The following is a 72,089-nucleotide window of genomic DNA, read 5'->3' as shown; positions in this document are numbered from 1 at the left end:
TTTGGCCACGAAACCTTGGATACCAATGAAAATGATTATAGACAGGTTAGGGGTTCCACAGTTACAAATTAGAGACCGTGGCTCAAAACGGTTTCTTTAAACAATCATGGAAAACAGCTTAAAAAGCAATTTTGAAGCGTAAATAAAGTTTCCTTCATACATTTATTTTTCTTTTCAAAGTCCGTTTTAAAGAGTTAAAATGGAGAAATCTCTCCATAATATTAAATTGTAATTTTCAAGCTTGGTCAATAGTATTAGATTACAAGAAAATATACTACCATATTAAAGGAAATTATTGTAGACAAATTACGGGGGACTACAATGTGGCATAATAAGTAAATGTGTATGCGTGAAACAGCGTTAAAATGAAGAAATTGTTGCTTATATACAATACATAAGCAACAATTTCTTACTTTTTACTCTATTATGAGCTCGCCTCCCAGCGATGGTTGTTTGAAACAAATTCCGCACACTGCTCGCACAGTGCTAAATTCAAATATCCTCAGTGGTAGACGAATCATTAGTGAGAGTTCCTCCTCAGTCAGTAAAACTGTGGGAGGTTTTCTTCTCCATGTAACGGCTGGTTAGTTCCATCAAAGTGTCCTCCAAGAAGTTCTCCCAATGCTTGATTCAAGAATTCAGTTGTCTTCTGGGCTGGGTTCAAAATGACAAGGTTATAGGAAGGAACACTAGTAGTCGTAAACTCAAAATTGAGTATTTTGTTCAATGACGGCTATAAAGTAAAACACCTGCCATCATCTCCAAATGTTGAATATCTTTAAAGCAGATTGTTTGTTGATACAAATATGCAGGATATATCATCACCGTTCACATTTTTTTGTCATAATCCTCAAAAATAAGTGGACTGATCGTTAAGACACGGTTCCCAGCAGATTACCGCAGTCTGGCTTCGGTCAGTGTGACCACTAGGGGGGGGGGGATATGGTAAGAAGAAAGGACAGTTTCAGACATGCTAAGTAGGGGGGAAACATCGTAACAAATATTGTTTATTCTGTTTGCAAAAGTTAAACTAGCAATTAAAAAATATTACATAATAATTATTTTTCAATTAATATTACATATTAATTGTAATCAATTTGTAAACAAAGTTTACAAAGACATGCGACGGGGATTTGAAGAAAATTTTTCGATTACTTTTTTTGGACAAACCGGAATATCCCGAAATATGCTTAATAAAGTTAGCCCCTGTTAGCCTTTCTTCTTTAGTTGCATTTCTTGTTGCTGTTTTTACGCTTTTAAGAGTAGAAAAAGTTCTTTCTGCAGTTGCTGTGGAGATTGGCAACGTAGCCAATATTGATAACAAGCAATAAATGTAATGGCCGAAGGAAAGATGAGCCACAAGGTCAAGTGAAGACGACGCACTAGCGAAGTGTACTGGGAAAAGGTTTGATTCGACAGTTTTTGTTTTTCTTTTTATTGAGAGGTTCAAAGAAAGACTAAAAAGTTTGAATCCCAGAACTCCGGGGGCGGGGGGGGGGTGATTTGTCCCGATGGTCACCCCCACCCTGGCTACGGGCCTGGTCACCGGCGAATCAAAGATTATTAGAAGCACATAATTCGAGTAAATTTATAATGCTTTTTATATTATTATCGTTACTAAAATGGTTTGAAGAAATTAATTGATTGAGAAAATCATTTTGACGAGACGGGCGAGTCGTGTAACGTGGCATTCAACGTGTTAAATAAAAAAGTATGTAAGAGGCTGATAAGCATGCAAAGACGAAAGAAATTAATTATTTTGTAATCTTTAAATTTATTCATTTACGTTCTAACCTAAGCTGAACTTTGTTACAACAGGCGAGAAATATTCTGCCCAAATTTAAACTCAATGAAATGTTATAGAAATACGAAATCATGGTTAGAATACAAAATTACTATTTTTCGAAATCTCTAATAGTTTTGAGCTTTCAAGTTAAACTTTATGAATTCTAATTTTCTACTTTTAGGTTCAATTTTCAAAATAGTATCGCTTAACTCAAAGCAAACAGCATGGAATCCAAATTAACATGGTAATGCCCTTAAGTAGAAGAGCGTCATAAACTTTTCATCTGTCCAGGAAAATTTTGAGACACTAAATCGAAATTGCAACTGTAACGTTATGTAGTTCTTCAGAACAAAACCTGGTCGCACGTATTAATCAATGGACTTAAAAGACAGCTCAATGAAAAACAGCCAGTATCGGCCCAGTTAGTCTATGATATAGCAGGTTTACGCAATTTGGGTCTGCAGCATAAGTGTGAATCGGAAGTCTCTGAATGTTCTAGACGTGTGCGGAATATGACGTGGAAGTGGTAGTCGGCCGTTCTGCTTTCTCGTCATGTTTCACACTCGTCCAGCCGTTTCGGAACTTCTCGATTCACTCATGCACTCTTTTTTAGTGGATGCTGTGCAGAGACCTTAACTCTTTAACGGTTGTGTCTTGATTTAATAACTTGAAAATAGTTATTACTTTTTGATATGCATTCATTCAGCGTTAAACAGTATAAGATTTGTTAAGACTCCTTTGATTTCACTGTATTGATCGTGTGTTCAATTAAACTCTAACGTTATTTGATTATAGCGGAGATTATATTTAGCAGCAGTAAGTCTTGAGGATTTAAATAACGCCAGCCGCAAGAGAAATATCCGGTCTTAAAAAGTAAAAATTGTAAGTAAATTATGGTCTCTTCTGAAATTTATAATTTTCCTAGCCTTCAATTTTTATAAACTGTTAACTTGAACAACTTCAAATAAAAAGGTAGTGCGAGTTGTCATCAAAATTGTAGTTTAAAAAACTAAACGCTAAATGTGCACAAATCTGATTTTCATACATACATTTTTAAAAACTCATGAATAGTTTCAATAAATGCACTTAATTCGGAAGTAAAAACGATTTGAAGTGTTAAATTTCTGTTTTCTTTTATGCGATTCTATTTTTAGAATGACAAAATTAGTTGAAATTCATTCAGGCTTAATAATTAAGGTTCATTCTTTATGTATTGATGCGTAGGAGAATTCTCAATATTCTCTCATTGTGCAATTCAGGTTGCCGTTTGATAACTCACTTTAAGAAATCAATGTTAATAAATATGACCGAAAATGCTATATTGGATTAAGGTCAGGTGAATTTGGGGACATGACTTGAGAGTCACTGGAATGTTCCTCGAACCAATCCTATTTGTCATCAATTTCCATTAGATTTACGTCGCATGCAACTGTCTCTGATATACTATTATCGTATCATGTCATGTAAATCACATCCTCTGCGCCGTGATGTGATATCATCAGATTTAGAGCGATTGTACTTAAATAGACCTTCACACATTCGTCCATTTTATTTGCGCACTCGCTCACTCATACAGACCTTTGATATCTGTGAAATACCATCTCAGTCAGTCGATCACTTTCTCATACCGCCATGGGTCATCTCACCATATCAATTTATTGCTCCATTTATGTCGTACAATAAAACCAATGTTGCACCCTGCATTTTCCAACAACTCTTCATTGAACATCGTTACGAATATTCTGAATACATACCAATTTTTACAGACGGATCAAAATCTGCTGGATACGTTAGCTGTGGTGTCGTATAGCTATAAACCTATAGCTATAAAATCCCAGATATTTGCTCAGTCTTCACTGCTGAAGCTTTTGCGATCCTTTTGGCACTGAGACTGATTTCCACGCGCTCTACACGGAGGTATTGTATTTACTCCGATAGTATGAGCGTTTTGCGCCAGTTGGATAACATTCGCAGTGAAAATCATCCAATTTTAGATCTTATTATTCATTTGCTATGTAGTCTCCACAGAAATGGGTTTCATGTAATGTTTTGTTGGGTGCCGAGTCACGTAGGCATACCAGGAAACGACCTGGCCGATTCTTGCGCAGGTTCTGCCACTGATCTCTTTCCATTATCTGTGCCTTTTACGGATGTTAAACTGCATGTTCGAAAATTTATAACATCTTTATGGCAGCAAAGGTGGGATCTCCAAACTCTAAATAAGCTACATAGTGTTAAAACCAATTTGGATCATTTGCCTGTTCTGCACCTGCGTAGTTCAGACGTTAAACTCACTCGACTGCGAATCGGTCTCACCCGGTTAACACATCTTCATTTGCTGTTCGGAGAACCTCCCCCTGAATGCAGTACTTGTAACGTTCCTCTCACAATTCATCATATTTTAATAACGTGTCCATGTTTTAATCAACATCGTTTAAAGTTATTTGATAGTTCCATTTTATGCATTCAAGATTTGTTGCATGACATTCACCATCCTAACATTTTTGCAGTTTTACGTGTCGTTGGCATTTTTAACAGCATATAAAAGTTTTAACACATGTACTGTTTTATACACTCTTGTAAATAGATTACCACCTTTGTACATTTTACTCACTTCGTGTGTTTTATACTGTATTCATACTTTTTATCTGATTTTATTCATACCTTTTATCTGATTTTAATTCGATTATCTTGTCTTAATCACCTACTAGTACTATTTTATCAATTATAATTGTGTTACAATTAAATTTTATATGCACTTAGGTTTTTAAATGATTTTACCGTATTGTTTGGCGCAGCATGTCCTCATCTGGACCTTGCGCCACTAAACCCTACATTCAATTCAATTCAATTCCTCGAACCAATCCATGACGATTCGACCCTTATGACATGGTGCATTATCCTGTTGGTAAACACCATCCCCCGCAGGAAAAACTGTCGCCATGAATGGGTGAATCTGGTCTGCAACTATGTTCAAGTAGCTTACAGACTATGAGGATTATGGGTCCTAATGTGTCCACTGAAAACATTGTTCCTGGGGGAGAAACCACGGCACAATGGGCCCATGCAACGCAAATAAAATATTGATATTCTAGACAACATTGAAGATATAATGCATGACTTAACTAACTCCATTCTCGGAATATTGACCGGGAAACAAAATGATCAATTCACAAGAAAAAGGTTATGCTGGTTACATAGCCTTAAAAATATTGATTTAAAATTAGAATCTTCTGAGTGCATCCAAGGGGAACGGGGGAGCAATGGATAATTGTTCCGTCAGCAACATGGATGGAAAAGTATCATCAGAGAACTTTTTTATTTTATGACCGCCGTTGAACCCAGTTTTTGGGTTTACGACTACTAATGCTAAACCTTGTAATTTTGAACCAATCCAGAAGACAAGGAAACAGCACCCCCAGAGGTGTTATGGGAACATGGAGGACTTCATCAGAGAAATAAATTAGAGGGACGATATCCCACACAGTGAATAAAACAGCCTTATTTTGTGAGCTTTTATAAGAATTCGTCATCTAAATAGATACATCAAAGAGAACATCAGTACATTAAGAAACTGGCGAAGTTGAAATCACATAATTCGTAATCAGGAGCCGCGATAGCTTAAGGGATAGAGCGTTCGCCTTCCAATGAGGTGAACCGGTTTCGAAACCCAGAGGTGGTGAGTCGATATGAATTCCGGCTTGCACTGACCACAGTGCTGAATTGAAATATCCTCAGTGGATCCCGGGTTTGAGTCCCCTTGCCGCCAAGTTAACCGTGAGAGATTCTCGCAGTCTTCCTTTCCATGTAACATAAATGCGGGTTAGTTCCATCGAAGTGTCCTCCACGAAGACAAAATTTCTCCCAATACAGGTCTTGTGTTTTGAATGGGTTCAAAATTATGATTCCACACAGTTGAACATTAGTAATCGTGGATTTGCACACGGTAAAAAATACATAAATTAACGAAGAAGTTTTTTAGTAAATTTATTAACATTAACATACAATTAATTTAACGATTTTATATAGAATTTAATTACTTTATTTGGTTAACCAGGTTAATTCCTCGGTGCGAATATTATTTAATAAAAAAGTATATTCATGAAAATTGAAGATAATTAAATCATCAATAAATCTTAAAACACCGATTCACAATCCTTCATTCTACGTCTACTTAAAAGATCATGCAAATTAGCAGAATTAATTTCAAAAGAAAATTCGTCAATCAAAGCTTCTTTTAATTTTCGTCATGAATTTATTTCGGGTACAGTTCTGACAAATAAAAAGGCGTTACCACCAAGAGATCTTTTGGCAAAAATAAATTTTTGTAAATCTGACAAATTAAACAATTTTGAAGTATTTTCGAAATGTTCGATCCAATGAACAATATTTTCATGCGATCCTGCATTATACTGTCATTTTAAATGAATGACTCTTCACTATATCATTATAGAGGGGTTATTTCACTCAGAGAACATGACGAGGGAGAGTGATAATTATTCTTTCAAAATTGGTTGACAGGAAATTCATGCACCAGTTAATTACCTCATATTCTCGTCTTGAAATATATTCTAAAATCCAAAATGTTTTAATAAGTGATTATTTTAAAACATAATAAACAAAAAAAATAAACGAATAATTTTTTAAACGTTCGTTTATATTAATAAAATGATTTAATTTAATTTATTAGTTGAACTGGTATAAGTGGGTTCAGTTACTTTTCATTGTAAAAATTGTATGCATCCAGAATTAAAAAAAATAAAATGAACAATAATAATAAAAAACATAAGAAAATTCGAAAGAAAGTCTTTCATCCTAACTCTTTCTAAGGAAAGCAAATGAAATAAAAACTATTTTAAACTGCAATAGAAGACCCCAGGGCTATTTTAACCCCTCAAAGAAAGTAAAGAGGTATCCCCTATCTACTAGAACATATACTCCGATTGGTAAATGAAGAGAGGGCAGATGGGAGGCGTGGTTTAGGCTTTTTTCGCAAATTTTTTAAGAATTTTTTCATCTTTCTTTCATGATAACAGATTTCATAATTGAAGAAAATAATTACGAATTATTTCTTTTGGAAGCTTGAAATGTATAGTTCAATTACGTGAACTCAAAAATATAGATTTACTGATAGAATTTTGATAAAGAACGGATTTCTAGAAGATAACTCTATTAATAATTTAAAATTTATAGTAAAACAAAAAGTGATTTCACAAAATCTTAGAATAAACTATGAAGTTTCAAATGCTGAAAGAATTTTTTCAAAATATCAAAATGCAAAAAAGTTATTAGTAAATGAAGCTCCCATAGAAAAAGCATTAGCTGCTGGTATTGAGAGTATTGCGTCCTCTTTGAAATGCAACTATTTGAAACTATTTTTGGCGTGAGGCGACTATGGCAACTTTTTTTGCCTGAAAAGGCTATGCAACTATTATCAGGAAAAGGAGACCATTGGGAGACTTTCTGTACTGCTAGCGATGTTTTTTTTTTTTTTTTTTTTTTTTTTTTTTTTTTTTTTTTTTTAAGGCATAAATTGGGTGGAAAATCTACACCACACAAGATAGTTTCTGAACACACTGAACTTTTTTTTTTCTTAAAAAATAAAAAATGTAGCAAATTTGAGTTTTCACTTTTGAAATCGTTCAATCTGCACAGACTCCATTGTAAGTCTATTTCACTTCTCGATCGCCTTTTCAATGATTATTTCTACGAAATTTCGCATGATTTAAAAAAAAAAAAATTTATACGATATTCCGATTCGTGAATTTCGAATTTGAGTAATCACTTTTCATATATATATATATATATATATATATATATATATATATATATATATATATATATATATATATATATATATATATATATATATATATATATATATATATATATATATATATATAGTATATATAAACATTTACGTTAATATAAAAATTATCACATTTGCCACCAACTTGACTGAATGGAACATGATATATGACAATTAAGTCATTAACAAAATTTTAGTCATATTTTTGATGAATTTCGGTTCTTACTTAGGCAACTATTTTCCCAGTTTTTTACTACTATTTTTGGTTACTAAAAGCAACTATTTTGTTCTTTTTTTTCTGTGGCAACCCTGTATCTTTAATGGTATAATTATTTCAAATTGGTGACAATTTATTTATTATTTTTTTTTTGATCTTTAGTTTCAAATAAATGAAGAAGTGTAAACCAACAAACTTTCATTTTTTTCTTAATAACTATGAATATTTTTGAAACTTTCTTTTAAAAATGTACTGGTTTAATTTTTTGTTGTTGTTCTGTTGTACAGTTGAGAACATACAAAGAATATGCACACTAAGCTCTCATGAGACATTTTTGATAAAAAGAACCAGAATTTTTTTTTAAGTGCTAATTTTAAAATTTTGCTGTAACTGAAATTTTTTGTTTATTATAAAAATGTCCATTTTAAAAGTTATATTTTGCTTTTTAGCTACTACGTTCTTTTAAACATATTGAGTATTTCTAAAATTAGTTTGTAGATTGTTTTTTCGTATTTACTTGTTAAAATAATTATTAAACAAAGACGATTTACAAAATTCTTTTAAAAAATTAAATTAAAACAATAAAGAAATAATGTGCAGACCTCAAATTTTATTCATGTTTCCAATTTCTAGCAATATATAATTTCAAAACCTTCATGTTTCCAATGCTTTCAAATAGATTTTGAAATGATTGCTTTGAAAGTTAAAAATTATCGAGAAATGATCATGGAGGAGAAGATTTAAAAGTTACAGAATCATTTGATATTCCAAAATATATTTATAAAAAATAAAGAATCTTAATCAGTTTTTAAATTGAGGTAATTTTATTAACATACGTGTATAAAAAAATATATATTTATTGCCCATACTCCCTACGACAATAATAGATGAAAAAAAAGCAGAGAATTGTAAAAAAAATTTTTCTTGTGCTCTTTTTCTCTCTTAAAAATAAAAGTATATCATTATCATGTTTTGTAAAGCAGAGTTGTATAAAAGTTTTTCAAAACTTTTTTTAAATTTTTTATGTTTTACAATTTTAGGAGAAAAGTCATTTTTAAAGTCGCTTTATTAATAGTGAGTTTCGATTAGTTTCAAAAATATTATAGAAAGTATAAATAATAATTTTTAAATTGGGTTGCATTAGTAATTAATGCTCTGTTATAATATTCCGTTATGTCTTGAGTAAAAACTTGTGCTAACCCTTTCCTTTGATTACAAAATTTCCATTGAAAATATCGCCACACACAGATCTCAAAAATCACAATTAAAGATATGAAAACTTTGCTTTTTATACATTCTGTAAGAAATGACTTGAATGTTCGACACTTTTCTGATAATAGCTGTCAAACTTTACACTGCTGACAAATAAATTATTTTTGTACAAAAATATGGTATTCATACATTTTCATGGTATTTCAAATAGTATTAAAAAAAAAAAAAGATTTTGAAATTAGAAAAATATCTCAATGTTTATCGTCATCGTTTCATTATAGCTGTCTAATTCTAGTTTTTAACTTTCACTGTTTTTAACTTTTATTGTTAATATTAAAAAGTGTCCTTATAGTGTGATAATTGGGATCACTAATATAATATATTTCTTATATGTAGCTACAATAGTAATTTTTTTTAAAACATTATCCCTAGGAAACAAAAATCTTACATGCTGGCTAATAACTAAAAATATTATCTTTGGACACATAATAATGGAAATATTACACTTCCTCATAAATATTTTAAATTACGGCGTTATTATTAAAACAAAACATATAAATATTTTGAATAATGACATTAAAAAATATATTATGAAATTGGAAGAGTTTTTAAGCATAATAGCTTTTATTTTTGAAGTTGAAGCTCTTATTTCTCTGATCTTGTGCATTTCTAAACGGTATCGATTTCAATGACGAAATTAAAAGTTCTTAAACGGAAAACATAAAGCATAGTGATTATTTTATTCACAGCTGGATAAATTCTTCTAGTACATTTTATAATTCGTTGGTTGTCACCCTTATATTTTCTGAAGTAAAAACATGGAAAATTATGTTTTCTCATTTTGTGTTTTATAATAATTCTTGCCAGTGATATATTTCAACAGTTTAATTTTTTCAATCAGAAAGAAAATCACTTCGAAATAAAATAAAATAATATGGAAAACAATGAATGCTTTGAAATAAATTTCAAAAAAGAATGGTAGTTACACTCGAATCAATTTATTTTCAAAGTGATAAGTTGATGCCGCAATTATGTCACAGACTGAAATCGGCAAAAGTCTCTTCAAAGGAGTTCTTCTATTCACTCCTCCATTTTTCTGAAGTTTTGTCCAGATGGTTGTCAAATCTCTCCTCATTGGATCACGGCTCCATCACGGCTCCTACATTTACAGTGTCAAAATCATTTAAGTACAGAAGTAAACCTTATCCACAGACAGCACACCCATTCAGTGTTCCCAGAGGTATAATTTGTAATGGGAACTCAGAGGACTTTGTGACCCGACATATTTAACGTGTACCAGTCACAGTTTATTACACGAGAATTCTTTGGAACACGAGAAGTCTAATCACGATTTGTGTGTTTATTTTACATAACAATTTATTAGAAGAGCTGAGATAAATTAAGAAAAAGCCTCTCTGCAATGATAAGTAAGATAAAGTCTCCATTGCCTTTGTTGGTAGAACCTAGATATTGTACTTGTAATTTATTCTACATAGGTAGGTACTTCATTTACGCAGCCCTAGATCTGTACAATGGACTATTTGCCATGGTCTGGAAAACATCCATGATCCGTAGACATGCCGTCACAATTTTGATCCTCTGCAGAGAGTGGCAGACGCAAATGAAGGTGCGTCAACCGGGTGTGACCAATTCGAAGACTGATAAGTTTTTACGTCTCTACTACGCAAGGGCAGTACTCAGGGCCTGATTACCGAAAAGGCACAGGAAGCAAGTGCTTCTCCTGTAAAATTCTAGGGGGGGCCCCAAATGACTGAAATTAAGGACCCAATTTCTTATTTTTTGCAACAAAAAATAATAATAAAAGAAATAAGAAGAAAAAAATGACCCCAGCAAAAACTCTCGGGAAAAAAAATGGGATGCTTGTTGAAAAGTTAAAAATGATAAAAACATTGGATATTGGACATACTTTTCCAAATGTGGAGACAGCTTTGAGAATAATGCTCTCAATTCCAATAACTAACTGCACTAGTGAACGTTCATTTTCTGCATTGAAAAGAATAAAAAATCGGTTGAGATCAACTCGTTCAAATAATAAATTAAGTGGTTTAGCGCTTTTAGCAATAGAGAGTGATATTACAAATAGGCTACAATTAGCAGATATTATTGAAGATTTTGCGAATTTGAAAGCGAGAAAAAAACCTATGTAATGGTAACCTATGAGCTTTCTTCTTATTTTTTTAAAATCTTTTTTCTCTATCATGTGTGCTCAATTTAATTTTACTCTGTTTTTTATTGTTGAACTAAGCACATAAGACTTTTAAATATCTATTAGTACAAAAAATATTTTTGTTTCATGTTTGAAAATTATTTGGTATGATTTTTCTGGTGCAGTAACAATAATTTATGCTGAATTAGAATTTTGTGTTGTTTTACCGCTAGTAAACAAATTGGCGTAAAAAAGAGACTAATCTTGCTAAGAACCTTTCGTATAACAACAAGTAATATTATAATTTAATTTAGTGAAATATTTAAATTTTGTTAACATATGTGCTAGCTACTCTCTCATGTTTTTGTTACTATAAAGCATGTAAAGAAGGGTCCAACATGATTGCATAAGATCTCTGTATTCCTTTCTAAGGTTCTAATAGTTTTCACATGGTTCTTCTCTCTTTAAAATGTATTGTTTATGGGCGATCAAAAGTTTCTTTTGCTCAAGTTTGGGGGGCCCCAAAATCCTATTATGCTTCCCCTATTTTCAGAGGTTAATCGGGCCCTGGCAGTACTGACAAATGGTTATAATTGGATTTAATGATCTTTATGATTCAGAGACAACCCTTTATTTGCTGTTTTCCTCAGTATCCTCTTTAACCATCATTTTGCGTCTGCCTGCATCTTCGTATTTGATTCGTTTTTTGTTTTCTACTTCATACATAATATCACTAGATGCTGGTATTTCATTTCCTCGCTACTTCAGTCTTGTTGATTGGTTCACTGGCGTCGCAACCATAGGAGTCTGGACCCCCCCCCCCAAATAATTGGGAAGGCAGGGTCCATTATTTTGAGAAAATATTTCTGTTTAGCTTTTCTCTCTCTATCTTTTTTACATAGTGCAACTTACTATATTATATAATTAAAAGAAAATTAGTAAAAAATAAAATACACACAAGAAAAAATGTGCCGTTGAAAAATAATAAAACAGGTGTTTAGACAACTACAAGAATTATCACTGTCACCCTTTCCTTCAATAAGCAATAAAACACTCTTCCCACCATTTCTTTTCGTCACTCTGTTAACTGCTAAAGATGATTCTAATAAAGCGTAACTCAACACCACCTACGTAGTCAAATAATCCCCTTAGTTTATACTTTGGGAAAATGGTCTTAGCATCAGAGTGGTCACCCATCCATACTGACCGCAATGATCTTTATTTCGGAGTTCTGTTACGAACTGTGTCCTTACGATCAGTCCACTACACATTCCACAGGAATAATTTTTTCCAGAAAATGCCCATTTAGAAGTACCGATTTTAATAATTTCATCAATATTTCGTCCTCATTCATAAAACAAACAGTAATCCAAAAAAAATCCAACATTTTATTTATAACACGAGCGTGGAAAGTTAAGATAATATGTTTAATACTATTTTGTAGAACTAACAATCGTCCAGGCAATATTTTTCTCTTTCCTCTGCAATGGTTATTTTCGCACGAATATAATCGCCCTAACACATAAACTAATCACCATCAAGTGTGTGAGCTATATGCTAATTAACTTGCAATCGCATGTTTGGCGCAGCAAGTCCGTTTCTGGACCTTGTGCCGGTAAACCCTACATTCAATTCAATAATTTACTTGACAATTTCCTTAAACAGTGAATCCTTGAGGAAAAGATGTTCTTCATGTGCTGCTTACAGAGTGAATTAGACGACAACTTATAGCGATGTAGATTATTATTGAATAAGTCTGTTGCAAACACATACACTCGATGTTTTCGTTGGATATGATATGCGTAATATACCATGAAAATAGATTGTAAAATATTTTTATCGCAAATTCTAAACGGCATTTTCTTTAGAATTTTCCCTGCATATTGACACTGGAAAACTTATTGACAGGAAAGGTACATCGCCTAATTAACCTTGAATGTAAAGACAGCATTTTGCAGTAGCGCTCAAAATTAAGTAAATGTATACATGAAACACAGGGGTCTTTTTAGAAGAAATTTGGGTCCGTTAACGGACCCTTCACAAAATATCTTTTCTTAAAAACGAACCCTTCACAAAATAATTCAACTTAAAAACGGACCCTTCACAAAGTGATTTTTCTTTTAATCGGACCCTTCACAACATTATTGTTTCGTTAATCGAATAAACCCTTCCCAGGAAGAAAGACAGATGTAGACAAACTAAATTTTGTCTTCCGCAAACGCTTCTTCCTTTATTCGTCCGAAAAAAATATTCTGCGTTCAGTAGTATATAGGCTAAATACCAAATATTTATATGTTTCATCGCTAATTTAGTAGCTGCAATTGCTGTTTATTTTTTGAAATTTAATTTTTTTAATTATAATTTTACAGTGTTGAGCATAATCTTGTATGTTTTTACAATTTAAAAACTCCTTGAAAAAGTTTTTTTTTGCAATAACAGGACCCTATTTGCACAAATTCACAAAGCGGGCCCTGGTTGAAAGAATGTGACTTAACGTTTATTTTATATTCACAAATTACGAGTAATTTTTTCACAATTTTACAAAAACGGACCTTTCACAAAATCTCTGGACAGACCCCTGTAACAATTGTAGATTTTATTCGAGAATCTTTTACAAGAGTAAAAAATTTTTTTCGTCTTTTACATAGTATCTATGCAAGTTTTAGATTTTTGTATTTGCCTAATAAGTAAATTAAAAAGAACTTTTCAAGCTTCCTTAACTAAAAACGTAAAAAAAAAAAAATAAAAAAAAACAGCTGATTGCTATAATTTATTCGAAGGTTTTGAAGTATGAAACATTTTTTTAAGACTGTCTGAAAACTGATGAAGAAAGGATGTACTCTTGTGATTATATTTTGCAGACCAAAAATTACAAAAATGAAAAAAAAAATTTATTTTTAAAATGGGATTGTTGTTTCTTCTTAAAACGTGAACTTTTGTATCTTCTCCAAAAAAAAAAAATACCAAATAGAGACATTCCATAATAATGCTATAAAAAGCTATTGAATGGTTTCTTATGAGAAATATCTCCAAATAGGGTTGCATGGAAAGCGACAATTGCATTTTTAAGATTTACATTCGTTACTTCCTTTCCGTATCAAAAAATAGTGTGCTTAATGTTAAGTTATTATTAAGATTGAGTTCTTGTACGTGAAAATCTTATCATCAAGTCAAAATTTTTTCTGATTAAGAATAAGCAGTAGGAATTTTTCAATGTATGTCTTGGCCACACGAAATTGACAGACACCTTTTACTTAACGAATCAGCACCTATTTGCACCAGTTGTAGAGAACCACTAGCCTTAAAAAACATCTTGAACCAGTGTTCCAATTTTAAAAAGAAGGGGAAACGATATTTTAACAGTGAATATCCTGAATTATCGAATTTAATTGGAGACAATCCACATAAAAACTTTGTTGAATATGTTAAAGACACTGCATTCTTCCGAAATTTTTAAACAGATTTTTACTTTTGGCCAGATGTTAAACGAGGTATAACCTTCTTTGGCTTTTGCAAAAAAATTAACTAATCTAACTAACAATATATGTCTCGCCATTCAATAATTGTCCTTCTCTCAAAATATTATATTTGAATTGTCAAATTTAAAAAAAGAAGAAAAGAAAATGGCTTTTTGAAGGAAAATTTCAATGATTAGATGTCAGAGAATTTTGTTTCAGAAATTAATTTTTTAAAAGCATGCATCTTCACTCAGTGATTAATTAAAGAAAAAAAATGATTAAAAAAAACTTAATTTGTTTATTTAAAACAGTAGCCTGCCACTTATGTAACAGCACATATTTTTTTTCTGGTTGCTAGTGATATTCAAGTTATATCGGATCTAAAAATTTTTCACCTTTTATATAACAGGTAAGCGTATGAGTCATAAGTTTTCTAAAATGATTAACTCTTTGCTTTAATTACTTGTTTTTGCGCTGTACTATTTGTAATTACAAAATAATAAAAATAATAAATAAAAAAATATTGGTAGAAAATTATATTTGTGAGTGTGTGTAATTAGTCTCGTAAATTTTGAAAATTTTTCCAATCACATATATATTTGTATCATGAATACTTTTTAATAATTATTAGGCTTTGTAGGAAATACATTTAAATATTAATGAATACATTAAAGTATTAAAAAAGTGCAATAGATCTTATTCGCGTCTCAGTTTTGCCTTGCCTTTATAGAATGCAGAATCCGAAAAACCTATGGAAGATGAATCCACAGAAAATAATATATCAAATAATTCACACAATATTTCTGTGCTTTTATTAGATTCTGGGAAATCTAAAGACAAGAAATCTAATAAAACCTATACAAGAAAATCTAAAAGGCTTACACACCTTTATCAGCTACAGAACCTGACATGTCTTCAAGCAACGAAAAATAACGTGCAAGTAAATTCCGCGCCTTCATTAAATTTAAATTCTGATCAATCTTAAAATAAAGAACAAAATGAAAAGTGTGAACCTTTTATACCTTCATAATTAATTGCCGTTTATGATACATAGCAAAATTAAAATCATTTTAAGATGAATGTGACTCAAGTATTTGTCTGTAAATATTATTTATTTTCTAAATTCTGAACTGTAAGAGAGCTGAAGTGCTAAACATTTTATGTCAAAATGCAAAGTCTGACAGCGTGACAGTTCACATTGAGAACGGGTGACAATTTTAATTCAATGAAAAAAATAATGTTAAGAAATATTTTCAAAACAATGAAATGTTTAGATTTAAGGTAATACAATTATAAAATCTTATACTGCTTGGATTGGCAATGAGCCTACCTAAAATATTCAGGATCTTTTTGAAAGTAGCATGAGATGGTTTTCTTTAAAGTTTATTTGAAGAAAATAAATGATTTCTTGGTGTTTCTGTGCATCTTAAACCTAATCTTCATACTCGTTTATCATGTGGTTTTACTAGGTTCTCCAATTATAATCTGCTATAGTTATTTTTACCCGGTATTTACTTCAGGAGATTCAGATTTTTTATGATGGTTTTTAGTTACCAAAAAATATCCAGCATGTTATTGCTCAGCTACATTTATATATGTTTAGAGAACTAGTTGCTTTGTTATGTTCAGAGAATTAGTAAATATAGATAATTTAATATTTCAATAAATACAGATAATTAGTCTATGATAGAAACTGTTGATTATGAATATATTGAGTTATAATCCCCTTCCTGTCTTGTTTACCGCAGTATGTTTTCGTGATTTTCCTCTTCATGTAACGAAAATGTATCTTAGTTCCATCTAAAATCTTCCGCGAAGGCTAGTTTTGATACCATGTCTTCGTAGTTGGGTTCAAAATTTTAAGGTTGCGGGGTTGATAGTCGCAAACTCAGAATTGGGTCGACGGTTCAAAATAGATAGTCAAAAATACCAAAAGTTATTGATAAGAAAATGTTTTAATTTTAAAAAAAAGTACCTTTTTGAATACTGTAAGTTAATTGTTAGTATAGGTCACAATTATGAAATGTTTTCCCTAGAGGTTATCTGATCTCCAAAGCAGAACATGCCTAGAACAGAAATTTTAAAATATATTTAACTTTTATACAAAATGTAGAAAAGAAATACTATTTAATTTTTTAAAGGTATAAAAGATGTTAACGAAGTCATATGCAGGCAAATATATCAAATTTTTATGTAAGAATTCTAGTTTGAATAAATACATCATGGGCAATTACAGCATATTATTTTCAGTTCTAACTAATTGGAAATTCTCTCCTGAATCCGAAAATATAATTGTTTTTTCCTCAAATGCTTATTTGTTTAATTATTAAATATTATTAATTTCTCAAAAAGGCCTCCGTAAATGATGCAATAAAAAACAATCCTAGATTGGTTATGACGTCACATTTGCTGAATAGAAACGTGCCTCCTCCATCCGCTAAGGCTATTTCAATGCTCTTTTAATTTTGATATCACTTAATATCGTTCGAACATTCTTTGTATATGATTAGTAAAAATTTTAAGAATTAAATTTATGGTGTTGACAGTGTGTGCGAAATGGAAGAAGGATTTTAAAACTCCGAACTGTTTGTTATTACTAAAATATCTGATGAAATGGTTATGCAGCTCCTTACAGAGAATCAACATCTCTTCTTGGCTAAAATCAGTGGTGTTAAAATTCCTAGAAAATATTATTTAATTTCATTTTTTTAGTTAAAATAATGCTCTATTGCAGCTTAATTACTTAATTAAAATCAGTTGCAGATTGGATAGAAGTAGTATACATTTAGATATAGTGTAATACATTTCAGCTCTTTTTTTCTAAACTAGAGTTGAAGTATTTTCTTTAAGTAAATATTTACTAATGCAGTGTGTTTTTTCTTCTTTTTTTTCTATATATTACCTATACATTAAGACTTATATTTATTCTCAATATTATTCTTTGAGTAAATAGGAATTTTGCTGTAGTTAGAAATTATTTTTAATTTATAATTTTTAATTCCTTTTTCTGCTATATAGTATTTATAAAATATGGTTATTGTTATTATTTATGCATACTATTTGTCAGTGCTTGCAAAGAAGAATTCTAAAATAATAAAATTAATTCATTATACATTTCTAAAGAAAAAAATTCATTAATTAAAATAAAAAGAAAAGTTTTAGGTTAAGCATTCGATATCGCTGAAAACGAATCAACACTTTCGAGAATTTAGTCAATTGAAATATATCTGCCCCTCATCATCATCTCCACGTTCTATGTGCTTATATACTTAAATTTTCCCTTAATGTAATTTAATTTAGCCACATAATTTCAGTGTATAGCATCAAACTAGACGGTTTCACTTAAGTTAAAGAATTTAAAAAGAAACTTTTGCAAAATGAAAGGAAATTGTTTTAATTATTTATTAAGCAATTAAATAGACAGTAATGTTGACATGTTTTCTCAACATTTCTATTCTTTGAGTGATTTTGCTGCAGTGAAAAATTATTTTAATATGTGTTTATAAAATTTAATTCTTATTTTTGTAATGTGAATAAATGCACAGATTTATTTGCCATACTCTTATGACATAGATTAACGCATTTAAAATAAAATAAATAAAATATGCAGCAATATATTAATTTCATTTTTCTTTCTTCTTACCTTCTTTTGTTGAAAGAATGAATTGAAAGTTTTACTGAGATCACAAGTTTTTAAAAAGGCTACTGCTATGCGGAAGATAATTTCCTGCATTAAATTCAAGCTAGAATAAATAAATAAAGTCAGTAACTTAAGCTTTATTACTTTTTTAAAACCGAAAATTATTCTATGAAAAGATTGGTTCAAAATTTCTTTCACTTAACATGAAAATAAATCTTTGAAATTAAATTGAAATAAATTTTAAAATTAAGTTTAACATGGATAAAAAATATTGAAAAACAAATTTATTATTTTGTATTTATAACGCATCATTTTAATAAGTAATATCTGGAATCCATAATTCATTTTAACACCTTTTTTATTGAACTTAAAATTCCTAATTATTCAGAACTAGAAAATCTCGTCAACTATGAACAAATGTTTCAATGGACACCATTGAAATTTAAATATATTATAAAAATATGTTATATTAAGCTCACATTTTCATTAAGCTACATATTATTCAGCTTGAAAGAAAATTATAATTTTATTTATTAAGGGATTTGTTTTTAATAATTGTATAATGACATTAACCATAATATTCAGAAGTTTTAGTTTTGTTATTGAAAAATATTTATAAATTGTACTGCATCTTCAATTGGTAAATTTAAAATAAATTAACTAATTTAAATCAAATTAAGCCTTTCAAATAATGATTTTTTTTTATCATTTACCTTTTTATTTTAAAATCTATTTTGACAGTGGATTTTTAAAAATAAGGAAGTCAAGTTAAACATGAGAAACACAGAACAAATTGCATACCTAATATTTTAACAATTTTATGCACATTAAATATTTTTAAATACAACACTCAGGAAAGGAAAAAAGATTTGTGTTTAGCCTTTTCATGATGCCTATTTGACCAAGCAAATAACTTTATGTCAAGAGATTTACCTTTGACCGTTGCAGTCTCCTGGTGGGCCACTCAAAGTAAGGAAACACTCCTATATTAAACAAAAATGTACATCAATTTTTAAACAATGTGTTACAATAATAAACCAATTTGAATCAGCTTGATCTAAATTGCTACTAAAATCATATTTAAATCATTTGGATTTCCTTTTTAAAAAGTCACAACTTAAACTAAAAGAAATAATCTTTTTAATATGCATCATTTTTTAGTAACATTTAATAAAACTTTTTCACATAAAATAAAATCAGTTTTTATTTTTGAATTTCTGTTCCTGTAGCAACATAATTGCTCTTTATTATTATCATACTACTGTTATCAGAACTATTTCAACATAACAAACAAAAATAAAGTGAAAAAAGATATAAAAAAACATGTAACTTTTTTCTTAAGCAACAACCAATTGATAGGACCTTCACCTCCTAGTTAATTTGATTTATCACCATTTCTGATGCAAAAAATTAAATAAATATTATAAAAAGAAAGCTTTTGATTAAGCTAAGAAGAAAATTCTAGAATTTTCATAACATTAATTATGAAATCCTTAGTCAGGCAGAGTCTTCCTTTATATTTTTGAGGAAACTATTTTAACTGGCGAAAGTTTGAATTTTTATTTTTTTCCCTTGTAGCAACAGATGAAAAAGTGATTGCTTACTTATGCCTCTGAGAGATATTTATTTATAACTTACTGTGCATGACTCAGTACACTCAAAAATTAAAAATAATTTTGGAGAATGAAAAACCAGAAAATATATTTGAATAAATAAAATTTTTCAATAGTTTCTAATAATGTAAGTCCAAAATAAAACAAACTTATTTACTAAGATGACTTGAATTAATCAACAACAACACAAAAAAATGGTAGGTTCTTCTTCTTGCTTAATAAAGTGTAACTCAAAGTTTGTTCACTAGAAAGCAGAATTTCAATGTTTAACCCCACTATCAGATCTTACCCTTTTCTTCCCAACATATATTTAATTAAAAATATCACCACTTAAATTTTTTTTTACTGCATTTGAATGAAAGGAAAAGCCAAAAGCCTTTTCATTAAACACAAGAGGTTCATTAACACTACAATCGACAAGGTGTTAAATAGATTTTAAACTAGCAATTTAAAAAACAAAACATTGTCCAGGGATTGCTACGAGTCATACTTAACAAGTTGATCCCTTTTTGTGATGTTTTTATAAGTTTGTCGCAGGCCACTGCTGGAAGTTCCAAGACTTGACGATTATTCTGCCACAGATTACAGCACGGAAATCTACTCAACAAGAAAGTAAATTTATTCTGCTTATTAGTTACATTCTGAATCCCCACTTGCACTTCAGAAACTTTTTTTTATGAATTGCAAGATCTTCTTAAAAAACAAAAAGTTCACCAAACATCAAATTTAATTATTTTTTACCACAATACAATAACCAAATTAGTGATATCGATTTTTTTATGCAAATAAAGGGATAATGAGAAACCACTACACTGAGGAATAATATGAGCAATTGCTGGAAAATCTTTTTAAACGAAAGAAAAAAAATTTTATTAAAATTTAAAACAGTAAATCTCAGTAAAATAGGAAAGAAAAAATCAAGTAAATTTCACTACTTTGAAATATAGCTAATCGAACAAAGGATTGGTAAAAGGTTGATCTGTAAGAAACAAACAAATAGAGTAAGATAAAGCCAGGGGTCTGTCCATGTCAAATTTACTACCGTTTAGCGGTATCCTCACAAATTCAATTTTAGGAGAAACGGTAGTCTTACAAAATACTTTTTCTCAAGCGTCATATATCACGTGACTCTCAGCATTACACTTTACGTTTACAATGGATTAAACTTATTTCATTATTTATTTACTTATTTTTCTTAGTAATATTTTCTTTCTAAATCACTCTTATAAATAATACATTTAATAATTATATTGCAAATAAATAGAGAGGGAAATAGAGAGAATTTGCCTATTTCATAAAATGTGCGTTACATGGAGAGGAAGACCACGAAAACCTCCCCAGTTAGCCAACAATATATATATATATATTATATATATATACATGCATTATATATATATATATATATATATATATATATATATATATATATATATATATATATATATATATATATATATATATATATATATATATATATATATATATATATATGTAAAATGATGCAGTCGAACCGAGCAGGAAAATAGACACAGGATTTTAATTAAATCAGAATAACTTTTATTTGATCATTCTTAGTTGAGTGGGAGCGAAGAAGTGATGTTTACTCCATCAGCAAACAGTCTTTCCGGTAGGGAAAATCTTGCAAAAAATCCTAAAATGTCTGTATTTAGGGAAAAGAGGGAAATCTCAGAAATTACTATTGGTTAATGAACTTGCTCGAGTGATTCCCACGGCTTAAAAGGGAAAAAAGATCTTTTTTTAAATTTATGCATAGTTGGGCCAAAAATAGATTTAGAAACAGGATGTAGCTTTTAAAAGTGTGAGAAAGTATTTCGATTTGAATAATTAATTAGTAATAAAGTAGGAGTTGTTTTATAGCAAAGAAACTAACATAAATAGATTAATTGAAGCTTTTTATGTTACATGCCCCCTCGCCAAAAATGTTTAGTTACAAATCAAAAATTTTAAAAATTATCTATTTGCAAAATCTTTCTTATGGTAGAAGTACAATTAAAATGAAAAAAAAAATCAAATTTGTAATGTTAACATTATATAAAAGTAAAATGAATTATAAAAAATACGCATTTGCGCACATGGTAAATTTTAGCACAATTAAAAATCTGTAGTAGCATCATCAGCAAATTTAAAATTTTCATTTTCAACAGTTTTTTTTTGACTAAAAGAAGTATTCTTCATAATAACAAAATTTAAGTTAACTCTTCAATCATGATAAAAAAATTTATAAACATCTTTCAAAAATGTTGTAAGTAAAACACAAAATACAAAAAGCAGTTTTACAGGAAAAATTTCAATCTGAAATTAGACTTGAGTATTGTTTACCTTGTTTGAAAACAAAATAAAGTAAAAAAAATGATGCAGTGGTTGTTATTCTGAAGTCCAAGATTTCAGTATTGTCTTCATTTCAATTTATTTATTATTTACCTTACATATTTATCACCTATGTCCAAAATTTGCCTTCTGTAAAATTTTTTCTTTTCTTTCTCTCTCTTATTCTTCTATCTACTCTAGCTAATCTAGCTATTTTCCTTATTTTTAATCTGAAGTGCAAGTTTGGTTAATTTGCAAATTACCTTTAATTTCTTTTTTTTTTAATTATTTAAAACCTTTCTTTTTGGACATAAATATTTGCTTTTTTTTTTCAAAAATTTTAACTTGGACATTTTTTAAAGTAATTTCTGTGCAGAGATCTTAATTGATAATTTAATTTGTCACAATTGTTAGGGAATTCAAATATTTTCATTTCTATTTTAAACGTGTTTTTGAAGTGTATTTGGTTACTAAATTTTTCAATTTGTGTTTGATCATTTTCCTATCTGTATGCTGGAATTAAAGTTCAGAAATAAAGAAACGATTTGCTTATGGAAATTACTGAGCTAGAACAGAGCTATGAACTAATTACCAACGTTGGACTAAAGCATTAATGTCTGGTTGTACTTCAATTTAAATTCTAACAACAAGTATTTTATTCATTTTTCCAAACTATTTGCATTAGTTTTAACATTTCTTGATTTAATTTTTGCCACGCCGTAATTGCATTCATATATTAAAATTGAATTTCATTAATTATTGCAGTTGCATTACGAAGAGAAAAAAATTTAAGTGGCATTCAAATAATCAAATTTCAATAATTAAATACAACATTTAGAAGAAAGAAAAATAAATTTAAATATATGAATAGCACATATTTTGCTTTTTTAAACACCATAATAAAATAAAAATTTAAATTTCTCTTCTACAATTAATATAATATACACTGTGTTATATAATGCAATAAAAAGAGGGATTCTTTAAATAATTAAAATTATAATCATACTGAATCAAAAGTTAAAAAAAATATATGATGGTAATAATAAATTTTAATATTATTTAATAAATAATATGGTAAACCATTGAATAAACAATAAATGGAAATATCAAAATATAAATATCAATAGCCATAAATTAATTAGTTCAAAATTCGAGATATGAGCGTGAATGATTAGAATACATTCACGTTTAAAAATTTCACTTGGAGAATACCATTAAAAAATACCAGAGCACGATTTGTCAAATAAGTATAATTGATATAAAATGTGTAAAATATCAATCCCCCCAAAGAAGATTTTCATGACACTCATCCATTTTTGTTCATAAGATTTCATCACTAAGCACGATCCACTAAAGTTCACACACTGAACACATAGCACCAATAGTTGAGGATTTTGTTAACGGGTGTTGAAAACCATTCAAGGTCTTGTTTTTGAACATATGAGCAGACAGACTATCTGACCTCTGACGACGCATCGCGTTGCACAAACCTATCGTAAAATCATTTTCTTTTTATTATTATTTTATATGATGACATTTCCATCAAGTTAAAATACAGTTGAGACCACTCCAATGGACACTTGAAAGAGAAGTCCCAAAAATCTTCTTTTAATTATATTTGGCATCAAATTTCTTTAGTCATGTTTCAAAAGAATAATATGTGTTTCACGAGCAATGTCAGTTCAGCAGCAATTTTATGATTCAGCCAATTGTATTTTTATTTTCACTTTTGAATTATATTTTGAAGAAGCATTTTAGCAATTATTATCCTGCGCCCGTTTCAACAGTTCTTATAATCCTGCTCGGCTTATATATATATATATATATATATATATATATATATATATATATATATATATATATATATATATATATATATATATATATATATATACTGGTGAAATAAATAGAGAGAATTTGCATATTTTTTATAGAATTTGCGCTAACCTGCATTTGCTTTACATGGAGAGGAAGACCACGGAAACCTCAACAGTTAGCCTAGCGGTATATATATGTGGATGTATGTATATGTATATATAGATATGTATGTATGTATATGTACATATGCATGCACATATACATGCATGCACATCTACATACATACATACACATATACATACATGCACATATACATAAATACGCATACATGAATACACATATACATACATGCATATATACACATATGCATACATACATACACATATACATGCATACACACATACATACATTCACATATGCATACATACGTGCACATATACATAAACATATAAATACACACACACACATATATATAATATGATAGATATATAATATGACAGATATATAATATATGTATGTTTATATACATACCACTAGGGTAACTGTAGAGGTTTCCGTGGTCTTCCTCTCCATGTAACGCAAATTCTATAATATATGCAAATTCTCCCTATTTATTTCACCAGTATATATATATATACTGGTGAAATAAATAGAGAGAATTTGCATATTTTATAGAATATGGAGAGGAAGACCACAGGAACCTCCATAGTTAGCCTAGCGGTATATATATATATATATATATATATATATATATATATATATATATATATATATATATATATATATATATATATATATATATATATATATATATATATATATATATATATATATATATCATATTATGTATCTATCATATTATATATATATATACAGGGTGTCTCAGTTAAGCGTTTCAGAACTTCTAAGAGGGGTAGGGGGCATCCTGACGACTCGAAATCATATAGCAATGTGGGGTCGGAAATGCTTTCCTGAAGCGGTGACGTACACAGAAGCACCATAAAGAAAAGAGACCGTAAGTGAAAAATCGCTATAATAATACACTGAAAAAATTATATGGTACATGGGCCAAAGTAAGTGTTCGAAGTTTCTGCCACCGGCTACAATGTACACCTCACATCTCCAGCTCATGGACATTCGAACATTCTGCAATACTCCAGGCATATCTCGCAGGCAGCTACTGCGATTCTTGCAACCAGCATTATCAACAGGGGTGTCATAAACCAGTGTTTTCATATGACTCCAGAAATCAAGACATGATAGGTCGGGTGACCGAGGAGGCCATGTAATTTTTTCAATGTATTATTATAGCGATTTTTCACTTACGGTCTCTTTTCTTTATGGTGCTTCTGTGTACGTCACCGCTTCAGGAAAGCATTTCCGACCCCACATTGCTATATGATTTCGATTCGTCAGGATGCCCCCTACCCCTCTTAGAAGTTCTGAAACGCTTAACTGAGACACCCTGTATATATATATATATATATATATATATATATATATATATATATATATATATATATATATATATATATATATATATATATATATATATATATATATATATATATATATATATATATATATATATACATATATATATATATATATATGTGTGTGTGTGTGTGTATGTATTTATATGTTTATGTATATGTGTATGTATGTATGTATGTATGTATATGTGTATGTTTTTATTTGTTTATGTATATTTATGTATGTATGCATATATTTGTTTATGTATGTATGTATGTATATTTATGTATGTGTGTATGCATATATATGTTTATGTATGTATGTATGCATATGTTAATGTATGTATGTATGTATGTATGTATGTATGTATGCATCAGAGTTGGCCAAAAATGTAATAGATTACATTTTTTAATTACAGTAATCAATTACTTGTAATCATGATTTCAATTTTCAAAAATTTTCATTTCATCTGTAATCATGATTACAATTTTCAAAAATTTTCATTACAGCTGTAATCATGATTACAATATTAATTGCAGCAATCAATTACTTGTAATCGTGATTACAATTTTGATTACAGCTGTAATCATGATTACTTAGTTGATTACAGTAATCAATTACTTGTAATCGTGATTACAACTTTCAAAAAATTTTGATTACAGCTGTAATCATGATTACAATTTCGATTACAGTAATCAATTACTTGTAATCATGATTTTAAGTAATTGCGATTACAAGTAATCACAACGAAAACGATTACGGGTAATTATGATTACAAGTAATCAAAATATATGATTTCATGTAATCATGATTACAAAACTATTGTATTCTTATAAATGATTATATTTTACATTAGATAGTATAATGTATTTTATAATGACACATTTTGCACGCATTTACATGTATTGCATTTTGTACGTATTTGTATACGTACAAATGAATGTAAGTAAAATGTATGTACATATGATTTTATCTAGTGCATATGTTGAGACATTTTAGTTTCACACATATGTACATACACTTATATTGTAAGTATAAAATATATGTATCTATGTATATGGCTAATAATTACGTATGTATGTGCAAACAATGTAGACATGTACAGTCCGCAAAAAAAAAAGATATCACCCTGGATAACTTTCGTTCTAATGATCCGATTTTCACAAACTAAGTGTCAATCTTAATGGTTCCTGGGGGTGACCTCAAATATGCTAATTAATTAGTGCTAACTATTAATTAAGTTATGAAATCAGACACAAAAACGTACTTTCTCTGAATAAACATATATTTTTTTTTACATATTTGGAATCTAGACACTTGAATTACAAACAACAATTTTGGTAGACAAAATTTTAAAACAATTGGGTCGTAAATTGGGTTGCAATAAAGGTTTATATATTTGGCGATAGTCCAGAAAACCGCCAAAAAAAGTCGCCTGCGCAAATAAATATTTTAAGATAATCCATTGACTGATTCAAAAGAGAAACGCTTAATTTTACTAGGTTGCTAGGCAACCAATTTCTGACTGTAAAAAAATTGAAATAATGTTTTGTGATTGCTCTGAGAGGTTTAATTAATAATTAATAGAAAACATCTCGAAATTTCTAGGCAATAGACAATTTTTAAGTTCATTTATGTCCAAAAAGCAAAAAAAAAAAAAATATTTTAATCTCCTTTGAAAAGAAAATTTGAATCGATTTATAAGTTTTTAGAATTTAAATACATGATTTTTTTATCTGATATTATTTAGATTATGCTATTTTTGCTATGTTTATTCGAGGATTTTATACTAAAATCAAATTAACATAACTTATAATAGCTATATACAAAATTTTAGGGATAATGATTTTTACAGCTTTAATCGAGTCTTCTAGGCATGAAAGTTTGAAGAAAAAAAAAGTGCTTGAAAAATAAAATGTAGATTGTATAGTAATTCTAATGCACATTCACAAGGTTTTCTATAATTTAAGATATTTCTTTTTTCCATAACTCAATGAATTGCTGAATGTTTAGTGGCATTTTAAAAACATAGAAATATGTTATGTTTGAGAATAAGATATTGAAATAATATGTTGCATATTGTATGATTCATTGTTTAAAAAATTGCTTCATTTTGCTAGATATTTACGTTACATGGTTTTCTTTGGATAAAGATGATTAGCAAATAGCATCCACATGTTTCGATACATTCTGAAACCTACGTTCGCAAATTCACCATAAAATGTCGCACAGCATATTCTTCAATTACGATAAGCTACATTTACCACAAAATACTGCTACTATGATTATTTTTGTTTTCTTATATATATATTTATATATATATATATATATATATATATATATATATATATATATATATATATATATATATATATATATATATATATGAGCAATTCTACAAATAAACGCCAATTAGGCGGACAAAAAAAATTTTTTTTTTTTTTTTGTGGGGCACACTATTTCTACATGAATTTTCTTCTTTTTTGCACCCTAAAAAGACAAGAAAAAATCGTGAACATGAAATTTTTTCTTTGTGACATACTTTAAATGTGACATACTCTTTCTGACATACTCAGATAAATCTAAGCCATTTATTCAGATAAAACGATTTTTACATAAATATAATATTATTATAATGTCTCTCTAAAATGTATTTATAGAGATTTCATACTATAAGATTATATTGTAGTATAAAAAGCAAAAATAAAAAAATTTAATCAAAGTTCGTAAATTGAAAAAATCGGGAAAAATTTAAAATTGGTACTATTTTGTCATTTAAAGTATGTCACAAAGAAAACATTTCATGTTCAATATTTTTTCTTGCTTTTTCAGGGTGTAAAAAAGAAGAAAATTCATTTAGAAATAACGTGCACCCCCCCTCCAAAAAAAATTTAATTTTTATTTGGCCGCCTAATTTGCTTTTATTTGTAGAATTGCTCATATCTTCGCTTTGAAACTAAACCGTAGTAACTCAAAAAAATCGAAAAATAAGATATTTGGATTATCTTGTGTCACCCTTTTAGAGAAACAATGTGTTATCTTCATAGTTCCATAAAATTAATTTAGAGAGCAGTTAAATCGTTATCGCATTGCCGCGATTAGCATTAGCGCGGAAAGTTTGAAATCGCTCTCCTGAAAAACTTGCTTTTTTGAGTTACCACGGTTTAGTTTCAAAGCGACGATATGAGCAATTCTACAAATAAACGCCAATTTTTATACTAAAATATAATCTCATAGTATGAAATCTCTATAAATACATTTCAGAGAGACATTATAATAATATTATATTTATGTAAAAATCGTTTTATCTGAATAAATGGCTCAGATTTATCTGAGTATGTCACAAAGAGTATGTCACATTTAAAGTATGTCACAGAGAAAAAATTTCATGTTCACGATTTTTTCTTGCCTTTTTAGGGTGCAAAAAAGAAGAAAATTCATGCAGAAATTGTGTTCCCCACCAAAAAAAAAATTTTTTTTTTGACCACCTAATAGGCGTTTATTTGTAGAATTGCTCATATATATATATATATATATATATATATATATATATATATATATATATATATATATATATATATATATATATATATATATATATATATATATATATATATATATATATATATATATATCTGATATGATACTCTCTTTTTAAACAGAGCTCGTAAGGCCCTTAAGATACTGAAATGGGGGCACGAAAACTTAAAAGATTTTTTTTTCCTAATGCCCGCCTGTGTTAACATCCGTCAATTCAGGCATCTACAGGGCGACAGATATCTGTGTGGCCTAAGGATTCCTAACGTACATCAAACATTCTCAAAATTAAGTGTTCATTCACTGGAAAATTTAGTGTTTATTCAATTTAAGAACTGTTCCTTCACTTGGTTATCTTACTACTTATTATTTAAACCAACAAAAGCTTATATTATGTAAGTTATCTAAATTTTTTTTACATAATTTGCATTTAATAACAAATATGTCGACATGCATTTAATAACAGATACGTCATTTAGCTAAAATTACAAATTTTGAAATTTTTATGATTTTTTTTAAAGACAAGCTAAGCTTAAGTATTCCTTCACTGGTTAGTTTACCCTATAAGATTTTGAGAAACTTGCGATGTTGTGAGATATGCTTAAAAATGTTGACTACGTATTTTTATTAATATTTATAAAATATATATTCAAGAAATTGATGAATATTTTATTCCAAATTTATTAATTCGTATGTATATTATTGAAATTTTATCAGTTATTGAGAAAAAAAACTAAAAAATAATCACATTAAAGAAGCACAATCTGTTGTATAATCATATTCTATCAGAAGCATGCTTTTATAAAACTCCACATTCTCTGAATAAAATGTATTTTATTCAATAAAATGTTTTATTCAAATATTTTTACTAAATTGCAAATAGAATTTTAGACGACTAAAAAAGAAACATCGTATTTTATAGCTTAAGAAAATAAAATGAAAACATAAGCAAACGATTATTAGCGAAAAAAATATGAATGAAATTTTATGCTAAGCGCGCGAAGTCAAGTTCCTCGCAAGTTTATCACATTTTAATATTAATCGCCCCATTTAATCATTTCCTCATTGTCGCCAAATTATTTTCTTAAAAATAATTAATTTTAATTTTTCTCAGCTTCTAATAAATAAAAACAGTTGAAACTTTAGATTTTTCAATTGAAAAATATGTAGATTAATATGGTATAAAAAAATTCATACCTTATAATTCAAAAATTTTTCATCCTTAATTTAATTAAATAATAAAAAATAATTAACAATTATTAAAAATTATTTTTTTCGTGAAATTATCTTTGGGTAAATGAGTTTTATGACTGGGTGAAATTTTCTTCGAATTGCTTTATTAGTTTTTAAAATATGACTAAAAACGTAAAAAGTGAAATTAACATTAAGGGGTACGAACTTTGGATCGCTCTCCTGGCCAAACTATGGGGACCATATTTCCCAGATTGCGGCTACCCCCTATATTTTGAAGGTTAAGAATCCAAATATGTAAGAAAAAATATATGTTTATTCAGAGAAAGTACGTTTTTGTGTCTGATTTCGTAACTTAATTAATAGTTAGCACTAATTAATTAGCATATTTGAGGTCACCCCCAGGAACCATTAAGATTGACTTTTAGTTCTTGAAAATCCGATCATTAGAACGAAAGTTATTCAGGGTGATATCTTTTTTTTTTTTTGCGGACTGTACATTTATACACAATGAATATATGCATTTTATGCAAATATTTGTTTATGTAAAATATATAACTATGTTCATGTACACATGTATATACAAGTGCTTGTTGTTTGTACAAACATACATGCATTGTCTGTACGATGTATGTCCCATGCATGTATGTATTTATGAACAGTATAATATATGTATGCATGTACAATATAGGTATATATGTAGTATGTACGATATATATATAGTTAGTTCAATATAGGTATATATGTAGTATGTACAATATATATAGTTAGTCCAATATATGTATACATGTACGTGATATGCATCTCCAATGTATGGATGTAGATATACACAATATGTTCATGCTCAATGTATGTATCCCAATATGCATAATACATTTGTGTACGATTGTACGTACATTGGGCAATTTATATTTTAGATGCATTCATACATACATTCGACATGCTCAACGTATGTACAGTCCCCAAAAAAAACGAATCACCCTGAATAACTTTCGTTCTAATGATCGGATTTTCACGAACTAAGTGTCAATCTTAAAGGTTCCTGGGGCTTACCCCAAATATGCTAATTAATTAGTGCTAACTATCCATTAAGTTACGAAATCAGACACAAAAACGCACTTTCTCTGAATAAACATAAATTTTTTTTTTACATACAGTACCGCTCAAAAGTATCAGTACACCTAGAAACTTATAAAAAAATGGCAAAATTCAAAGTGTCATAACTTCTATAAAAATGATCAAAAATGCTTCTGCTTTAGCTCATTTTGAAGCTTAAAATCTCGACTTTTATGTACTTTAATTGTTTTTAATTAATATATTTCGCAACTATGTACAATTACACTCTAAACAATCATAGAAAATTGTATTAATTTTTTGTGAAGTTTGACGTGATGTACGGGCACAAAGGGGTTAGATATTATTAATTTTTATCATACCATTGAAAAATTTGGACTTTCAGCTTTCATTTAAAAAAAAAAAAAAATTCCTTGTTTTTTGACGAAGTTATTGTCAAATAAAAAAAAGGTTTTTTTTTCAGAATTTAATGATTTTTCAGCAATTATAATGAATTTTAGAAATGTACATACATTTTTGTTTTCAAATTTTTTCTGAGAAAAATACGAAAAAATAAATTTCAAAATATTAAATTGTAAACGTTGATTCTTATTTCATTATTATATTTTCCAAAAAAAAAAGTTAAAATTGCTATAATAAATTATGAAATAATATTATCGAGAAATATTACATTTTAATTTATTTTAATTAAAACAATTTCATATCATATTATAATTACACTAAAATTCATTATAATTGCTGAAAAATCATTAAATTCTGAAAAAAACCTTTTCTTTTATTTGACAATAACTTCGTCAAAAAACATGCTTTTTTGGAATTTTTTTTTAAATGAAAGCTAAAAGTTCAAATTTTTTAATGGTATAATAAAAATTAACAATATCTAACCCCTTTGTGCCCGTACATCGCGTCAAACTTCACAAAAAATTAATACAATTTTCTATGATTGTTTAGAGTGTAATTGTACATAGTTGCAAAATATATTAATTAAAAACAATTAAAGTACATAAAAGTCGAGATTTTAAGCTTCAAAATGAGCTAAAGCAGAAGCATTTTTGATCATTTTTATAGAAGTTATGACACTTTGAATTTTGTCATTTTTTTATCAGTTTCTAGGTGTACTGATACTTTTGAGCGCTACTGTATATATATGACATAAAATATTTTAAATTAACTTAATTAATTAACAGGAAAATATTCGGAATTAATTTACACATACCATTATCATTACGAAAATGCTAAAAAATATTAACTAAATTTAAAATTTCTTTTAACTTTTTAAACTAGATGTGAATAATATGCAGGAATAAAAATTATCAACTCCTGTATCAGTGTTACTTATATAGAAAAAATAGAATTTGAAATGAAAATCTTAAAAAAAAATAATCAAAACATCAGCAAACCTTCAAGTACCCTCTTCATTGACCTCGAGCGTCCTGTTTTAGCTAACAAAAACCTATTTAGACATTTTGGAAGCATCAGAATTATACGGAACAATATCTTATTTGTTTAAATAGCAATGGGGAGCAATACCTTATTTTTTTAGATAGCAATGTCAGAAGCTTAAATATGTACATGTGCAAAATAGTACTTTTTGTGCATAAAACCCCTATAATTTCAAAACTATTTTGCCGATCAATTGAAAGGATTTAGCGTATTCTCACAGGAATTTTCAGATCAAAACACAATTGACACTACTGACTGTTATTGAGAATTCTTAATTTTTGAAAGCTAACTCTTATTTTTCCCAGTAAGTTTTCAAAGAAAAAAAAAACTCACAGGAACAGTTAAAAAATAATTGTTACGAAAAAAAAAAATACTTGTCAGCCATGTTTAAATTCAATTTCGCGGCATTTTTTGCACACGCTACTTTCTTTTCTCGAAACAAAGTGTAACGTGAGGGGGGAGAACGCTTTTTGTTTTTTTGAAAACTGCTCCTTTATTTTAGTTATATATATAGTATATATATACATTTATAAATAAATATACGTTAATATAAAGAATTAATATGCATATATACAAAAAAATTAAAATAAAGAAACAGTTTTCTATGAAAAAAAGCATGTCCCCCCCCTCTCATGCTACGCATATGGAGACACGTGAACGACCGTCATCTTGTTCAACAATTGGCGGGTAATTTACAGCGATCAATTCAGTTCTGCTATAATGTTGAATAGGCATGTTCACGTGTAATTTTTCCCTATGTTTTAACGTTTGGCATTTTTAAATAAATTTTATTAATTCAATTTTCGAATTATAACTTCGACAGTACTAATAATTTTAATTTCATTTTTTAGAAATTGCCCTTCTGCATTTTAATTAAAGCATAATTATTATTTTTTAATATGAAGTCAATGCAGAGCAAAGGATTAAGCTTTTAAAAACTGTATTCACCAAGTATTTTATAAATTATTTATAATCAACTTAATAAATTTGTGATCCGATAATTGAAAATCAAGAATGCCTACTTCCCCCCCCCCCCCGGGACATTTTTATTTATGTCTTTCCCTTTCCTTCAATACGGCCGTGATTTATTTATATATCTAAGAATAATTTTATTGAATGAGCTGGTAAGTAATTTTACAATAAGTTTGAACTTTATTTTCATAAAAGAAAATACTTAGTTTACGTTTTTATTAATAACATTAAGTGCTTTTTAGTTCAATTAACTCGAGATTTGCTTTTAAAATCTATTTCCTTTTTTTAAAAAAAACTTCACCAATTTAGAATAATATGTAACAGGAATTTATTTTAAAAATAATAAATACTTCTTCTTTAATGTTTAATTACAATAATTTTTTGTCAGAACCATGTTGCATGAGTTAGAATAAAGGTTTTGTTTTAATGAATTATTTGTATAAGAAGTTTAAGGTAGCCATACTTTTTACGCGTTTTGACAGGTGAAGTCATCTAATTAAAATTATTTCTCTCGAAAGGAAAACGTATTGTAGTAGTTGAACTTTTAAATCAGTCTATCGTATTTATGCCATTTGAGCTCGTCAGTTCAACAATAATAAAAAAATATGCGAAATAAATTTATACTCACAATAACTTATTACGTGAAATTGAAATAAAACTGATATAGGTGATATGTTTTTATTCTCACACGAATTAAGCAGCTTAAAATAGGAAGAAACATAAAACATTGCTCCAGTGTTGTTGACTGGCATTCAAAACTCCCCTTTCCCTAAACTGCATAGCACAATCAGTTTTTATCACCTTTTCTGTTCTACACGAATGTATCAATCGCGATATATTATGGTCGGTGAGAGCTGAACTAATTTTTTCTTTCAATATATCATCTCTCTCACTTGCTAACCCTTCTTTTCTTAAAACAAATTAGTTAGGATAAGAAAATGTTATTGAGACTTTTGACTTTCCGGGGACCCTGGGTTCGGGCTCATCCATAAGAAAGGCTCTGACTAACATTGATAAAACCATATGATGAAGAAATTTCATTTTTCGCTATATTCACAAAATAATTAAAGAAATTAGGTTTGTTACACATTATCAAAATAGTTAATAATCTTCTAATATATTGAATAAACTTATTGAATAAATTTATTTAATAAGTTTCAGACTCTGTGTTCAGTCGATCATTCAGGTATGACTATGATTGGACCTACGAATATAAATACACCTTAAGCTGTTTTTATCTCCTTCTCAAAACGTAATATAACAATCGTCATCTGTTCCTCTTGAACAACTAATACTAAAAAAATTAACAAATAAAAAAAATAATAAAATGTCGACTCAACTTGAATTTGCCGACTGGATGAAATCGCTGGCAGGGAGCGCAAGAAAGAAAAAATTAAAAAAAAGAGGTTGAAAGTTATAGAGGCCTTAAATGTGGTCAGTTATAAAAGTATAGAGAAAAATAAATGAATATATATAATTAAAATACAGAGAAAACATGAAAAACAATAGAAATTAATGAGAAGAAGGAAAATTATTGATATAAAAATATTTCTAAAAATATTAAAAAAATTATTTATGTATTTAAAAAAACACACACAATTACATCAGCTAAAAAGAGTGCTTTCTCATGTTGTATCGATATAGCCAAAGCAAAATATATCAATACAATTGTGTGAGGAGCGTGCAAGCATTTTTCTGATATAATTTGCTTTGGTTATATTGATACAATATTAGAAAGCACTTCTTATTGCGGATATAATCGTGTCAGCTGATGAAGAGATTATATCTTTTTATTCATTTTGTTTTCCAGCTTTTTAAAAACAGGGATGAGATTAGCCAAAAAGCAAAAAAGCTGAATTTCGACGGCAGTAAATTTTACGCAAGCGCAACCCTTTAATAACAACAGTTTAAGGTAATAAATAATGTGTTGACACATACAATTGTGCACTAATCTATTATTACATAAATGATTACATTAATGCTTAACATTTAGTGAAAATAAAAATTACCATCTGAAAAAATAAATCTGGAAATTATATTTCACATAAGAGACAATTATTACTTGAAAAACTACCTGGTTTAGCAAATTAGAACTACTGAGAATATACATTAATATTTCATTTCTTTTAATAAATACTGTAATGTGATTTACAGCAAATATATCAGTAATATTGCTTTTTAAATTATATTGGAAAAACAATGCACCGAATCATTACGTTCATATTATAGTCTAATCTAACTAGAGCCCTCTGAAACATATCAATAGCAGTTAAGTAGAAATATATAGTAACTCCTTAACATACAAAAATTGCTATTTTAGTTTGAAAAATTACTGACAATCAGCAACTGTTTAGATAATTGTTTTTTATTTGATAAGAATTTTGCATTTTATAGCATAAATAACAACAATTATAAATAAAATTTTGATGATGAGTTAATTAACTCTTTTTCCCCAAAAACAAATTAAATTAAATCTCTTTTCAAGTGATTGCTTTTGTTCGCTATATCTTTTATGTTTTCTACATTTAGTCGTTAGTCCATCTTCAAACACCTTGTGACAAAACCTATTTTTTCTTCTTTGCAAGCACAGAATGTAAGTTTTGAAAATATTCTCTTCCAGTTTCTCTGATGTTGTAACACTTACATATACTAATAATCGTCCTTAGAAAAACAGTCACCTTTATAGTAACTAATTAAAAAGAATGTACTTCTTACAAGAATCGCGATAGTTGATCTTAAAATTGCGTGAATATGAATAACAATTACGGGTTTTGAAATCACATGAATATGAAACTAGATATACGATTTTGAAAATAAGAAAATACAAAGTGGGATATAGAATTTTTAAAACACTTAAATACAAATCACGATTCATAATTTTTAGATCGCGTAAATACGAATCATGATGCGTAATTTTTAGATTGCATAAATAAGAATTATGATGCTTAATTTTTAGAATGCGAATCCCAATGCCTTATTTTAAAATCACGTATTAATAGGAAAATCAATGATTGATATTATAAACCGCATGAGCAAATCAAGACATTGAATTTTAAACTTGCGTGAATCGCTACATAGGTTTTTAAAAAGGCGTAAATACAAATCACAATATCGGATTTTTAAATCTCGTAAATAATAATCGCAATGTACAATATTCAAATCGCGTGAACAAGAATCGCAGCACGCAAATATGAAAAGCTATATTTGATATTAAAATCGTGTGAATAAGAAATCGAGATATTAGCAGATTCCAGGCTTGGGACCTCTAAAAGGCTTGTCAGAAGCAGCGTCGTTTGAACTACAAAAATGGAATCATCTGGAGGGCGGGTAAAAAATTTGGAAAATCTTATCTGCTGCGTGAAAAAGGGGAGAAAATATCTAAAATAATTAAAAATGAGAAAGGATTGGTAGCTATGTAGTTTGAATTTTCTGTTTCTCCTTGAAAATCGGTGAATTTTCTGAAAAAGCGGAATACTTATAAAAAAAAGTGAAATTTTTAGAAAATCTGAATTTTTGATAAAAAAGAGCTGAAATTTAAGAGATAAACGAGAAAAAAGCGGAAATCCGCTAAAAAGCGGAAAAATCTCATCCCTGTAAAAAGCTTTTTTTTAAATAAATAAATAAAATTTTTGCTTAAATATATTATTTTAATAATTTTATTCTTCTCTTTTCATTAATTTTTATTATTTTCCATGTTTTGTCAATATTTTAACTTATTTTATGAGTTCTATCTATCTATCTATCTATTTATATATATATATATATATATATATATATATATATATATATATATATATATATATATATATATATATATATATATAATAAATAATTAAATACAAGAAAACACGAAGAAAGTTAAGAAAAACAATAAGTTTCATTTAATGCGCTTAAGCTGCAAGTAAACAGAACTCATTAGATATGTTTTGTTATTTTTTTACTTATTATCCCCCCCCCCTTTTTTTCATTTGTCTATTATTTTTCTTTGTTTTATTCTTCATTTTGAACATACATATATATATATATATACGATCTATCTATACTCTTTATACAGGGTTCCCACTCTTTCAACAAAGCAAACATTAAGCACTTTTAAGTACTTTTTTTCAAAATTAAGGACTTAAAAATAGTATGATTGTTTATCATCGAATGCCACCAGAGACAGTGGAAATTGTTTACTTTCCTAAAAAAATCAATCAATAAAAAAAAAATAATAACAGGGTTTGCCAAAGCAGTACCACACAATTTTTGCAAACCCGGGTCGGGGGTTTTTTTGAAAAAAAAAAAAAAACATTTTCAGATTGTTAAAAGTTAACATCATTCATATTGTAAAAGTTAACGTATGAAACTAATCTGTATTCCATTTTTAATGATTTCATTGAAATTGATTTGTAAAATTAAGAGCAGAAATTAGGATTTGCAATTTTTTACATGCATATTAAAAAAAAGAAGAGTAAATATAGAAATTTGGTAAAAACATTGAAAAAATTATTTTTAACAAGTTTTTATATTTCACTACTAGACTAGCAAATGTGTTATATTTACTTTTATGATGAATGGCACAAAATTATTTCCAGCCAAACCTGTTGTTAGGAATTGACTTCACATAATGTAACTAAACATTCTGGTAAAAACATGAACTAATTTTAAAGCAACCAAAAATTTAACAAAAATTGAAAACAGTACATTAAGTTGTAATGTTAACTGAATAAAATGATGAATAAAATCTAAAGATCTTTTAGTTGAGTAGATTTAAATTTTTCTGTAACAATCTGCTTATCCTTAAGAAATAAAAATTATAGAGTAACAATCTAAAACTTTAAAAAAAATTTACATTGTAACATAACAAATTATAAATAGTTACCAAATATTTAACTTTCTTGTTAGAAGTTAATCATGCTTTCTAATTTAGTAATCAGGAAAAAAATTTTTAAGTATTTTTGGAAAAAAAACGAAACAAAAACACATGAGGTTTACATCAAAAATCCAATAACTGATGTATTTGATGAACTGAATTTGATGAAAAACCAAGATGGGCTGGGATTTTTCAAACCCTGTTTCTTACAAATCTGTTTAATTTTTAGTGCAATCGTGAATTTTAAAAAATTTTATGCTTTCCATAAATTTACAGTTACTTTATACACATTGAAATATTATACAAATTTATTTAATTCTAAAAGATTTTAAGAAATAGATTTTGTTATGGATTCCAGTTCAAAATTTTTTTCTGATATTTCTTTTTTTAGCATTTTACTTAATCCCTATAAGCAGATGCGTTACTAGTAGAACTAAATTTCTTGAATTCTGTTAATTTCGAAGGTTAGCGTGGGTCTTCCCTTTAGGTACCTTAAAATCGCCCCCCCCCCCATAGCACTATTTCTTCTATGTGCAGTATCCTCCTTGACATACTATTTTTTTCTTTTAGAATGCTTCACTCTCCTCATAGAGTATCATTCTAGGTAAAAGGCAGAATATATTAATGATAGGACAGGCTTTCTTCCCCTTACTAGCACCTCCCACACATTAATTTTTGTCTCTCTAAAATGCTTTACCTTTGATGCATGGTCTAATTCTAAGTGATAAGAGAGCGACACTTTGTTTAAAAAAATTGAAATGAAAAATTGTTCCCATCAACAATAGTGATGCTAAAAAATTAAGGACTTTTAAAAACCTTGAACCAAAATTAAGTACTTTTAAGGGCCCTTTATTTTCCAAAATAAAAATTAAGCAGTTTTTAAGGACTTTTAAGGACCGTGGGAACCCTGTTATATAGTTGCAGTTTATGCACAGTTAATAAAACTTAATTATTTTCTTCATTTTTTTTATTGTGCTATATATATATAAATTTTACAAATGTTTCTTTTTAAATCAGAAACTTTATAGATATATGATAGAAACATTCAGGTAAAGTTCTTTTTATAACTGAACATTTTATTTTCTCAGACAACTCTCAATTAGAAGTCATTTAAATAAAAGCTTAGCAAAACTGAATGAGAACTGATAGCAAAGATTAAAAAAAATCTAACTACAAACTTCAAATTTAATAATTAACTAAAAATATTTACAAAGATATGTACAAGACGATGACAGCAAATGCAGAATTGGTGGTGAATCTTCAATTGTCGTCCCTTACATCTGAGATTTCAGAAGAATCAATCCAAAGATACGCATCTGCTTCAGCCGCAGTCAGCATAATAGGTTTTGAGGGATAAAACGATATTGAATGAACCACTTTATGCCTTTCATGTTTGAGAGTGTCTTTAATGGAACCCTAAAAAAATTACATAAATATTTGATGCAAATGAACAAGATTTTGCTAGAATGAAATTATGATAAAAATACTTTCTCAATCTATCAGAGGGTAATGAATTAACAATTGAAGGGTTAAAATTATTAATATTTATATAGTTTTATAGCTTAATTAAATAGTTTTAGTAAAATTATGTTTTTCAGTATACTTCATATCCTATAAAAATACAGCATAGGCTTTTTAGTATGTTCCCTACTATAGTGTTACCGCTCATTATAACAAATGATGCATAAAGTTCGTCTCCTATTTCATAGATACTGTTTTATTTTCATGTCCCTCAGTAGGTACACACTTAACTGTTAAATTCCAATATTAATTATTGGAATTGTTTGAAATTATGATAAAAAAATACTTTACAGGTCACAATCTATCAGATTGGATTATAAATCAACAATTGGAGGATCATATTAACGTGGTCAGAAGAACAAGCATACAACACACAGAACTTATGTAAAATTATGTTTTTCAGTATACTTCATACCCAATACAAACACAGTATACGCTTTTTAGTATGTTTCATATTATAGTGTACCTCTCATTATAATAATGATGCCTAAAGTTCCATCTCCTATTCCATAGATCCAATTTCCTTTTCACGTTCCTTAGAAGGTACACACTTAACTGTTAAATTCCAATATTAATTATTGGAATTCTTTGAAATTATGATTAAAAAATCTATATAGCTCACAATTTACCAGAGTGTAATGAATCAACAATTGGAGGGTCATAGTAAAGTAGTTACAAGAACAAGCATACAACACAAAGAACTTATTTAAATAGTTTTCAATAAATTAAGTTTTTCAGTATACTTCACATCCTATTCAAATAGTTTACGCTTTTCAGTATGTTGTCTAATATCGAACAGTATGCCTCTCATTATAATGAATGATGCCTAAAGTTCTGCCTCTTATTCCATAGGTCCCTTTTCAAGTTCCTTAGAAGGTACACATTTAAATGTATAATTCCAATATAGAGACCAAAATTCAATCATTTGATCTAGAAAAAGTTCAATTATGCGACAAATCTTCTTAATTCTTACCTACCAACATTGGAGAAATAAAATAAGGGAGATTTCACTAGTGAAATTTTTTTAGGCTGCAAGTGAAGTTTTGATACATCATGCATAATTATGTAAGTCAAAATTGGAAATAATATACAATAATTACATATAGCAAAGTAAAAAATATTTTTATATATCTCAATCTAAAGAAGAGTTTTTAAACCATTATTTATAACTACTTAAACTATAAACTTAGCATTATTTACTTAGACTATAAACTTTATATTATTTACTTATAATTTACTTACTTAAACAAAAACTGTATTAAATTTAGCAAAGTAAAAAATACGTATACAAATCTTAATCAAAAGAAGATTTCTTAAGCCATTATTTATAATTACTATAACACTCACTATATTTATATTACTTTACTTAAACTATAAACACTCAACATGCTGCGGTACTTGCAGTAGCACCATCTATTGAGGAATAAGAGAAGTATTTTTGCTATCAGCGGATATTTTATCACCAAATATTTTTTTCAAAAATTCCTTCAACAAATACGGAGAAATTTCAGAATTTACAGGTTAACGGGAGATAGTCTTAAAATACAGGAGTCTTCGTTAAAAAACAGGAGACTTGGCAGGTATGTATTGTTTAGGAGCTTCCTGGAGGCAGCAGTTGGTTGTAAGATTTTTAATGTTCTCAGGCGAGGGGGTCTTTAGGATCTGGTGTAAGCTTTCTTACACCAGGGGGATGAGTAACAACAACAGAAGAAGTTATCAATAAATTATTTAAACCATTATTTTCTTTGATTTTAACACAAAATAAATGTAAAACTCCTTGAATCCTCTTTGAATGAATGACAAGTGACAGGAATGACAGTGTAATTTATGACCACTCCTAATCTATGTAACTCTCATTATACAATAAATGTATCAATCACTCTGTCGATTTTTCAAACAATAATAAAGAAAGAGTTGGGCTATCACCATCTTTTTGTTAGTTATCAAATTCTTTTTGGCACAAACCATGAGGCTCATTATATCAAATGTCTACTGTAATTCATAAATTTGTAGAGCAAAGGAAGTTCTTTTAAAAAAAATTACATTTACTTTTCTTTTTTTTAAATTACTTTTATTTATTTAAATCTTTATGCAGAAAATTAAAAGCTGCAGAGTTTCAATTATAATAATTTATTTTTAATAAGGATTTATGTTATTTCCCTTCTAAATAAATAAATACAAATTCAGATATACTATGTAGAAATATATATATATATATATATTTTTGGTTTACAGCATATCTGTTAACAAGTTTTTTGAAATAAGTTTTGTTAATAGTTTCTTTGAAAACATTACTTAAGATTTTCTTTCAACCAGTCAAATTTTCATTGCAATTTGTTTTTTAACATTAATGTACATTTTAGTGATTTTTAACATAAATTTTTTTTTGGAAATTAATAGTACAATATTTCAGTTATGTATCGTTTAAATGATAGTTTTAAAATTTATGGTGTTTTTCTTCTTCTTTTTCTTGGATTGATATAAACCTACTTCTTCTGTGTTAGTTTTTAAATTACCTTTTCAACCATGACAGAAAATTTTACATGTTTGAAAGTTAAGAAAATCCTGAACTAGAACAGGAGAAATTTGTTTAAATTAAAATTTTAACTTATACTATATATTTTAAATAGGATAAATTATATATTTTTAAATTTATTATACACTGACCTGCAATAATGGAAGAGACACTATCAGTTTTTGACATTCTTTTAAAAAATTTTCAAGAAATATATAAAGGATTATTTTGAAACTTTAAATGTGTTTAGTTCATGATCATTTTTCATACTTCACATTAAGATTTAAAGTTTTCAATGGTTTAGGAGATCTACAATAAATTACGAAACAAAACAAGTTTTTTTGAACATCCTATGTCAGAAAATCAAGCAATGGGCTTGTAAACTTAGAGTAAATATTAATAGAAGCATAGACATTTTTATAAAAAATTTAATTTTTTGAAATTCATTTTTTTTCTATAAGTCTATAAATATTTAAAGCAATTAAATAAAATTTTTGGAGCAATTTAAAATTAATTACAAAATTGTTGATTAAAATTTTTTTTAAAACTTGTTATAACTGGGCATAAAAAGAGTATTTAAGGTAGTTTTTTATACTGAACAAGTACAGAAAAAATTCAAAAAGTTTCCAGCAAATTTCTGAGTAGTTTCTGTACTTCTTAAAAGAAAACTCAAAATAATAAGAGGTTTTCCACAAATTTCATTTTGCACTACTAAACAAGATTTATTAAAAATGAGACTAGCATTGTGGGGGATTAGCCACCATAAGAATATATTTTCTTTCCCTATACCATCAGATTTTCGTTTCCGAATGATTATTATAAGGTGTTATCATTTGTTGTTAAAATTTGTCTTATGATATAAAATATAATTTGTGCAAAACCCCTGATAATTTCAGGCTTTGAACGTACAAAAACTAGTTTTTAAATTTTTAAGATATTCAAATCAAACTTTTTTCATTAATTGCCAAATAAGATTTACTACAAAATTATGAAAACACTTTTTAAAATTTTTTCTGTGCATGCGCAGTATAATAAAACTGCCTTAAATACTTAGATCTATGGCAGTTTTTAATGAATACTTTTAAAATTTTAAACCAACAATTTTATAATTAATTTTAAATTGCTTCAAAATTTTTGATTTATATTGACGATATATAAAGTAACAGCAAATTTTTTTTTATAAAAATGTCCATAAAAATTTACTCTAGTTTTAGGGAACTTCATGTAGTTATTAAAAATAACAACTGAAGTAATCGATAAAAGTTATGAGCTTATTGCTTGATTTTCTGGTATAGGGTGTTCAAAAATACTTGTTTACTTTTATAGGTTTCCCAAACCTTTATAAACTTTAAATCTTAGTGCCAAGTATAAAAAATCACATGAACTAAAAAACACTTCCAAAACAATCCTTTATTTATTTCCGGTAAAATTTAAAGAAATTTCATGCATTACTGTATTTCTTGTAAAATTTAAAAGGCTTTGAAAATGGAGTCTTATTGGACGTTAAAAAACAATTGATATACAGCAAAAAGACTAAATGAATAGATCATTTATATGAAAATATAAGGATTACACAAATATCCTGCATACAAAAACTATAAATACGGTAGAGAGTTTGATGATTCAAAATAAATTATTTACAAATCATACCATAAATCATGTGAAAGGCTTATTAAATTCAAGAATCAGAGATACCCAGTAAAAAGCATTTGATTCTTACTGGTTTGTGTAGAGTAGGGGTATTAGTAACACATTTATGAAAACAAAAACAAATTTCAAGTAATAAGTTAGATTCAATGGAAGCAGCCCAATCATTAAAAAATTTTCTCGGTATAATGGACAATTACAGCATCTCTTATTTTTTAAAAATTTCAATCAAAACATATTGAAAATTCTTTCCTGAATCCGAAAATCTGATTGATTTTTTCCTTCAAATGTGTATTTATTTAATTATTAAACATTTAAATTGCCCAAAAAGACCTCTGTAGGTGATACAATCAAAAAAGATTTTTGAGTGATTATGACGTCGTATTTGCTGAATGGAAATATACCTCATCCAGTGTTTTCATTATAGAAAAAAAATGAGAGAGAATTTCTCACCCTTCTTCAAAAAACAGGGTGAGATTTCTAAAAATTAAAATAACACAAATAGATTACAATACAAACAGAAAAACATAAATAGATAAAAATTATTTCTTTAATTATAATATTTAACATCTTCTATTTTTTAAAAAATTGAATATTTTTGCTGCATCATCATATGGAAAATGTCCTATATCTACTTTTTCATCAGCTATTCTCATTAGGTTGCTCAAATGCTTATCAGTCAATCTGTTACGATATTTTGTCTTAATTCGGTTTTGGGTGCCAAAAGACCTTCAACAGATGCTGAACTATTCGGAATCACTAAGTAAATTTGCCGCATTGTGCACACACTTTCCCATCCTCTACATCTGCCAGCAAACAAATGCTGAAAATAATGAAAGATCAAGGTAGAAAAGTGAAACGGATTTTATTCAAAATGGCATGTGACAAAACTTTTTCCAAAATGCACTCGATTTGCGCATTTTGAAATTGATTAATAGAGTGCGCGAATTTTGGGCGGTAATCATTTTTTAATGCAAGAAAATAAAAAATTATGCGAGATTCTCGCACTGTAGTTAAAACACTGCCTCATCCATCCACTAAGGCTATTTTAATGCTCTTTTGTTTATGATATGACTTACATTGTATGAACATTCTTTGTATAATATTATATTAGTAAAATTTTTGGCAGATATAACGAAACAGAGATGACGTAATTTTGAAAAAGGCTACATCACATGTGAGATAAATAAAGAGTTAAAGTAGCAAAAAAAAAAAAAAAATTAGTGACGACTAAAAAATTAATGATTTCCACCTATTTAAAAAATATTTGTACAGCAGTAAAATATTATAATTTTCAATTATATCTGTTTTATGATTTAAAAAAAATTTAAAGTATAATCTCACAAATATGCACTGTGTTAATACTGAGGGGCTCAAAGAAGATTGTGAACTTTTAAAATGAAAAAAAAAATCAAAAGAGATAATAAATGTACATTTTGCATGAAAAAACAGTTTTTTCAAAAAGTGACAGGATTTTTTTTCCAAATGATATTGTGATTGAGAAACATTATAAGACTATGTTCTTCAAATAACCCCTATTTGCAGTTACAATCTGAGGACATGACATGTAGTAGAAATCATTATATTACAGTTTTAACAATCATCAGCTGACTAATTTTGACTGATTCTGACTTAAACTAATTTTGAATTTGTTGAGAACAAACACAGTGTTTTTTTAAAAGTGGACTGCAGCAATTCTACATGCGTATTATTTCAATTCACTTTTCAAATTGTTGGTCATTTTTGGAACTCTTGATAGATATAATTTTAGTCATGTTTTTTAACAAAAAGTTGTCTTTAAAGAAAACAAAATAATACTGACTTCAATTAGGTCCCACATGTAAACACAACCATCTTCAGATCCAGAAACTACGAGGGAATCTGTGTCATTGAGGCAGCTTTCCATCCTATACCTCTCATTCTTATGGCCTATGTACCTAATTAAAAATCATGTTCATTTATAATAATGGAAAAGAACTTTAATTAAAACCTAAGTAAAAAAGCAATTGTTGAAAAAACAATAATTTGTACTATTATTAATCACAGTTGTTCAAGTCATCAAGTTAAAAGTTCCTATACCTATCATCGTCCGTAAGTTACCCTGTGGCAGAATTTTTTCGGGCTTTGTGCAACAACCCTCTCTAGCATATATATCTTTCTGCAAGATACTTTTAATAAAAACAAATATACTTGTTATTAATTTAAAGTAACAGAAGTGTCAACTTCAAAAAAAATAAATAACAATAATAAAAATAACAGTAATGTAATTTTTTAAATTGAATTTGGAATATTTTTTTATTCTAATATTATGAGCGTTTTCTCGAATTTTGTAGGGGGAAAAACATAGTAATTTTTTTTTGTAAGTCATAATCAAACTTAAAAATAGTGAAGTCTGTAGCAGTAACTACCGAAAAAAATGATCGATGACGAAATCACGCAAATAGACCACCTCAAAAAAGGTTTCCTAAATGCGTGCTTCAATTTTGAAGTTCAGTTGCTGTAATAAAAAATTTTGAATTTTAAAAACTGAGTGGAAATTAATAGTAATAGCTGCAAAGAAAAAAAATAGAACAAAAATTTCTGCAGAAAAGAAAACCATGTTTTCATTATTATTATTATTTTTTTGTGGTTTTCAAATGAGAATAGAAAAATAACAAGCATTTTTTCCCCCTCTTCAATGCACGAGAAAGGCATCCTTTGAATATAATTAGGAAAAGGAAAGATAAAATCTTCCGAAAATTTCTGCAGAGAAAAGAATTTCTCACTTCCCAAATGAGAAATCTTTCTGCAAGAACTTAGTAACATTCTGCAATAATGTCGTCACGATTCTGCCAAGGGGGTTAGTTACAATAAGCAGCTTTAAAATTAGGCAAAATTGAGAATGATAACAAAGACAGAAACAATACTTGAAAAAGTCCTCCCCAGATCTTGCTTTTCTCCTAAGTGATGGAAGATTTTCAGTTGCAGTCTAACTTTGCATTGTTATTTTAATTTTATTAGGGATGTGTGACATTTAATTTTATTTTTATATACATGATTACAAATTGGCCCATTTAATTAAGAATCGAAAGTTTATAAACATTATCTGTTGAAGGAGTTTCATTGTTGAAATGGCAGCATTATGGCTTAAATTTAATAGATTATTTAATACATTTAACCCTCTCCCCAACCAAGAGACACAACTATGCCAAAGTTGCACAAATTATTTATCAGCTAGCTTAGATCTTTTAATGAAGTGCCAAGTATAGTTATCATACTTTTTTGAGATTCCACTAGATGAAGTAATCTTGTTGATGAGTTTGCGATAAGTCTATGAGGTAAATATTAGTTTAGTTTCTTTTTAGTAAACTTTAGCTCTCAATCAATCAGGCACAGAGAATGTTATTCATGTGTTGTAACTGTCTATTAATGTTACTATAGCTCAAGTCTGCTAAATAAATGGATTTAGGATAAAATAATTTTAATTTTGCTTAAGTTGAGTTTGAAACTTTAATTGTGAATTTGCATTTAAAATGAAGAACTTTGAATAACAGCGCATTAAGTGACAATTGTTTATAACAAGTCATCCCTTTCGAGAGGATGTCTTTTAAAGCAATAATTAGAAGATATTGATTTTTTTTAAAAACTTTTTACAGAAATATAAGCTGACAATTAGTGCACTCAAGTGTTTTACTATTGTGTCAGAAATCAATTTAAATGTGAAAGGGAGAAAACAAAACACAGTTTCTCAATTTTTACAAAAATATAAGCTGAAAATTAATGTACGGACGGGCTTTACTATAGAGTTAGTTCTGAAAAGAAAAAAAAATACACTATATCTAATTCTGTTTTTTTTATTTTTACAGAAATATAAGGTGACAATTAATCAGATTAATTGAAAACTTTTGCTAAGTTCAAAAATAAACAGAAAGAAAAAATTAGAAGATGTATACAGCCTACAAAATATATAAAATCTTGCTGATTCTTTACTGCAAATTTACTTGTTTGTATTTATGTTAAAAATTCCGCTACCATAATTGTTATTTTCCCTTCAGTAACGCATTTTTGTTAAGGTAAAAACACTTCTGCTAAAGCCAGTAAATTGGCCAAGAAGTCATGCAAGTTAAGGTTTAATAATAGTATAATTATATTAATGTAACCACTTTGTTTTTATTTTTTAAAATAGCTATTTTAAAAGCCGTATATTCCAACCATATTTAATTTGTTTTGCTAGTATAGTTTTCATTTCTCTTTTTAGATGCATTAAAACCAAATAACAAATACAATCCTTTTACTTACTATAAGTTAATAAAGGTTAAAATGATGGATAAAAACAGATTTGATTTTTTACTTAAGGAGGGTTTGGTCTTTGACATGTCAAGTATCATAAACATATTTTAACTGTCAAAATCTGCTCAAAATTCTCAAACACTAATGATGAGAGTTACTATGCAAGTTTTAATAATGTATTCAAAATATTTATTAAAATACAGGTACACACTAATATAGAAACATATGCTAATATATAAATATTAAGATACAACTAAATACAAGTATATTATGAATAATTATGTCAATAGAGAAATTGTAGTTTTGAGCCCAAACAAAATTTAATCTTATCTTCATTTTCTCTTGAATATCATATAAGAAAATTCTTCTCTTCCTAAAGAATTTAAATCTTTACGTTGAGTTATTATTATTTTAGTGTTCATACTATTGAAATCAAAATAAATTGTACAATAATAATAAAAGTGGATTAAATCCAAATTATAACAATGGATCTCAACAGAATTGACAAAATCAGAAAAAAAAGTTAATAAAAGTATAAATTTTTTATATTTTGTAATCAGTAATTTAACTTTTAAACTTAAAAGTTTCAAATCACCCTATTTTATTCTATGTAAAGAAATAATGGTATATATAATTGTTTGGATGTTTAAAGTACTTTAGAATCATTAAAATGTATTTTTAAAAGTAACTTGACAACTATAGAGTTTCCAGCAAGCAAATCTTTTGTTAGCATGTCAAGTACATTTAAGCATATAGTAACATATAAAGTATATTTATATATCAAAAGGATATTCTTTTTCTGAGAAAAGAAAAGTCGCAAATGAATATTTAAATACTTAAAATTACTGTCAATGTGGTAATTTTAAGTGAAAATAACAAACTTTATACTAATAAAGATATGCCGTTTATTAAATTTAGGACAGTATTTTGATGTGAGGATTAAATGGTAAAATCTACAAAAACTTGTCAAGAAGTGCAATATAAGTAAACTTACTCAATATCTAAAGTAGTTTTCAAATCAAATGTTAACAAAGTTAAAATAAATGATGATAATTACTCAGAAAGCACTTCACCCCTTCTTTATCTGTAAGTCGCAAAGTATTGTCTAAACAGCTAGCAAGAACACACTGGCCATCTCTCGTGAAGTTAACACAGTTGACTGAACCTAAAAAATATGATAACACAATTTCAAATCAGGTAAAAATTATTTAATGGAAATATACACCTTTAAAGATCATAATATTTAATGGTCTGTGTAAAAGATATCCACAATTATTAAAATTTCTTTTTACATACATACACACAAATATATATAAATATATAAAAGTTCAAAATATCGAGTAAACATTATGGAATGAATGGAAACATGGAAAAAATTACAGAATGGTGAAAAGAAAAGAAGAAAATTATTTAAATAAAATGAAATTAAAAATTTTTATTAATAAAAATCCTGGGAAAAACAAAGATATAATCTCTTCATCAGCTCACACGATTATATCTACAAAAAGGAGTGCTTTCCAATATTGTATCAATGTAGCCAAAGCAAAATATATCAATACAATAGTGTGAGGAGCACTCAAAAAAAATTTTTTTGAAACAAAATAAAACACATTAAGTAATAAATTTCAAGTAAAAAACAGAAAATTTAATGTAAAGAAAAGACAGCACAAAAGGAAATCTATAAAGCGAGTAGCGAATTCAAATGAATTTACAAGTAAGGGAATATTTTCAAGAATGATTTAAAATATTTTTGTAATAAGATTGCCAAATTACAAAATCTGAAAACGGAAGTGCAAATTGAGGTAAAAGCGTAAATACAGGGTTTTCATTTTATAGAATGTTCTTACTGCAGTACTGAAGCGCTTTTGATTTATTTATTACCAAGGATTGGCCTGAAAATTGATGAGCACAAGTTAATATTATACTGGATAATTTAAAGAAGTTTATAATTAATAAGGTTAATATTTAATAAAACAATTTTAATGATTTTAGAAAATTAACATTTATTTATGGGAAATGGATTTGCACATGGCAAAAATATATAAATTAACAAAGAAGTTTCTAGTAAATTTATTTATATTAACATAGAATTAACTCAATTATTTTACATAGAATTTAATTACTTTAGTTGGGTATCCATTGCTTTTTTTACCAAATTTTGAAAGAGTTTTTCTATTAGTTTTTCGGATTAATAAAAATTACTACATATTCCTTTAATTCTATTCGTTTAATTAAAAATGGTATTTAAATAGATGTTTTTAGAACCATTAGAATTCCAAGTAATTAGTTTATTTATATTAAAATTAAAATAATTTCTTATAATTCAATAAAGCAGATATTTTCTTCTTTTATAATACTGAAATCCAAAAAATTAAAATTATTATTATCATCATGATTACAAAGCAAGACTAATTCCTAGAGGTAAATATTATTTAATAAAATAGTATAATCTTGAAAATTAACGATAATTAAGTCATAAACAAATCTAATATTAAGAGTATAATTTTTTTTCATAATAGAGCAAAAATAAGTTAGCTAAGAGAGATGAAAAATTAGATCCTTGTTTTATTCCATGAATTTGGATAAAAATATTTTTTCCATTGTAAAGATAATTCTTAAAAAAGACAAAAATTAATTAGAATTTCCCAATAATCAAAATCCCAATTAAGGAAATTTTTAAAATCATAGAAATAATTCAAAAGGACATCTTTTAGTTTAGAAAGGGGACTGCCATTGAAAAGATCCTGGAAATCAAAAGTTGCAATAGAATTAATTTTATTGTGTTTAATAAATTTTAAAATTGGTTGATTATTAGTGAAAATTCAAGAAAAACCTTCTTTAAAAATATTGTTAATAATTTTATTTAAATAGTAAGAGAAAATGGTGCAAGGTTTAATTAGGAAAGTATTAGACCCAGATGTGATTGTTCTAAATTTTATAGGAATTTTATGAAATTAAGAACAGATAATTAAGTAAGGAAACTATATTGCTAATTTTAATTTTTGACCTTTAATATAAAGCTAAATTTTTTTAATCATAATATTATTATTTAAATTACTAAGTTTAAAATTTTCACTATTTTTTTTAACTCTTTATTTAAAAGTTCAACATAGAATTTTTTACAGAAGATTGCATAATTATTGTTAGCTTTGTCTATAATTTTTATTTATTTTTTTTTTTTTTGTAGTTTTATACAAAACTTTTTTGTAGATGCTTAATTGATTGAACAATTTTAGAAAAATTTGTTGAATTGTTACTGTTATCTAAATTTTCATTATTATTGGAAAAAAAAGCTTTTAAAGTAATAATAAATAACCGATTTCCAATCTGTTAACACACCTAAAGGTAAAGAGAATCTATTTGACATCTTTAAACAAAAACTATTGAGATCATTAAGAAAGTATTTTAGAATTTTATTAATTGTCTTATAATCATATCGTAAATGTAACCATATCATAAATTAATTGTATTATAATCATATCGTAATTATATTGTAAATGGGTCTAAATTTTGTGACTTTTATCATTAAATTTCTAAGTTTTCAATAATATTTAAATTACCAGTAATAATATGTTTATGATGTTTATCAATAATCAAAATATTTCTCTTCTTTACAGTGACATTCATTATCGGATGTATTAATTTTTCCAAAATTTTTGTTAATATAGTTCTAACAAGAGATTTATTATATTCAAAGTTTTTAATTATGTTAAAATCTTTTAACAGAAATTTTTTTTTAAAAAATATTATGAAATTTGATCTTATCAAAAATAGGGTTTTTAAAGTTAATAACGAAATATAAATTATCTAAATTTTTCTTTTTATTTAAAATTTTTTACAACAAGATTGAAAGACTTTAACAAGATCAAACCAAAGAATTTTGAAGCGTAAATTAATAAAATAAAAGTTAATATAAAGATCTTGAAGCTTATATACATAATAAATCTTAAGGGAGAAAATAAAATCTTTCATAGGGTTAATATTATAATGTTTATTAAAATCTTTTCCATATTAGAAATAAAATTTACATTTAATTTCTCACTATTAAAAGAGTTTTTAATCCATCCTGATCCCCGTTTACCTAGATTTGTACGCTTATCTTTAATATGAAAAAGTAAGTAAGTTGAGGAATCATTAAAGTTAATCTGAGTATGTTGGAAGGTATCGTTTAGCTCATTCAGCAAAAAATTTTTGTAGAAAAGCATGTAGTAATTTTCTTCCTGTGGTCTTCAAAATCATCTATATCTAAACAAAATCATCTACTATTACTAAAACAATTTTGGCACTATTAAAATTATGTTCTCTAAAATAATTCAATTCCAGGTTATTGATAATTTTATTACTGTTTATATCTGATCAGTGTTGATTATTTTGAATATTACAAGAGTTACTGGTTTGTTCAATATATTTCATATTACAAAAACAGCAGGTCAATATACAAATAGCATATTTAATTTTACAAACAGATTTGGAGCTATCGTTATTATGAATTATATGTATTTTTGTAAATAATAGGGAAAGTTTTACATGGTTTACAACCACACGTTTGATAAGATGGAAAAATTTCAGGTATTGAATGCAATACAAAAAATCTTTTGCTTTCAGAGTAGCAGGATGCTGAGCTGAAGGTCAACTCTGAATTAGGCTCTTCGTATCGAGTTTCCCACACAGAATAATTTAAATATTTAACATATTTTTTACCAGGCACTAAATTGTCCTTACTTTTTAAATCCATGAAAATAGGCTCATAGAGCAACATCCCAAACACACGAAATATGAAAAACAAATTAAAAAAGGAAACAAAATAAAAACAAAAGTAAAGTAATAGTGGATAATATTAGGCGCTAAAGCTGCAATAAATATGATCACTAAAACATAGCACAATAAATAAATACAAAAATTATAAAGAGAAAAATGAAGAAAATGATTAAGTTTTATTTACGGTGTATAAGCTGCAAGTAAATAATGTTAGATTTTGCACATCCATTTTCTGGACAATCCTTGGTAACTAACAAATCAAACGCACTTTAGTACTGCAGTAAGTTAAAAAACTTATATATTATTTATAATAAAAATTATTTCCTTAATTTTCTTCATTTTTCTCTTTATCCTTTTTGTCTTTATTGTGCTATATATATACTATATTTAATATAAAATATTTAAAGTTTCAGGTAAAATAATTGCACCGAAAAAATCATTAAATATTCTTTTGCTAATTATTTAAATGTTTTATAAATACACAGTTACCATTATTAAATGCCATAAAGTTTAATAAAAAACTTACTACTCAAATTATCTTGACATAATAGTCCTTTCCGCATGTCATAACGTCTAATACAGCAATCTAATGATCCTGTGAGTATTTCATAGTCAGATACAGACAAGGATGTCACAGAATCTTTAGCATCACGCAAGACCTAAAATTTGAAATTAGAACTCATAAACTAAATTTTATTTTAGATATTTGAAAGTATTACTGATAACATTTTAATATCAAGAGCACAAAAAAAATCAATAAAAATAATATCTTTTAAGATTTGATAGAGACAATGGGGTCCTAAAATACTTTGCGTCATGTGAAATTTTAAATTTAAAATGTTAGAAAAAAATTTAAACAATTTAAAAGTTTTACTCATTTACCGATACCATGAAAAGTAAATATACATTAAAATGTAAAGAGTAAATAGTTTCACAGAAGAAAGATTTTAAAAAGTAATATTTCACTCTCTGATACAGACTTAGGAATCATAGAATATTTCGTATCATGTTAAACCTAAAATTAAAAATCATACTCAATTAAAAAAACTTATTTCAAAATTAATTTTTTTAAAAAAACCTCTTAGACTTCTTTAATATAGTGCATAAAACTATGTTATAATATAAAAACTTTTTTTTTCTTTCTAAAAGAAATACGTAAATTAAAGTGTTTTTAGCTTTGAAATTGACAAAGATGTCATACAACCTTTTGTATCATATGAAACTTAAAATTTAAAACCAGACTTAATTAAACAAAATTCACATAAAAAAAGCTCAACAAATTACAGTTTAATATATTAAATAAAATTATGTTAAAATGCAAGAAACAATTACTTTTACAAAATAAAGAAAGATGTTGTAAATTAAAATATTTGATGCTCTGATACAGACAATGACATACTAGAATCTTTCACATCATGTGAAATTTAAAATAATTGAAAAACAAAATTAATTTAAAAAGTTTTACTCATTTCATTATAACATGAAAATTAAATATATATCCAAATGTAATGAATAATTATTTTTACAAAACAAAAATTTAAAAAAAAAAAAAAACGTATTTCATGCTCTGATACAGACTGAAATTTACATATTCCTGCTGCAATGTTGGCAAAGATGTCATAAAATCTTTTGCATCATATGAAATTTAAAATTATACTCAATCAAATAAAATTTATTTAAACAATGGGAAACGTTTGCTCATTTCCTTCTAATATTCAAAGAGAGATAAATTAAAATATAATAGGTAATTATTTTTACAACAGGAAGATGTAGGTAGGTATTCATTTACGTCGCACTAAAGCTGCACAATGGGCTATTGGCGGTCTGGGAAACATCCTTGAGGATGATCCAAAGACACGCCATCACAATTTCATTTCTCTGAAGAAGGGATAGCTCCTTTGCTTTGGTAGCTTGGCTATCTGAGCACAAAGATGAGCATTTTACGGTAGAACGAAGACCGACACCACACACACTTGGTTTCTATGCAGGCTGATCAAAGTGGTCACCCACATGTTCACTGACCGCAGCCAGTGATGCTTGACTTCCGTGTTCTACTTGGAACCATGTGTTTACGATCAGTCCACTGCGGGACCAACAGAAATATGTAAAGATAATAAAGTTTTTCATACTCTAATACAAAGATGTCCCAGAATCTTTTGTATCACCAGAGATTTGTCTAGGTTTCTCTGAGAGGTATCTATTTTGTGAAAATTTAGACATAATTTGTGAAAATTAAAAATTACATTGAAAAATCAATACAAAAATATGGTAAAGTAAGAAAATACTTTCAAAACCTGTTACTACATATAAATCATTTATGAATTCTAAATTTTTATATATTTTTCCCCATATATTCAAAAATAATTTCACTATTGTAAACTTTTGGGGTTAAAATTGAATCCAAATTGAAAAATCCATAAAAATCATTGTCAATATGTTCGAATTTTGACTTCCTGTAAAGTTTACAGAGGCTTGCTTTTTTAAAAGCAGCTTGTGAAACTACCGTGTTTTCTAAAGTTGAATTTGTGAAGGTACCACTAAGCGGTAGTAAATCTGCACTGGGCAGACCCCTGGTCACACAAACTTAAATATGACATTCTAACAGAAATTTCATATTAAAAACAAAAAAGTCTAACTCATTTCATTTTAATGTGTTTCAAAAGAAACATTTAAAACTTTATTTTTTTTCCTAGGTCAAATACAGCTATACATATCAATGAATCTTTTACAATTCATTTCATATTGATTATATAAAATATATTTTACATACCTGCTAACATTGGCGAAATAAAATAACGGAGATTTTACTAACCGACCCAGTTTTGGGTTTACGACTACTGATATTCAACTTCGTAGCCTTGCAATTTTGACCCCAATCCAGAAAACAAGGGTACCCACTGCATCAAGTATTGGGAGAAATTTGCCTTCATGGAGGACTAACCCGCATTTGAGTTACAAGGAGAGGAAAAACATGAAAACCTCACACGGTTAGCCTGACGACGAGGGGACTCTAACCCGTTATTCGTCTGCCACAGAGGATATTATATGCCAGCACTGTGGTTCGTTACGACCAGTCATTGCTGGGATTCGAAGCTGGGTTCAGCTCATTGGAGGGCGAACACGCCATCCCCTGAGCCTTCATGGCTCAACTTAAAACAATTCTGATAACACTCAACATACTGCAGTTCTGGCAATAGCACCATCTGCTGAGGAATAAGAGAAGTATTTTCACCATTTTCTTTTATTTTTAAGAACAAAATTTTTTCTTCAACAAATACAAAGAAACTTAAGAATATACAGGTAGACAGGAGATAATCGTAAAATACAGGAGTCTTCGTTAAAAAGTAGGAGACTTGGCAGGTATGATTTTAGTTAGGCTTGGTGAATACCTAGTATTCAAAATATGGCCACCAACAGATTTTTAATAAAAAGTTTATTAGGAATAAATCAAAAGAAATTAAAATAACCTTGAATCATATTTTGAAATAATTCCTTATGAGTAAAACCATACACAAATATCCAACAAAGAAAAGGGTAATACTTTGTGCAATATAAAACTAAAGCAAAAAACGTTAATCAAGCACAATGTATTTTCATTTGCGCTTTATTTATTCACATTGTATTTCATTCCCAAATAATTTATTTAAATTAGCATACAAAGAAAATATGCTTAAAAATAAAATTTCTGTCTAAAACTCTTAACTTTAAATTTCAAAGTACTTCCCTAGTGGTGGTTTCACATAAATTTCGGTCTTTCAAGTCCTACCTTCCTCATTAGAGATTCATTACATTTAGATATCACATTTGTTTCATTCTCATTTAAATTTTAATTTTTTAACCACTAATGTTTATACCTTTTTGAAAAAAATTAAAAAAATACATACTAAAGGCGATTGTAATATCGCACTGTCCAAACAATAATTTCTCAGAGTCCCAGACTCCTGCAAAATAACGTCTTTACTTTACAGCCACTTCGTGCTAACTTTTACATATCTTTATTCACTACATCTACACTTGATCATTGTGCCATCACAAAATGGAGGCATGACAGTGATCATTATCAGATACTCTATATAAACATTCACATAATTAAATATAGAAAGTATTTCCTTTGAAGCCAAGTTTAAAAGGTTACAAAGTATCACATTGTTTTCAATTCTTTGTTTTTTAAAAAATTAATTTAATGGATTTAAGAAAATGTAATAATAAAGAAAAGGAAACTGAAAGCAAGATAAATAGCATTTAAATTCATTATCTTATTAATTTGCTCATTTAAAGATCAACAATAAAAATAAGATAAATCACCTGAATAGGCTCACGAGACTTGCTACGGCAATCCCAACCACAAACAGTATTATCAACTGAAGCAGATAGTACAACTGTAGATTCTTCATTGAACTTAATAGCATTGACATAACCTAAACTGATGAATTATAGTAAGTTTATGAAAAGTATAAATGTCTGTCAACATTTAGATCAAATTCACATGCATACGAAGAGAACTTTCAAAATGCTAACATTAGTCTAACTAATAAACAGTAAAGTTTATTTTTCCGGGCATTATAATCTTTCTTTCTCTCTCTCTTTTTAAGAATTGTTTTCTAAAATTACGAATTCTAATGGTGTTTTTCTGCCTAACATTTTTATCTTAAAAATGACTAGTTGAAAATATACTTTGTTTGAAGTTTTTCTCTAAGGATTTAATTAACTTTAATAATTTAAAATAAACCACATTATTAGATTTATGATAATTTAAGAAACACATCTTGCTAAAAATTTATCAAAGACAAATGCTATTTAATTGTACTTAATTAATTTATAAAAAATGGTGGAAAAATAACATATTTGTGTTCGATATAATAAAATAATTTAAAATTGTAAGTAGAACTCAGACAGTAAACATGACATCCAGATTTTTTTATCTTTTTAACAAACAAAAAGACATTTATGAATAATAATAAAAGGAAGAGTTTGTGTGTGAACATATAACTTCAGAATCATATGTACAAGCATCCTGAAATTCGAACAGGGTCAGCAAGGAACAATTTTTGCCCCAATTTTAAAAATCATTAGATATTTTCAATTAGCAGATGAAAAAATGGTGGTTTATTTCATATTATTCTTGTTATTTGAAAAGCACTAACTTTTCATCTGCTTCCTTTAAACAATTTTATAAGAAATTCTTACACGTATTTCTGGATAAACTTTGTACAAAATGAACATAATATTCTGAAAATTTAGTGAGACTACATCAACTAGATTCTTATATGTTGCACAAAATATTTATTTTCTACTTTTTTTGCAAAAACCAGAAAAAAAAGTTGTTCTTTTTTGCTTTTAAACATTTTAAAATTCTTTTATCTCAAGTTATCCTTCATATAGGATAGAACACGAAACACACAACCGATGATTAAATTTCTCTTTATTTCGATACCTATCCAATCACCAAAATTTTTTTTAGACATGGTCATAAGACCACTGAACTTTCTTTTCTTGTATTAGCAACAAACAAGTGCCATGTATAAATGAAACAACTTAAACTATAAACTAGACAGAAATGAAAAGTTAATAAAACTGTTAAAATAGATAAAGAAAATATGCAATATATGCATATATAAATTTTTTTGTTCACGTATGTTAATTCCTTTACACATCATTTGAAGCGATATTTTAGTTTTGATGATTTAATTAGCTATTATATTATTCATTTTAATTTATTGACTTATTTATTTTTAAAATATTTTTATTTTAACAAAGTACCAACTGCTGTGCACACTATTGTTTGCTTAGTCTTGGAGCATCTTTCATAAAAATATCTCTTTAAACTCCTAATATCAAGTATAAGTTTCAAAATAAATATTGCATGTGATAAAAAATGTGGAATTTGAAAAAAATAAATAAATAAATGCACTTTTGCTTTAAAATAATATCATGTCATACTACTTGTAACTTGTAAGCTTCACATTTTTATATTTTTAATCAATTATTTTATATTTTTCTAATGTACAAATTAGAAAACAGTACATTGCAAAGTGAGGTAAGGAAAAAAATATTTGCTATAGAAACTTAAAAAAATAGTTCCCTTGTACAAATTTCAATATATTGTTTTTTGAACATCAATTAGAACCTTCAAATTGAAAACTTACTTGCGTTACTTTTTCAACCAAAGTATTACAGTTTCCGTAATTTTCAAAAGAAAACATTGTTAAACATTTTAAGACAAAATTTATATAAAGTGAAAATAATATCTGGGACATTAATTTAGACTACATTAACTGGATTCTTATAAGTTAAACTCAAAATTTATTTTGTAAGTTTTCCTTCAAAACCAAAGAAAAGTTTTTTTTCCTTAAAAATTATTTTATTTATTATTGATTATTAAACATTAAATTAATAGCAATTTTGTTTGCATTTTAAGCTCATTCATTTCACAAAACCAGAAAACAAATATTTTAGTTAGAAGACATAGTGTTTTAGTTACGGTATCCTATAAGTATTATCCTATAGTATCCTATAAGTATTATTATCATTAATAAACATATTTCTTATTTTCAACACCTATGCATATGGTTGTTGGGCAATGAGCTTCATAAACCAAAAACTGACATTGTTTGTACTAGGGTTGGCTGGTTTAAACCAAATGTTTTTGTTTTTTTAAGTAATTCTTTTTAAAATTTATTTTTTATTATTTATATTAATAGTTGTAGTTTGAATAGAAAATGTGGAAAAAATAATACATTTTCTCATAAAAATTGTACACTTAAAAGTGTAAAATTTTACACTTAATGGGAATCTGTATTTCTTTAAATAGAAACATAGATAATATTTTTTAAATGCTTAAAAAATAACTAAGATGAATTTATTTTTACAAGCTTAATTTGTAGCTTAGCTTCGGATTTTCAAAAAAAAATTAGAACATTGTTAAAGTGATTTGAAATAGCTTTTAGTGTTAACACCAGTTTAATATGTGAAGAACGTTAGAAAATTAAAACATTATAAAAATGTTGAAAATTAAAAAAAGAAAGCCTATTGTTTGAAATGTGTATCTATTGATACTGACAATTTAGAAACTGCCAATTAAGATTGTAATATGCAACACTAACAGGACAAGACGACCCTTACAACACCCTAGTAGCTAGGCCCCTGGAGTTTTTTTCATCTAAATAATAAAAACAAAATGTTTAAAACTTCTCTTAGAATTTTATTTGAGATAGAAGACATTTTTAGGCAAATTTAATCCCACAATGGTTTCAAAACCAGTTTTGCAGGAATTAATTATTTAAATATACTTTATTTTTTAATGATTAAATTTTTGGTTTGAGAAATTTGGAAATACTCTTGTTTCACAAAACTGAGTGTAGATTTAAAAAAGACCTTTGTATTTACTTTCCTAAAGTAATTGCTAAGCCTTTGAGATTTTCAGGCAGTGAAAAGTGGGAAACTATAAAAAGAAGAAAAAAATGCACAAAAGAGGACCAACTTAATGGGTATAACCCTAAGCCACCTCAGACGAACTTCTACATATTTTTATTTACTTTTTTTTAAATTTTGAAGTTCAATATTTTTTAGCTTAACAGTAGATGGCTTGAACAGATTCACTAATGTATTACGGAAAAAAATGCTATATATTAAAACAATTAAGATCTCCAATAATTACATATGAAATCAACATTGAGAAAATTGCCCAACTCTCTAATAAAAGAACATACCAGCATGACCTCGAAACTTTCTCACTATTTGGGCGGTACTAACGTCCCAATAAAAAATGCTTTTGTCCATTCCACCAGATGCTATATGTGAACTATCAGCTGAAGACTGAACGTCTAACACTTCATATCCGTGTCCCATATAAGTCTTCAAGAGCGATGACACCAGTCATGCAATAGTTTCCATCAACTAAAAATAAAATAAAAGGGTTCAGCAAGAAAAACAAAGAGCATTGTATTTTAAATGGTTAACAAAACATACAATTAAAGCGGATTGTGCGAACAGCGCCTTGTTTACAAGTTAATTGATTTTTTAAAATATTAGGATAACCCATAGCTAAAGAAATATACAAATTAAAAAATAGTTTTTTTTGCTCTACCCAACTTTCAAACTTTCTGCAGTGGATTGATCGCAATTATATGATGACTTGATGGAGTCTCAGAGGATCAACTTATAGCTTACATAGTACTATCGCAAAAATCTCTATGAAGTATAATAAAGCCACAAGCTCATAATTTTGCAACATACTTTCACTCCATATTCGGTTTGGGGCACGGTAAAGTGAAGTTTTGAATTCCACCAAAGCAAAGTCATTATGCTTGACCATAGAGGAAAAGCGATATTTTAAAACTTCTTTTATTGTGATTCTAAGACTCCACTTTATTATGGTCTCTAAAGGGACTTCACTAAAGCGCAGCAAACACAAAGATTTGTTTCAGGGCGGGAATGATAATTCTGAACATTACATGGGTCGAGGAATTTTCACCGACTAATGTTGTAAGACTAAATATTGTACAACTCATCTGTTCCCTTTTCTCAGGAATGGGTAGACTATATTTGAGGGTTGATCTATTTGTTTGTTTCTTACGGATTGACTTTTTACCAATCCTTTGTTCGATTAGTTATTTTTCTAAGTACAATACAGAAACTCTTATCCGGAAATCAGAAAACCAAGAAATCGGAACGAAATTTGATAAATTTCCCCCACTATTTAAAAAATTTCTTTTTCCTCATAAGATTTTTCTGTCCTTTTTAAAAGGAGTTTACTTTACCATCATTTTAGAAATAAGCATTAGTTTCCTACACTGTCAAGAGAGGTAAGAGTCTTGTACTAAATAACATCAATCATTCCCTTCTACATAGGTGTTTCCAACCAGTTTCCAACCCGGTGTTCCCAGTTAGTCAACAAAACTTATTTTGGCCCATTGTGGGCCCACTAACTAGTCTATAAAAAATTCCTTTGGTTCAATTGTTCGTTACCTTAAATTCTAATTTCAGGCCGAGTTTCAAATTTATAGGTTAATATTAAAGGGAGTTACGGGGTGTGATGTGTGGGGGCCCCCTGATACGACTTTTGTCCCTTTTTTCAGCCATTATTCGCTTTTTAACAAAGAAAAATAATTCTTTTCATATATAGAACACTTTATTCACTTTGAAATATTGAAAAAGAAGTTAAAAAAATAACATAAAATAAAATAAATAATTAAATAAAAATTATCCAAAATTTATTCGTTTATTAGCTATTATTCGCTATTTCCCAAAGGAAAAATAGTTATTTTTATATACAGAAAACTTTATTTAAGTTAAAATATCGAAAAGTATATTAAAAAACATAATATAAAATAAATAAAAAAAAAAGTCGACCCTACTAGGATTACGAACCCAGGACCACCGGGACTACATATAAACCTTGTCCATAGCGCTGACGGTAAAGAATATTCTTGACCCGGAGAGCAGGGGTTCGGTGCTGGTCACGGATTAATTTTTAATTGTTTTTCTATTTATTTTATTTATTTTTTTGAAACTCATTCTTCGACATTTTGGCATGAATAAAGTGTTCTATATATAAAAATAACTATTCCTTTTTGGGAAAGAGAGATTAATAGCTACAAACGGAAAAATTTTGTCTCCGGAACTGCGCACACGACTCATTCCGTAACTCCCTTTAATATTAACTTATAATTTTCAAACTCTGCCAGAAATTAGAGTTTTATACACCAAACAATCGTACCTAAGAGAATTTTTATACACTAATTAGGGGGAACATAATGGGCCAAAATAGCCTTTGTTAATTAACCGGAAAAAAGTTATTCTATGTATTCGTGAAAGCAACGTGTGAGTCGTGGTGTGGTTGCTAGCGCCAAAGGTAATAAAGGTTTGTTGACTCGGTGGTCAGGGTTTCGGTCCTGGGCTCAGATTAATTTTTAATTTTTTTTTCTATTTCTTTATTTTATTTTTTTAAATTTATTTTTCGATATTTCAACTTGAATAAAGTGTTAGATATATAAAAATAATTATTTTTCTTTGGGAAAGAGAGAAAAGTACCTGAAAAATGGATAAATTTCGACTCCGGAGCTACGCACACGACTCACTCCGTATGTCCCTTTAAAATTGACTTATAATTTTCAAACTCTGCCTGAAATTAGACTTTTATATACCAAACAATCGTTCTAAAGGAAATTTTTACACATTAATTAGGGGGCACATAATGAGCCAAAGTAGATTTTGTTAATTAACCGGAAGGAAGTTCTTTAAGCTATATACTCGTGAATGCAACGTGTGAGTCCTGGGGTGCTTGTTAGCGTCATGGGAAAAGAAGTTTGTAGACTCGATGGTCAGGGTTTCGGTCCTGGTCTCAGATTAATTTTTAAATTTTTTTTTCTATTTCTTTGGTTTATTTTTTTAAATTTATTTTTCGATATTTCAACGTGAATAAAGTGTTAGATATATAAACTGTGGGAAAGATAGATTTGAAGGCACGGAGATCCCGGGTTCGACACCCTGCAAGGGTCGACTTTGAATTTTTTTTATTTATTTTATATTATGTTTTTTAATATACTTTTCAACAATTTAACGGGAATCAAGTATTCTGTATATAGAAATAACTATTTTCCGTTTCTTAAATAGCGAATAATAGCTAATAAACGGTTAAATTTTGATAATTTTTGCTTATTTATTTATTTTATTTTATGTTATTTTTTAACTTCTTTTTCAATATTTTTAAGTGAATAAAGTGTTCTGTATAAGAAAAAAATTATTACTTTTTTTTTAAACAGCGAATAATGACTGAACAAGGGACAAAAGTCGTATCCGGAGGCACGCACACATCACACCCCGTAACTCCCTATAATATTAATCTATAAATTTCAAACTGGGGCAGACATTAGAGTTCAATGTGACAAACAACTGTACACGAGGACATATTTATAGACCCATTAGTGGGCCGAAAATGGGCCAAAATATGTTTTGTTGACTACCCGGGAGGAGGTGTTTTAAGCTGTATATTCGCGGAGCTGGCATGTGAAGAATGGGTCAGTTGGCAGCTCTGTGGGAAAGTTAGGTTTGAAGGCACGGAGGTCCCGGGTTCGACACCCTGCAAGGGTCGACTTTGAATTTTTGTTATTCATTTTATATTATATTTTTTAATATACTTTTCTACAATTTAACGTGAATCAAGTGTTCTGTATATAGAAATAACTATTTTTCGTTTCTTTAATAGCGAATAATAGCTAATAAACGGTTAAATTTTGATAATTTTTGCTTATTTATTTATTTTATTTTATTTTATTTTTTAACTTCTTTTTCAATATTTTTAAGTGAATAAAGTGTTCTGTATAAGACAAAAATTATTACTTTTTTTTAAAGAGTGAATAATGACTGAACAAGGGACAAAAGTCGTAGCAGGAGGCACGCACACATCACACCCCGTAACTCCCTATAATATTAACCTATAAATTTCAAACTGGGGCAGACATTAGAGTTTAATGTGACAAACAACTGTACCCGAGGACATATTTATAGACCCATTAGTGGGCCGAAAATGGGCCAAAATATGTTTTGTTGACTACCCGGTAGGAGGTGTTTTAAGCTGTATATTCGCGGACCTGGCATGTGAAGAATGGGTCAGTTGGTAGCTCTGTGGGAAAATTAGGTTTGAAGGCACGGAGGTCCCGGGTTCGACACCCTGCAAGGGTCGACTTTGAATTTTTGTTATTTATTTTATATTATATTTTTAAATATACTTTTCTACGATTTAACGTGAATCAAGTGTTCTGTATATAGAAATAACTATTTTTCGTTTCTTAAATAGCGAATAATAGCTAATAAACGGTCAAATTTTGTTAATTTTTGCATATTTATTTATTTTATTTTATGTTATTTTTTAACTTCTTTTTCAATATTTTTAAGTGAATAAAGTGTTCTGTATAAGAAAAAAATTATTACTTATTTTTAAAGAGCGAATAATGACTGAACAAGGGACAAAAGTCGTATCCGGAGGCACGCACACATCACACCCCGTAACTCCCTATAATATTAACCTATAAATTTCAAACTGCGGCCGACATTAGAGTTTAATGTGACGAACAACTGTACCCGAGGACATATTTATAGACCCATTAGTGGGCCGAAAATGGGCCAAAATATGTTTTGTTGACTATCCGGGAGGAGGTGTTTTAAGCTGTATATTCGCGGACCTGGCATGTGAAGAATGGGTCAGTTGGTAGCTCTGTGGGAAACTTAGATTTGAAGGCACGGAGGTCCCGGGTTCGACACCCTGCAAGGGTCGACTTTGAATTTTTGTTATTTATTTTATATTATATTTTTTAATATACTTTTCTACAATTTAACGTGAATCAAGTGTTCTGTATATAGAAATAACTATTTTTCTTTTCTGAAATAGCGAATAATAGCTAATAAACGGTTAACTTTTGATAATTTTTATTTATTTATTTATTTTATTTTATGTTATTTTTTAACTTCTTTTTCAATATTTTTAAGTGAATAAAGTGTTCTGTATAAGAAAAAAAAATTTTTTTTTTTTAAAGAGCTAATAAAGACTGAAAAAGGGGCAAAAGTCGTAGCATTAGGCACGCACACATCACACCCCGTAACTCCCTATAATATTAACCTACAAATTTCAAACTGGGGCAGACATTAGAGTTTAATGTGACAAACAACTGTACCCGAGGACATATTTAAAGACCCATTAGTGGGCCGAAAATGGGCCAAAATATGTTTTGTTGACTAACCGGGAGGAGGTGTTTTAAGCTGTATATTCGCGGTTCTGGCATGTGAAGAATGGGTCAGTTGGTAGCTCTGTGGGAAAGTTAGATTTGAAATCACGGAGGTCCCGGGTTCGACACCCTGCAAGGGTCGACTTTGCTTTTTTGTTATTTATTTTATATTATATTTTTTAATATACTTTTCTACAATTTAACGTGAATCAAGTGTTCTGTATATAGAAATAACTATTTTTCGTTTCTTAAATAGCGAATAATAGCTAATAAACGGTTAAATTTTGATAATTTTTGCTTATTTATTTATTTTATTTTATGTTATTTTTTAACTTCTTTTTCAATATTTTTAAGTGAATAAAGTGTTCTGTATAAGAAAAAAATTATAACTTTTTTTAAAGAGCGAATAATGGCTGAACAAGGGTCAAAAGACGTATCCGGAGGCACGCACAAATCATACCCCGTAACTTCCTATAATATTAACCTATAAATTTCAAACTGGGGCAGACATTAGAGTTTAATGTGACAAACAACTGTACCCGAGGGCATATTTATAGACCCATTAGTGGGCCGAAAATGGGCCAAAATATGTTTTGTTGACTACCCGGGAGGAGGTGTTTTAAGCTGTATATTCGCGGGCCTGGCATGTGAAGAATGGGTCAGTTGGTAGCTCTGTGGGAAAGTTAGGTTTGAAGACATGGAGGTCCCGGGTTCGACACCCTGCAAGGGTCGACTTTGAATTTGTGTTATTTATTTTATATTATATTTTTTAATCTACTTTTCTACAATTTAACGTGAATCAAGTGTTCTGTATATAGAAATAACTATTTTTCGTTTCTTTAATAGCGAATAATAGCTAATAAACAGTTAAATTTTGATAATTTTTGCTTATTTATTTATTTTATTTCATTTTATTTTATTTTTTAACTTCTTTTTCAATATTTTTAAGTGAAAAAAGTGTTCTGTATAAGAAAAAAATTATTACTTTTTTTAAAGAGCTAATAAAGACTGAAAAGGGGACAAAAGTCGTAGCAGGAGGCACGCACACATCACACCCCGTAACTCCCTACAATATTAACCTATAAATTTCAAACTGGGGCAGACATTAGAGTTTAATGTGACCAACAACTGTACCCGAGGACATATTTAAAGACCCATTAGTGGGCCCAAAATGGGCCAAAATATGTTTTGTTGACTACCCGGGAGGAGGTGTTTTAAGCTGTATATTCGCGGACCTGGCATGTGAAGAATGGGTCAGTTGGTAGCTCTGTGGGAAAGTTAGGTTTGAAGGCACGGAGGTCCCGGGTTCGACACCCTGCAAGGGTCGACTTTGAATTTTTGTTATTTATTTTATATTATATTTTTTAATATACTTTTCTACAATTTAACGTGAATCAAGTGTTCTGTATATAGAAATAACTATTTTTCTTTTCTGAAATAGCGAATAATAGCTAATAAACGGTTAACTTTTGATAATTTTTATTTATTTATTTATTTTATTTTATGTTATTTTTTAACTTCTTTTTTAATATTTTTAAGTGAATAAAGTGTTCTGTATAAGAAAAAAATTTTTTTTTTCTTAAAGAGCTAATAAAGACAGAAAAAGGGGCAAAAGTCGTAGCATTAGGCACGCACACATCACACCCCGTAACTCCCTATAATATTAATCTATAAATTTCAAACTGGGGCAGACATTAGAGTTTAATGTGACAAACAACTGTACCCGAGGACATATTTAAAGACCCATTAGTGGGCCGAAAATGGGCCAAAATATGTTTTGTTGACTAACCGGGAGGAGGTGTTTTAAGCTGTATATTCGCGGTTCTGGCATGTGAAGAATGGGTCAGTTGGTAGCTCTGTGGGAAAGTTAGGTTTGAAGGCACGGAGGTCCCGGGTTCGACACCCTGCAAGGATCGACTTTGAATTTTTGTTATTTATTTTATATTATATTTTTTAATATACTTTTCTACAATTTAACGTGAATCAAGTGTTCTGTATATAGAAATAACTATTTTTCGTTTCTTAAATAGTGAATAATAGCTAATAAGCGGTTAAATTTTGATAATTTTTGCTTATTTATTTATTTTATATTATTTTATTTTTTAACTTCTATTTCAATAGTTTTAAGTGAATAAAGTGTTCTGTATAAGAAAAAAATTATTACTTTTTTTTAAAGAGCGAATAATGACTGAACAAGGGACAAAAGTCGTAGCAGGAGGCACGCACACATCACACCCCGTAACTCCCTATAATATTAACCTATAAATTTCAAAATGGGGCAGACATTAGAGTTTAATGTGACTAACAACTGTACCCGAGGACATATTTAAAGACCCATTAGTGGGCCGAAAATGGGCCAAAATATGTTTTGTTGACTAACCGGGAGGAGGTGTTTTAAGCTGTATATTCGCGGTTCTGGCATGTGAAGAATGGGTCAGTTGGTAGCTCTGTGGGAAAGTTAGATTTGAAATCACGGAGGTCCCGGGTTCGACACCCTGCAAGGGTCGACTTTGCTTTTTTGTTATTTATTTTATATTATATTTTTTAATATACTTTTCTACAATTTAACGTGAATCAAGTGTTCTGTATATAGAAATAACTATTTTTCGTTTCTTAAATAGCGAATAATAGCTAATAAACGGTTAAATTTTGATAATTTTTGCTTATTTATTTATTTTATTTTATGTTATTTTTTAACGTCTTTTTCAATATTTTTAAGTGAATAAAGTGTTCTGTATAAGAAAAAAATTATAACTTTTTTTAAAGAGCGAATAATGGCTGAACAAGGGTCAAAAGACGTATCCGGAGGCACGCACAAATCATACCCCGTAACTTCCTATAATATTAACCTATAAATTTCAAACTGGGGCAGACATTAGAGTTTAATGTGACAAACAACTGTACCCGAGGGCATATCTATAGACCCATTAGTGGGCCGAAAATGGGCCAAAATATGTTTTGTTGACTACCCGGGAGGAGGTGTTTTAAGCTGTATATTCGCGGACCTGGCATGTGAAGAATGGGTCAGTTGGTAGCTCTGTGGGAAAGTTAGGTTTGAAGACACGGAGGTCCCGGGTTCGACACCCTGCAAGGGTCGACTTTGAATTTGTGTTATTTATTTTATATTATATTTTTTAATCTACTTTTCTACAATTTAACGTGAATCAAGTGTTCTGTATATAGAAATAACTATTTTTCGTTTCTTTAATAGCGAATAATAGCTAATAAACAGTTAAATTTTGATAATTTTTGCTTATTTATTTATTTTATTTTATTTTATTTTATTTTTTAACTTCTTTTTCAATATTTTTAAGTGAATAAAGTGTTCTGTATAAGAAAAAAATTATTACTTTTTTTAAAGAGCTAATAAAGACTGAAAAGGGGACAAAAGTCGTAGCAGGAGGCACGCACACATCACACCCCGTAACTCCCTACAATATTAACCTATAAATTTCAAACTGGGGCAGACATTAGAGTTTAATGTGACCAACAACTGTACCCGAGGACATATTTAAAGACCCATTAGTGGGCCCAAAATGGGCCAAAATATGTTTTGTTGACTACCCGGGAGGAGGTGTTTTAAGCTGTATATTCGCGGACCTGGCATGTGAAGAATGGGTCAGTTGGTAGCTCTGTGGGAAAGTTAGGTTTGAAGACACGGAGGTCCCGGGTTCGACACCCTGCAAGGGTCGACTTTGAATTTGTGTTATTTATTTTATATTATATTTTTTAATCTACTTTTCTACAATTTAACGTGAATCAAGTGTTCTGTATATAGAAATAACTATTTTTCGTTTCTTTAATAGCGAATAATAGCTAATAAACAGTTAAATTTTGATAATTTTTGCTTATTTATTTATTTTATTTTATTTTATTTTATTTTTTAACTTCTTTTTCAATATTTTTAAGTGAATAAAGTGTTCTGTATAAGAAAAAAATTATTACTTTTTTTTAAAGAGCGAATAATGACTGAACAAGGGACAAAAGTCGTAGCAGGAGGCACGCACACATCACACCCCGTAACTCCCTATAATATTAACCTATAAATTTCAAAATGGGGCAGACATTAGAGTTTAATGTGACTAACAACTGTACCCGAGGACATATTTAAAGACCCATTAGTGGGCCGAAAATGGGCCAAAATATGTTTTGTTGACTAACCGGGAGGAGGTGTTTTAAGCTGTATATTCGCGGTTCTGGCATGTGAAGAATGGGTCAGTTGGTAGCTCTGTGGGAAAGTTAGATTTGAAATCACGGAGGTCCCGGGTTCGACACCCTGCAAGGGTCGACTTTGCTTTTTTGTTATTTATTTTATATTATATTTTTTAATATACTTTTCTACAATTTAACGTGAATCAAGTGTTCTGTATATAGAAATAACTATTTTTCGTTTCTTAAATAGCGAATAATAGCTAATAAACGGTTAAATTTTGATAATTTTTGCTTATTTATTTATTTTATTTTATGTTATTTTTTAACGTCTTTTTCAATATTTTTAAGTGAATAAAGTGTTCTGTATAAGAAAAAAATTATAACTTTTTTTAAAGAGCGAATAATGGCTGAACAAGGGTCAAAAGACGTATCCGGAGGCACGCACAAATCATACCCCGTAACTTCCTATAATATTAACCTATAAATTTCAAACTGGGGCAGACATTAGAGTTTAATGTGACAAACAACTGTACCCGAGGGCATATCTATAGACCCATTAGTGGGCCGAAAATGGGCCAAAATATGTTTTGTTGACTACCCGGGAGGAGGTGTTTTAAGCTGTATATTCGCGGACCTGGCATGTGAAGAATGGGTCAGTTGGTAGCTCTGTGGGAAAGTTAGGTTTGAAGACACGGAGGTCCCGGGTTCGACACCCTGCAAGGGTCGACTTTGAATTTGTGTTATTTATTTTATATTATATTTTTTAATCTACTTTTCTACAATTTAACGTGAATCAAGTGTTCTGTATATAGAAATAACTATTTTTCGTTTCTTTAATAGCGAATAATAGCTAATAAACAGTTAAATTTTGATAATTTTTGCTTATTTATTTATTTTATTTTATTTTATTTTATTTTTTAACTTCTTTTTCAATATTTTTAAGTGAATAAAGTGTTCTGTATAAGAAAAAAATTATTACTTTTTTTAAAGAGCTAATAAAGACTGAAAAGGGGACAAAAGTCGTAGCAGGAGGCACGCACACATCACACCCCGTAACTCCCTACAATATTAACCTATAAATTTCAAACTGGGGCAGACATTAGAGTTTAATGTGACCAACAACTGTACCCGAGGACATATTTAAAGACCCATTAGTGGGCCCAAAATGGGCCAAAATATGTTTTGTTGACTACCCGGGAGGAGGTGTTTTAAGCTGTATATTCGCGGACCTGGCATGTGAAGAATGGGTCAGTTGGTAGCTCTGTGGGAAAGTTAGGTTTGAAGACACGGAGGTCCCGGGTTCGACACCCTGCAAGGGTCGACTTTGAATTTGTGTTATTTATTTTATATTATATTTTTTAATCTACTTTTCTACAATTTAACGTGAATCAAGTGTTCTGTATATAGAAATAACTATTTTTCGTTTCTTTAATAGCGAATAATAGCTAATAAACAGTTAAATTTTGATAATTTTTGCTTATTTATTTATTTTATTTTATTTTATTTTATTTTTTAACTTCTTTTTCAATATTTTTAAGTGAATAAAGTGTTCTGTATAAGAAAAAAATTATTACTTTTTTTAAAGAGCTAATAAAGACTGAAAAGGGGACAAAAGTCGTAGCAGGAGGCACGCACACATCACACCCCGTAACTCCCTACAATATTAACCTATAAATTTCAAACTGGGGCAGACATTAGAGTTTAATGTGACCAACAACTGTACCCGAGGACATATTTAAAGACCCATTAGTGGGCCCAAAATGGGCCAAAATATGTTTTGTTGACTACCCGGGAGGAGGTGTTTTAAGCTGTATATTCGCGGACCTGGCATGTGAAGAATGGGTCAGTTGGTAGCTCTGTGGGAAAGTTAGGTTTGAAGGCACGGAGGTCCCGGGTTCGACACCCTGCAAGG

The 72,089-nt window shown here is 28.4% G+C and overlaps 1 protein-coding gene and 1 pseudogene across 2 annotated transcripts; one reads left to right on the top strand and one right to left on the bottom strand.

The window, feature by feature from the left end:
• Positions 1 to 3,725: 3,725 nt before the first annotated feature.
• LOC139426849 (uncharacterized) lies at positions 3,726 to 4,331 on the top strand. Its single transcript, XM_071186951.1, has one exon. The coding sequence runs from the start codon at positions 3,726 to 3,728 to the stop codon at positions 4,329 to 4,331; it is 606 nt and encodes a 201-aa protein (XP_071043052.1).
• A 35,427-nt stretch (positions 4,332 to 39,758) lies between these two features.
• On the bottom strand, positions 39,759 to 61,563 carry LOC147802088 (WD repeat domain-containing protein 83-like; annotated as a pseudogene). Its single transcript, XR_015429901.1, has 7 exons — positions 61,272 to 61,563; positions 61,013 to 61,199; positions 57,609 to 57,721; positions 53,830 to 53,962; positions 49,603 to 49,710; positions 46,099 to 46,213; positions 39,759 to 40,009 (listed from the first exon to the last, which is right to left on the bottom strand). The product of XR_015429901.1 is annotated as a WD repeat domain-containing protein 83-like (transcript).
• Positions 61,564 to 72,089: the final 10,526 nt, after the last annotated feature.

The sequence above is a fragment of the Parasteatoda tepidariorum genome, chromosome 10 (assembly GCF_982258835.1).
Source record: "Parasteatoda tepidariorum strain Cologne lab strain chromosome 10, Ptep-v5.0, whole genome shotgun sequence".
NCBI lineage: Eukaryota > Metazoa > Arthropoda > Arachnida > Araneae > Theridiidae > Parasteatoda > Parasteatoda tepidariorum.
The sequence above is the reverse complement of the archived record's forward strand: the minus strand, read 5'-3'. Positions and strand labels throughout refer to the sequence as shown.

Coding starts and splice junctions, on each gene's coding strand:
- LOC139426849 (XM_071186951.1), top strand. CDS start 3,726: ATGAGCGTTTTGCGCCAGTTGGATAACATTCGCAGTGAAAATCATCCA.